Source organism: Macaca thibetana, chromosome 14 (genome assembly GCF_024542745.1).
Source record: "Macaca thibetana thibetana isolate TM-01 chromosome 14, ASM2454274v1, whole genome shotgun sequence".
Lineage (NCBI taxonomy): Eukaryota > Metazoa > Chordata > Mammalia > Primates > Cercopithecidae > Macaca > Macaca thibetana.
In genome coordinates, this window is record NC_065591.1 from 56,515,257 (window position 1) to 56,586,120 (window position 70,864).

The 70,864-nt window shown below is 43.5% G+C and overlaps 4 protein-coding genes across 5 annotated transcripts in view; all 4 read left to right on the forward strand.

Annotated features, from left to right (window-relative positions):
• The first annotated feature begins 261 nt into the window (after positions 1–261).
• Positions 262–16,732, forward strand: NRIP3 (nuclear receptor interacting protein 3). The gene is made up of 7 exons (XM_050756445.1): positions 262–543; positions 11,885–12,046; positions 12,534–12,616; positions 14,329–14,468; positions 15,727–15,779; positions 15,893–15,987; positions 16,301–16,732. Exons 1-7 carry the CDS (start codon positions 370–372, stop codon positions 16,314–16,316), a joined length of 723 nt encoding a protein of 240 aa, XP_050612402.1. The 5' UTR covers positions 262–369; the 3' UTR covers positions 16,317–16,732.
• Positions 16,733–33,643: 16,911 nt separating this feature from the next.
• Positions 33,644–51,194, forward strand: TMEM9B (TMEM9 domain family member B). 2 transcript variants are annotated; one of them, XM_050756472.1, is made up of 5 exons: positions 33,644–33,759; positions 36,440–36,531; positions 42,636–42,744; positions 45,555–45,689; positions 50,023–51,194. In XM_050756472.1, exons 3-5 carry the CDS (start codon positions 42,661–42,663, stop codon positions 50,176–50,178), a joined length of 375 nt encoding a protein of 124 aa, XP_050612429.1. In that variant the 5' UTR covers positions 33,644–33,759; positions 36,440–36,531; positions 42,636–42,660; the 3' UTR covers positions 50,179–51,194. The 2 variants fall into 2 exon arrangements, with proteins under 2 accessions (XP_050612429.1, XP_050612428.1); XM_050756471.1 differs by lacking the exon at positions 33,644–33,759 and adding an exon at positions 33,789–34,425.
• A 9,560-nt stretch (positions 51,195–60,754) lies between these two features.
• On the forward strand, positions 60,755–61,359 carry ASCL3 (achaete-scute family bHLH transcription factor 3). Its single transcript, XM_050756487.1, has one exon. The coding sequence runs from the start codon at positions 60,767–60,769 to the stop codon at positions 61,310–61,312; it is 546 nt and encodes a 181-aa protein (XP_050612444.1). The 5' UTR covers positions 60,755–60,766; the 3' UTR covers positions 61,313–61,359.
• A 3,683-nt stretch (positions 61,360–65,042) lies between these two features.
• The window catches only part of C14H11orf16 (chromosome 14 C11orf16 homolog), a 13,505-nt gene continuing 7,683 nt past the window's right edge, over positions 65,043–70,864 (forward strand). Inside the window, 3 exon segments of the mRNA XM_050759242.1 lie at positions 65,043–65,094; positions 65,701–65,758; positions 69,124–69,280. Of these exon segments, the coding sequence (XP_050615199.1) occupies positions 65,043–65,094; positions 65,701–65,758; positions 69,124–69,280 (267 nt within the window).

The window sequence follows — 70,864 nt, forward strand, 5'->3', positions numbered from 1 at the left end:
GGCGGAGATGGCCGGGGCTGCCAGGGCATCGGGCCCCAGAGCCCACACCCGTCCAAGGGATGCGGGGCTCCCACGCAGGAGGGGGCGGTTGGGTGAAGAGGCCGCTGTGGATTCTCGGCCCGCCGGGTCACTCCCACCAGCGCCGCCGCCTCCTCTCCCTCTTTGCCACCGGGTGAGCAGGGCACGCGGGACGCCAGGGAGCCTCGCGGGGCGTGGACTCTGTGCCGGCCCCGCCCCCCGCGCGCGCACTGGCTGCTCCACGCGGCGTCACACTCGGCTATAAAAGGCCCTTGCGGCGCTGGAGGAGCTCGAGCTCGAGGCTGAGGCTGCTGGGGAGCCGCGGGCTACCGGGCCGCCGGCGCCTCAAGGATGTTTTACTCAGGGCTTCTCACTGAGGGCGGCCGCAAGGAGACCGACATGCGGGAGGCGGCGTCGCTGCGACAGCAGCGCCGGATGAAGCAGGCGGTGCAGTTCATCCACAAGGACTCCGCCGACCTGCTGCCCCTGGACGGCCTCAAGAAGCTGGGCTCGTCCAAGGACACGGTGAGCCCCCGCCGCCGTTCTTGCCCCGGCCCCGGCGGCTTCGCGCCCGCGGTCTTCCGAGGCCCGGCCGTTGCGGCTTTCACTGAGTCACGGCCCGGCCCGCCGCTGCCCTTGGCTCGCGGTCGCTGCGTCGCAGATTCCTCCCCTTCCAGCACCCCTGCTGCGGTTTTGGTGGGGATTCCGTCCTAGCTTTTCAGATCGCGCTCCCCTCGGCTGTATCTCCTCCCTGGATGTCTCCTCTCCAGAGGAAGGAAGAGGTCCTGCCCTGCCCTCTTGCCCTCGGGTCTTCTTTCTCTCCCCTTATTCTTAATACCGAATTTTGTTCGTGGGGCTTGTGCCTCCTACGCTGTGTGGCCGGTTCTATGACCCAGACAGAGGTGATTCCTAATGACTTCGTGTGAGGGGGAAAGAAGTGGAAAGGGATTTTTTTTTTTGACAGTTGCCAGATCCAGAAGATTTTTGTTGAATCCATTGTCCCCCTATGCAAAATCCACTTCTCTAGTTTTGGTCCTATGTACCTTTGACCTTCCATCCTGAGTGGGGAGAGAGAAAAGGGGTCGAATGTGAAGGTTTCCTGAACCCCCAACATCTCTTCATCATTCTCCTCTTCCAGCCCCGCCCCCAAGGAGTGAGTAGAGGGAGGAAGCCAGGCTGCTCCATCTTACCGACCAGCTAATGTGTGCATTTGGGGCTGGGGTGGTTGCAGTCTTTTTTTCTAGCACGGTTTTTCTTGGCATTAAGTAGAAGCACCCCAGGACAGGAGCCCTGGGGTAAAAAATGGTACTGTCCTCTTTCTATAGAATGAAAGGGTGACCAATATAAAGAACTGTATCTGTCATCCCTCAGCCTCTGTAGTGGTCCTGGGTCAAGTTTATGTTTAACTTTGTAGTTTTATCTGGAGTTTTCTTGTAGTTTGATTGTTTTCTTGAATTTCACAATCGCTTTGTTCATTTGGGTGGTAATGTATGAAACGCTAATTAAATGCCTTTTAACAAATGAAATAGGTGCTCTGCATAATTTTTCTAGTATTTTTTATTTTAAGCTTTTGAAATGTTTAATTCTGGATGTGGTTGTTAGCTCTAATTCATTGAAATTGCCATTTCTGGCCCCAGGAGGGCAGAGCTTCTGCATCCATTTCCTTTTTTTTTTTTTTTTTTTTTTTTTTTTTAAATTTAACAGCTCTAATGACACACAGGTACCAGTATAATTTTTCTCCTCCCTGCCATTAGTTGCTTCTTTGCAGGGTTTGTCTACTTCAGTTATCTTGCTCTGTTTTTTGAAAGTTGTGTTTTTTTGTTTTGCTTTGCTTTTTGCACAAGCTGCAGGATAGTTTCCCTGATTTATGCTAACCCAGAGTGATGAGTGATTGAAATGTGCTCCTGCAAAAGAGGTAACTCTCTTTTCCCTTCTTTTACTTTAAAGCAATCTTGATTCATTTAACAAATCAGGTTCGAGAAATATTCTTTCCTTCAGGCCAAATAATCCTATCCTAGTTCCTAGAATGCTCGTCAATCAATAAAGAAGGAAGTATTATATTAAGAGAAGAATCAAAATATGGAATTTTTAAATGCTGGATTTGGTTGTCCTTGGTTGTCAAGGAGTTTCCTAGCCCTGAGAGCTACCTTAGCTTCCTTCTGCCTAGGATTTCTTATACTACTTCATGCTGTGTAGGAATTCCATCCACTTTTCTGACTCCAGTCTGTCTCAGTTGAGTCACGAAGGGCTGATAGCGTAGAGCACAGGCAGCAGGCTGCAAAGAGGAAGGAGCCTCAAGAAGCAGGATATTGCCTTGAGTATGACACATACACATGGCAGTTGACTGTGAGGCTCTGAATCATGGTTCATGCTTTCTGTGCCCCACCGTCATGGAGTTGATTTCCCTCTCTCACTGTTTTCACACCTACAGTGTACAAGTGATTGCACAGAACAGCCAGATTACAGAAACCGAGGCAGACCGAGGTAGGGCTAGGAGAGCCGCAAGCACTGGGGTGAGGCAGCATGCTTAAACTCTTGGAACTGTTGTTGCAGCCTCAGTACAATCTTAGAAGTGACCTTAGAAGTACATTATTATTGTTTTACTTTATAAATACATCTGGGATAGACTAGTGTTGACTCAATTTTCTCTCACTGCAAGGGAAATTTGGAGGATGCGAAAATTAATTGAATAGTTTTTACTTAAAGTAGTTTATAGTATAATCTCGACAGAAGGGGTCCAAGAAAAGGGAGAGGATAGCATCAGAGGGAGATAAGAGAGAGGAAAAATTAGTTGTAATTGACTTTTGGGTTTGTGAAGGTTGTAGGTTGTTTTCCCTCATACTAGTAACCAACATTTAAATTATACTGCTGGGATTTCTGAATTATCTACCTCTTACTATGCTGTTTCTGTAATGTTCACTGCTTGATCAGCCTGCCAGCCCTTTTAGGACTGGCAGAAGGCAACCATAGGAAATCAAAGGGGGTCATGTTGTCTTGGCCCCAGGAAAGTGCCTTTGCCTATTTCTGTGTATATGGAGTTGGCTGATACAAAGTCTTCTGTGGAAATTATATTTTTGTCTGGCCCTTTTGCATTTATCCTTTTATCTTATACTGTTCATTCTGTATTAGATTAAGAACTAAAACCAGAGATATGAGTGAGTAATATTATATTTGATTTTTTTTTTAAGAGACGGGTTCTCACTTTATTGCCCAGCTAGAATGCAGCTGCAGTCACATCTTACTGTAGCCTCGACCTCACAGGCTAAAGAGATCCTCCCATCTCAAACTCTTGAGTAGCTAGGATTACAGGTGCACACCACAACACCAGTCTAACTTTTGTATTTTTTGTAGAGATGGGATTTTGCCGTATTGCACAGGCTGGTCTTGAAATCCTGGTCTCAAGTGATCTGCCCACTTTAGCCTCCCAAAGTGCTGGGATCACAAACATGAGCTACCACACCCAGCCCTGATTTTTTTTTTTTTTAACTCGATGAAGCTGGAGAAAAACATCTCCATTCTTGTAAATTTGCCTGTTGTAATTTATCTTGTTTTAGCTACCAGGTTCATTAAAGTTTTTCTCGTTGTGCTAAGGACTTTTTAATTTTTAAAAATAGTCATGTTATGTGATAATGTGCTGTCTTTCCTAAATGATATCATACTTACCTGTATGCATTAGACCATATTCTTACTTGTCTGGCAATAGAGTTTTTCTTTCCTACATATGATTGCTTCTGATCAGAGCTAAATGCTTTTTCAAAACTGACTAGAATTAGGAATGAGGCTGGGGGAAAGATGGTTGAACACAGTAAAGCAAACTTACCATAAAATACCTGAACAGAATCTGTCTATTGGAGCAGGTCTGTGTGGTGTGCCCTATAGATTAGCCATCCATATCACCACATTAAATTTTTATTTAATTTTTTTTTTTTTTTTTGTAGAGACACAGTTTCACTGTGTTACTAGGTTGGTCTCAAACTCCTGGCCTCAAGCAGTCCTGCCTCAGCCTCCCAAAGTGCTGGGATTGCAGGCATGAGCCAGTGTACCTGGTCAGTACTATGTATGTTGAAAAACAGGACATCCCTTGGAGAGCCAATATGTCATTAAACGAATGAGAACCACTTAACCACATTTATAAAACAGGCATAGACTGGGGATACAAGTAGTACAAACTCTTTAACATACAAATATTGAAGGGATTCTGAGAGAAAGAATTCAATGATATTAATCAAGAAAGGCTTTTTGGCTGCGTCTGATGGCCCACACCTGTAATCCCAGCACTTTGGGAGGCCACAGCAAGTGGATCACCTGAGGTCAGGAGTTCGAGACCAGCCTGGCCAACATGGTGAAACCTCATCTGTACTAAAAAGGTAAAAATTAGCTGGGTGTGGTGGTGCACGCCTGTAGTCCGAGCTACTCAGGAGGCTGAGGTGAGAGAATTGCTTGAACCCGGGAAGCGGAGATTTCAATGAGCCAAGATTGTGCCACTGTACTTCAGCCTGGGAGACAGAGTGAGACTCCATCTCAGAAAAAAAGAAAGGCTTTTTGAAGAAAGAAGGGGTAGAGATTTCTTTCAGTACCATATCAAGAGCTGAGGATATAGCTGAAATTGACCGTCACGGTCCCTGCCCTTGTGCAGTTAACATGCTAGTAGGGCAGGGGTGAAATATAAACAAGTAAATACACAAAATAATTATGTATTTATAATTACTATGAAAGAAATAGTGAGATTTGTTAGTAACTAAAGAGGTGACCTACCTACTTTAAGTTGTATGGTCAGGGAAGGTATCTGTGAGGAAATGACATTTGAACAGAGACCTGGAAGATAAGAGGGACCTAACCATTAGAAATGTTAGGGGAAGAACATTTCAGGCAGAGGGGACAGCCGGTGCAAAGGGATTGGAATGGGAGAGGAATTTTGAGCAAGGAAGTGAGTGTGGATGGTGTTGAATCTGAATGAATAAAGGGAGAGTGGTTTGTATATGGAAGGAGAGGCAAGGACCAGTTGGTACAGAGCTGTATAGAGAAGGGTAAAAAGTTTGGATTTTTTCTGAAGAACAATGGGATACCATTGAAGGGTTTTGAGTAAAGTACTGTGTTATCTGACTTATGTTTTAAAAAGCTTACTCTGGTTTCCATGCAAAGAATGGACTGGAGAAGGGTAAAAGAAGAGGCAGAATGGAAGTTAAGAGGCTGTTGCAGTAGAGATAAGAAATTACAGTGGTTTGGATTAGATTGGAGGTAGTAAAGATGGGGAGAAGCAGATCAATTCCAGGTATGTTTCAGAGTACAATAGCACTTTTGATGGGAGGTCAGGAAATGAAAAAATCAAGAATGGATGTATGGTGGTGCCACTTACCAAGGTTGTTGGAAAGGAATTAACCCAACATGTTAAAACTGAACAAGACTTTGGAGCTCAAATGTCTTGTATTACTGATCAAGAGAGTAAGGTTTAGAGAAAAGTAATGCTCATAGAGATTAGTGATTCACCCAAGGTAATATGTGACAAGTGGTAATTTGCTGAAAGCAGAAAGCTTTCATGGAGTAATAATTTAAAAGATGAGATTGGGAAGGAGGATGAGTGGTAGTGGAAGGTCTTGAATGCTAAATCGAGGATTTTTCTTTAATACAACTAGCAAGAGAACCACTGTAGGGGAAGAGGACCATGAAAGTAATGTTAGGAGATTGCTTGGGCTTAGCAGTAACAGTAAATGAAGAAGAAAATAAGAGGAGGCAGAATTTCACTCACTGAGATAGGGAATAAGGGAGAATATGCAAGTTTTATAGAAAATATCAGTGGGATAAGTTACGTTTGAAGTGCCTGTGGAATGTCTAAGTAGAGAAGTTCAAAAAGGTAGTTGAATCTATGGGTCTAGAATTGAGATGACATCTGGACATGAGATAGAGTCGTCATCATAAAGATAGTAATTTATGCAATGAAAACAGATAAAATTGCCCTGGCAGTATATGTGGAGTGACAAAGGACCAAAGATAGAGCAATGAGGAACACTAATATTTAAGAAATGAACACAGGCAAAGGAACCAGTGAAAGAGACAGGAACAGAATAAACAGGTGGTTTTAGAGGCCAGTGGAGGAGTGTTTCAGGATAAATAAAATGTTGAGTTTATTGCAGCATTGTTTCTAATGGCAAACATATGGAAATAATCTAAATGCCCATTAGTAAATAGTTAAGGTATGTTTATACAACAAACTTGTCTGTCAAGGATTTGCTGTTTTAAAATGTAGAAACTAGGGCAGACATAAGAAAATAGATGCTAAGCTGGTTATAAGATAACCTGGCATTATACCTGCCTAAGTTACATGGTGTGTGTGCACATGCCTTAGTTTTTGCATCTGGCAGACACTGTTAGTTGGCTAAATCATCACCCATTCTTAGCCCTTTTCTATATGCCTGACTCCTCTATAGAGATTATAAAAGCTAAATTATCTCCCAATGTCTGTTAAAGTTAGGAGTGGCCATATGAGTTCTGACCAAGAAGATATGGGCAAAAAACTGCCAAAAGAACTTCTGGGAAAGCTTTTCCTTTTCTGATAAAAGCAATTGATTATGTTAGAGTAGTCCTTCCTCCTTTCTCATTTCTTGAATGTGGATATAATGCCTGGAGCTGGGGTATTCATCTGTGACCATGAAGGAATGTCCAAGAGAATTACAGAGCCAATAGCCCTGAAGTTGTTAAGCTGCTGAGTTAGTATCAGCAGCTTCTATCTCTAGACTTCTTGTTACGTGAGAAAAATAAATCTCCATTTAAACTGCTGTAAGTTGGCTTTTCTTGTGGCTGAACTCTTTCTGCTACATGGGGTATATTTTTATTTAAAATTTTTTAATGTAAATAATTTAAAACTTAAAAAAATTTAAAGCTGTTGCTTGTGTTAGGGATCTCCGTATCTCCAAGTAAATTCCAAGTAAATGGTATTTCTTAATTAACTGTTTTCATCACTATCTGTCTAGTCTTACTTTTTTTTTTTTTTTTTTTTTTTTTTGAGGCAGAGTGTCACTTTGTTGCCCAGGCTGGAGTGCAGTGGCACGATCTCAGCTCATTGCAACCTCCACAATGAGTTCAAGTTATTCCCCTGCCTCAGCCTCCTGAGTAGCTGGAATTACAGGCACCTACCACCATGCCTGGCTAATTTTTGCATTTTTAGTAGAGATGGGATTTCACCATGTTAGCCAGGCTGGTCTCGAACTCCTGACCTCGTGATCTGCCCACCTTAGCCTCCCAAAGTGCTGGGATTACAGACATGAGCCGCTGCACCCGGCCTCAGATTTTTGAAGGCATTATTCTATTGTCTTTTAGCTTTGATTGTTACTGTTGAGTAGTCCTATACTATTCTGATTCCCAATCCTTTGTATTTTTATCATCTTTTTCTCTTTGGAATCTTGTGGGATCTTTGTCATCCATGCTATTCCAAAGTTTCACAGTGATGTGAAATCTTGATGTGGATCTTTTTTCATTCATTATGGTAGGCTCCATGTGGGGCCTTTCAATCTTTAAACTCATGTCCTTCAGTTCTGGCTTAGTATGATACTCCCCACTCCCCTTCAGCTGTTCTCGAAACCTGAAAGCCTAGCCAAGCTATCAACTGATCAGTCTTTTTATTTACTCTTACAAGAAGAGTAAACTTTTGGCATTCTCCCCAGTTCTCTGGGTCAAGTGAGAGTCTTATGAAGACTTTAGTCTATTTCCAACCCTAATTGTATCCTTCAATTGTAGAGGTTCTGATACCTCTAACCCCTCAGCCTTTTAGTTTCAGTAAGACAACTGCTTTTACAGCTAGATGCAAATATATAATAGCTCAAACAAAATAGTTTCTTTTTTCTTTTTTCTTATTTTTTTTTGAGATGGTGTCTTGCTCTGTTGCCCAGGCTGGAGTGCAGTGGCACTATCTCGGCTCACTGCAAGCTCCGCCTCCCGGGTTCACGCCATTCTCCTGCCTCAGCCTCCTGAGCAGCTGGGACTACAGGCGCCCGCCACCACGCCTGGCTAATTTTTTGTATTTTTAGTATAGACGGGGTTTCACTGAGTTAGCCAGGATGGTCTCGATCTCCTGACCTTGTGATCCACCCGCCTCGGCCTCCCAAAGTGCTGGGATTACAGGTGTGAGCCACCGCACCCAGCCTATTTTTTCTTAAGTAACAGTATTAGTGGAAAAGTCAGCAAGACAGCCTCTTCCATTTAGTCCTTTAGAGACAGTAGCTCTTCTGTCTTCAACATGTGGCCTCTGAGAAGGTTACCATAGTGGTCATCTCCACTCCAGCCAGTGGGAAGAGGAAAAGAATATGGAGAAGTATGCACAGGAGATTTTTATGGGCCAGGCATAGAAATGATGCATGTCACTTCCACTCACATTCTATTCTGTAGAACTCAGTCATATGGCTATGCCTAACCGCAAGGAGGGCCAGGAAAGAATCTAGGTATCTTCCTGTGAAGAAGAGGAGAACAAGGATTTTAAAGAGCAACTGGCAGCCTCTGCCGCTTCAGCTGTCTGTGAAGTGAAATGGTATAAAGCACTTAGCTTTCTCTAGTCCAGGTCATTATTGCTGCTTTTCTGCCTGCTATTGAGATTCCAGAATTTTGTCAACATCTTTTTTTTCTTCTTTATTGTTATTTTTGTTTTGTGAGTTTAGGACTTACTCTTTTACTGTCATTTTAGTGAAATTTTGACTGGAAGCAGAGGTAAATATGCAGCTATATTGTTACTTAAGATATGTAGGCATAGTAAAATGACCAGAGAAAAACATCTTTGAGGTTCATACGGGTTTGTTGGCTGTAAACTTTCTATTCCTGAACTATATTATTAATACTTTTTAGTTATCAAAGAGAATGAAAAGAATTATGTATAGTGACATAGAAAATGCCTTTTTTTTTGAGACGGAGTCTTGCTCTGTCGCCCAGGCTGGAGTGCAGTGGCACGATCTCAGCTCAGTGCAAGCTCCCCCACCCAGGTTCATGCCATTCTCCTGCCTCAGCCTCATGAGTAGCTGGGACTACAGGCGACTGCCACCACGCCTGGCTAATTTTTTGTATTTTTAGTAGAGACGGGTTTCACTGTGTTGGCCAGGATGGTCTCCATCTCCTGACCTCGTGATCCACCTGCCTCAGCCTCCCAAAGTGCTGGGATTACAGGTGTGAGCCACCGTGACCAGCCAGAAATTGCCTCTTATATATTAAATGAAAATAGAAAATTTCAGAACAGTTTTATAGTATTTTTTATATGTTTATAAATGTATTAATATTTTTTGAAAGATATACTTCTAAATTTAATGATCATTATTTGTCGGGAGTGGGACTGAGAAGGGTTTGAGAGATTGGGGAGGTTTTTGCTTTTAATTTTATTTATTTATGTATTTGTTCATTTATTTATTATTTTGAGATAGAGTCTTGCTCTGTTGCCCAGGCTGGAGTGCAGTGGTGTGATCTAGGCTCACTGCAACCTCGGCCTCCTGGGTTCAAGCGATTCTCCTGCCTCCCCGTCTCTAGTCGCTGGGATTAAAGGTGCATGCCACCACGCCTGGCCAATTTTTGTATTTTTTCTTTTAGTAGAGATGGGGTTTTGCAATGTTGGTCAGGCTGGTCTCGAACTCCTGACCTCAAGAGATCCACCTGCCTCAGCCTTCCAAAGTGTTGGGATTACAGGCGTGAGTCACCGTGCCTGGCCTTTGCTTTTTATTTTATATATTTCAGTGATACTTAAATATTTTACATTGAGCATGTGTTTGAACCTTTTTTTGGTTACTAAAGAACAAGTAAAGGAACAGTCAGCAGGGCCAAATTCACTAGAAAAATCTAGTAAAATTAAGGCTGAAAATGTCTACTGTATTTGGAAATCAGAGGTCGTTACTGGTATGGGATAAGAAGTGTTCTCAGTGAAGGAAATATGAGATATCAGGAAATAGATGTCATGGTTTAGGCTTTTTAAAAAAAGACCATTCCAGATAAGGAGGGTGATTAAAGGAGGTTGTAGAGTCAAGGCAGCAGGATCTGATGTTTTGTGGAGGAGTTTTCTCCCCAATATCTAGGAACTTTTAGTATGTTTTATAACTTGTGGAAGAAGAATCCAGTAGAAAGAGGAAAATACAGAAAAGGGATGAATTCAAGCAGAATGATTTCAGAACTTCCCTCGTTTGTCTCATCTCTCCACTAATGATTAGGCTCCTTTGCAAGATTAAGAACCAGATAAAGTTTTTAGCAAGACCAATGTAGGAAGACATCCCCAAACTTTAGGTAAGAGGGCTTTGTTTAGATGGTCTTTGAAACTCCTTCCAGTCCTCACTTCTACAAGTCCAGTTTTATCTGAGTAGGTCCTAGATGTAAGCACAGATGTAACAGAAACAAACACCCTGCTTTAGTATGGCTTGAGCTAGGAATCCAGTCTTACTGGTGAGAGAGATTCGAATGAAGCATTTTTGTTTCTTTTGAGAAGCAAAGCATTATCCCAGTGTTGCATCAGAAAATCTGACAGTTAGTACTTCCTCCAGCTCCTTGTCAAGCTAAGAAGCTCTCATTTTCTTTACAAGTGCCTCTCCCTCCACTTTTCCCAAAGATACCAATTTAGAATGTGCTTTGCCAAGAATCAGTGTATTTCAGGAATCCATTTCTTCATCTCACTAGGGTTACAATGAGTCATGGCTGTGACTCCATTCTTCCTTAGGAATCTGAAAGGTGGCAGATACTGAAGACCTCCAGTGCCAGCCCCTCCCCTTGAAAGGTTCTAGGCTCTGGGCTTCTAAGAGTGACTTCCTTCCCCATAGAATCAGAGTGTCATCTGGTATATGTTAGATAGAAACTTGGGGTGAAACACTCTCCTTTGAGGGATTTTAAATGCTATTGTAGCTGGGCATAAGATATTTGTGTATACAGATTTCTCCAGTCAAAGGATTTTTTTTCAAGAGATATCTTAAATTTTCTGGAGGCCACTTTGAATAGGAACGGTGGAGCATGATTATATCTGCCCTAGGAACTCTCCTAAGCTCTATCAAAGTACAGACTTAAACTCACACTTCTCATTCTGCTTCTTAACATTAGGCATCCTGGCATGCATATAAGGTCTAATTAAGTCTCCTGCTTCTTGGTCAGTGTCTTCCCCCTTCAGACCCCCACTTTTGGGCCATTGAAGGGAAGGGAAATGGATGATAAGATAGGGCAGGAGAAACCAGTGTTTTGAGGTCCAGAGGATGCCAGCAACGATGATTCTTATGTGTTCTGTCAGGTTTCAAAGTGTGTCTGCTGAGAGGCTTGCTCAGCAAGTGTGAATTCCTGTCTTTTCACCCTATCCACCCATGGGTGACTCAGCCCACAGGAGAGCCAGCCACTAAGGTATCTACAGGCTGCATCTGAAAGATAAGAGAGTGAGACTTGACACAGAAGTAGGCAGAGCTTCTGAATACCGGTGTTAGCTAAGTTTCTTTAGCCTATGAAAATGAGCTGCCGTTTCTATAGGGCAGTGATTTGCTGTCACCTGGGAAGATACAGAGATCACTTATTCTAGACTGAGACCACTTTTCCCTTGAAATGCTCTTGTAAGGGGAAGAAAGGTAGCAGGCCTAGGTTAGTCCAAATAACAAGGGCCCTCAGTTCTCTTAAGCCCTAGAATATTTATCGGCCCTCTCCACATTTCCCAGTGTCATATCTTGCATTTTCATTCATTCAGGGTGGCCTGCTGCAAATTGGTTTATGGTACCTGCTCTGACAATACCAGTGAAGTCCTCACTTGAAGGAAGTATAAATGAGAAACAAAGGTAGAGCTCAGTTATGGGAGGCTCCTTCGTTATTTTTATGGTACCTGGGGGACAATGGGAAAGAGGGATGTGGCCTGTCACTAAGAAGTCTCTGCTTTCTATCCCTCAAGCAACCCCATAATATTCTGCAGAGGCGCCTCATGGAAACCAACCTGTCTAAGCTCCGAAGCGGCCGTGTCCCTTGGGCCTCTAAGACGAACAAACTCAATCAGGCTAAGTCTGAGGGGCTAAAGAAGTCTGAGGAGGATGACATGATTTTGGTTTCTTGCCAGGTAATGTTCTGAGGACAGATTTTCCAGGGTTTTCTGGAAAGTAGGATGTGGGACCCTCTCCCCCTGACTTTATAGAGTATGGGTCTCATGGAATTCATAAGTAAGTTTTAAAAGGGCCATTCCATGCAACACTGGAAGTGTATGTGACATTTTGTATGCACGTGTGTCTTCATGGGAAGAAGGAACAAAGCTTTCATCAGATTTACAAATGGGTATGTGATTTTAAAAAAAAGTTTAAGAGCTATTTGTTATGTAGCAGAAAACATCTAGAGTTTTTTGGGGGATCTTCTGTCAGCCCTGGATTCAGCAGGAACAAGAGCCAGTCAAAGGCAGACTTAGCAGTGGGTAAAGATGGGACACTATAACCCATAATTGGGAGGATGCTCTCCACCCCTGCCTTTCATATGACATCTGCTGCTTGCTGTCTGCATCTCCTTTCCCTTCTGCTTCTCTGGCTCTTGTTGAACAGTACATTTCCTCCCCACAGTGTGCTGGAAAGGATGTGAAAGCCTTGGTTGACACAGGCTGCCTATATAATCTCATCTCTTCGGCCTGTGTGGACAGATTGGGGTAAGTAGCCACTTGTACTGAGTGGAACTTAGATGTGAGTGTACTCTTCGCTTGACTCTATTTTATGGTTAGAGATGGTGAGCATCTCTACGGCAGCTCAAAGAGAAGTATGCAGAGTTCAGATCTCAGCTGGAACCAGAGTCCTTAGTAAAGGGGAGGAGTGGTGGGTTATCAGGCAAGTGGAGAAATCAGTGAGCATGGAAACTTTTGGCTTTCTGTTAACTCCCCCTATTAAGTTTTGAGCAAAGACCTCTGAACTTGAATGAGAGAGCCTGAGACCTCTGGCTCATTGTGTGTCCTGCCCTGATCTACTAGACAGCAAATTAAAAGGAGCTGTCCTGTTGGTATACTCCATCCAGATGAATAAAAGTAGGGATGTGGTGGGCCTTAGCTTACTCAGAGTCTTTCTGGAGGATGCACTGCCTGTCCCCAAGAAACATCCATCAGAACTGAGAAGAGGACTGCAGCTGCTACTACACCTGGGCCTGGGCCTGGGCCTGGGCCATCATAAAGATGATTAGCCAGTAGTTTATTTTGTTTGTTTTGTGTGGTGGAGCCTCACTCTGTTGCCCAGGCTGGAGTGCAGTGGTGCAATCTCGGCTCACTGCAACCTCCGCCTCCTGGGCTCAAGTGATCTTCCTGCCTCAGCCTTCTGAGTAACTGGGACTACAGGTGTGCACCACCATGCCTGGCTAATTTTTTGTATTCTTTGTAGAGAAGGGGTTTTGCCATGTTGCCCAGGATGGTCTTCAACTCCTGGGCTCAAGCAATCTGCCCGCTTCAGCCTCCCAAAATGCTAGGATTACAGGTATGAGCCACCGCACCCAGCCCTGAGCTTTTTATGTGGTGAAAAGATGAAGTATAGTGCAACATGATGGTTCCAGAAAGACTAATATGTCCTGGTGCATAATTAGGCAGCAGACTGCCATGATTCCAGAGGAATTAATAACCATCTGTAAAACTGCAATTATTTTTCTTTTGGATGGGCTATAACATCAAAAGAGAGGAAATAGAGGAAAGCAGAAGTATTGGCACAGAAAGTCCATAATTATTTATCCACCAACCCATAATAGCTCTGGTGCTAGCTATTACAATCAGCTTATGTAACATGTGAAACCTTGGTACTGTTTCTTTCCTTCCTCCCCTGCACAGACAAGTTAAATTAACAAGGATTTTCTCCGTGATATTCCTTGCTGATACGAATATCAGTGCACTTACCAAATAAGTACTTGCCTCCACTAACATTATAGTCTAAGACAGACTGATGAAGACAGAATGAAATGGAAAGGACAATGAGAAAATTAGACATTGAACAAAGCACCTTCTAAAATTAGGATTAACCTGACTTCTCTGGTATCTGTTACTCACAGATCGGTAAAAGGAAATGTTAACTCAATTGCCTCACACAATGGTGGGGACAGTAGGATACAGAATAGGATTCTCTGAATATGTCAGTTCCCCTGTCTTCACCAATACACATAAGTGATGTAAGGTTTTTGAGAATGGGAGATGAGTCTTTAGTGTTTTTATATCCCCCTGGCATGTTTAGGACAAAGTGCTGAAACAACAAATGTAGGATGGCTAGCACTTTTTGGTAAATTAATCCCAGGAGATCCCTGGAGAATTCCAGTTGTAGGTCAGAAGGTAGGCATTGCAGGATTCTATCAGGAATCTCTGTCAAGGGGATTTTGGTATCTTCCTTTTTGGTGCAGACTCAAGGAGCTTGTCAAATCCCACAAGCATGAAGGAGAAAAGCTTTCTCTACCCCGGCATCTCAAAGTAGTGGGCCAGATTGAACACCTAGTGATCACACTGGGCTCTCTCCGCCTGGACTGCCCAGCAGCTGTGGTTGGTAAGCAGAATTGAGGGCGGGACCTATGGACCCTAACATAAACCCTCTCCCTACCCCCAAAAAAACCTCATGAGATCTCATGCCTGTAAATATTGACTTTTTCAAAATGGTTCCCATTTTTCTGTACTATAGATCTTGTCCCAATTTTTGGTCTCCAAAGTACTAGATGGGCCCTGAGCTACATTCAAGACATGTTGAGAATCAATCAGTTAAACAAATGTGGAGGTCAGATAAAAAAAATTCAAGGAGCAAGAGGCCGAGCGCAGTGGCTCATGCCTGTAATCCCAGCACTTTGGGAGGCCAAGGTGGACAGATCACCTGAGGTTAGGAGTTCAAGAACAGCCTGACCAACATGGAGAAACCCCATCTCTACTAAAAATACAAAATTAGCTGGGACTGGTGGCGCATGCCTTTAATCCCAGCTACTTGGGAGGCTGAGGTCGGGGAATTGCTTGGACCCGAGAGGTGGAGCAGAGATCGCGCCACTGCACTCCAGCCTGGGCAACAAGAGTGCAACTCCATGTCAAAAAAAAAAAGGAGCAAGAAAACACATTTTTATGTACAGGTGAAAATGTCCCCTGAGAGCTTTCCATGAACTAGAAACAGAGAGCAACTTACTCCTTTGCCATAAATCCTTTGATAATTTCCCACCACTTTCCACACTTCTCATACATTTTATTCTTGACTACTCCAAGTTATTGGTCTTTGTCTAAAGACCTTTGTCCTTTAGAGTAAAAAAGACCTGAGTTTGCATCTTGGCTCTATTGCCTTGTAACTTTAATGATCTAGGAAAATTACTTAATACAACACATGCTTGACCACGTGCGGTGGCTCATACCTATAATTCTAGCACTTTGGGAGGCCAAGGTGGGTGGATCACCTGGGGTCGGGAGTTCGAGAGAAGCCTGGCCAACATGGTGAAACCCTGTCTCTACTAAAAATACAAAAATTAGCCGAGTGTGGTGGTGGGCGCTGGTAATCCCAAATCTCCTGCTGAGGCAAGAGAATTGCTTGAACCTGGGAGGCAGAGGTTGCAGTGAACTGAGATTGTGCCACTGCACTCCAGCCTGGGCAACAAGAGCAAAACTCCATCTCAAAAAATAAAAAAGTAAAAATAACAAAAAAATGAAAATAACACATGCTCAATATATGCTTATTGGATGTTATTGGATGGATGGGTGGAACCTAATAGTGATTAGGCCGACTTCTAAGCAAGCGTGGAAATGGCTAAATCTTAATCATCTTTTTGTTTTATTAGATGACAATGAGAAAAACTTGTCCCTTGGTCTACAGACTCTCCGATCTCTGAAGGTAAGATTGACTCCTCTTACCCCTTGATACTTCCTCTCTGAGGCAGGTATCTTCTTACACAGGAACTCATAGTGGTATCACTGACAAGTTACCAGTGATTCTTCTGTTTTCAGTGCATCATAAACTTGGATAAGCACCGGCTGATCATGGGGAAGACAGACAAGGAAGAAATCCCTTTTGTGGAGACAGTCTCTTTGAATGAAGACAAGTGAGTGCCCAAGTGGGTCAGATCAAGTCATATCCATTTGTCATGAGCTGCGAGCAGGGCAGTGGTGGTTCTTAGACAGGACGTGGGGTTGTATCCTGTCTTTGGCTTCAGTTATACTACAAATCTACCCTTCCCCACACCCAGAGTTCACCATCCCATAAAACTCTGTAGTGCACACATCAGAATGAGCAATGGTCATGTCACACAGAGTGGTAGGGAAATGAGTGGCTTTGAAAGCAAAATTTTACTTGCCTTCAGCTTAACTTTTTCTGAATATGGCATTATTTCTTCTGATATTTATTTCTCATTTCAGCACTTCAGAAGCATAACTACAGCCTGCAGCATGTCTGCACATGTGCATACACACCGGGTTGACAGATTGAGAAAACTGGGTTTGAACCAAATGCCGTAGCAACTTGCTGTGGACCAAGTCCTTCCATTTAATAGAAGCTCTAGGGGCTCCTTCCCATTCAGACCTCTCTAGACTATAGTCTATGCTTAGAGATCTTGTCTGGTTATAGCCATTGTTTTTTACTCCTTTGATCACTTAATTTATAGACCTTTTTTGACACTGCCAGTCTCACTTGTGGCCTATTTCTCTGCTGCTTCCAGGAATTTGCTTTTATTAGTCAAGTATAGGGGCTGCCAGGTTCTGTGTCTCCATAGATATATTTGCTTCTTTTCCTATAGCTAAAATGTATAATAAACAGGAACCTGACCTTTACCTCCTTTCAGCTGTTTCAAACAGGTGCCAGGATACCTATGTCTTGGAATTAGAGTTTCTTCAAATTGATTAATTGATTTTTCAAGTATGGATTACGTGAAAGAGCCCAGAGACATCATCTATTACAGTTTAACTCTTTCATTTTTTTTTTTTTTTTTTTTTTTTTTTTTGAGACGGAGTCTCGCTCTGTCACCCAGGCTGGAGTGCAGTGGCCGGACCTCAGCTCACTGCAAGCTCCGCCTCCCGGGTTTACGCCATTCTCCTGCCTCAGCCTCCCGAGTAGCTGGGACTACAAGCGCCCGCCACCTCGCCCGGCTAGTTTTTTGTATTTTTTAGTAGAGACGGGGTTTCACCGTGTTAGCCAGGATGGTCTCGATCTCCTGACCTCGTGATCCGCCCGTCTCGGCCTCCCAAAGTGCTGGGATTACAGGCTTGAGCCACCGCGCCCGGCTCTTTCATTTAAAGGTCCAGAGAGGCAAGTGAATTGTCTAAGTTCATATATTAGGTCAGTGACTGAAGGGACTGAGAACGCAGACCTGATTTCCAAGCCAGGACTCCCATGCTGCCTCATTTGTATTCAAGCCTTTAACAGGAGGGCAAAGAGGTGAGAATGTGTTTAAAAAAAAGAAAGAAAGAAAGAAAAGGGCAGAGCAGGGGAGGAATATGCTCTGGAGATGGATGCTAGGATGATTTGCGTAGCTCTCCCTCCTGTGTGCCAAGCCCACTAAAATTTCCTTGCCCCAAACTGTCACATTTGGGCCCTCATCTTGGTGCCTAAAAACTGAGCATACAAAGATGAATGAAATGGTTTCTCATTGTGAACCTCTTGGAGGAAAGGAGGAACCACAGACAGAGGAATATTAATCCCTCTCTGAGATGGAATTGAAGGCTTAAGTAAATCAGAGTGTCACTGTCAGACGTTGATTACTCCCAAGATCCAATCAGCATTTCTGCCTATCCTGTTATGTGTCTGCCAAGGACTTAAGTAGCTGGAAACCAGGAGTAGAGAAAGTGGGGGTAGGTGGGGAAGAGCAAGGCCAGAACAGAAGGGAGTTGAATGAATAATCAACTGGTGGAGAGGCCTACCTAGATAAACCTTTCTGGGAGGTAGGGAATGACATTTTCAGGCAAGGAATTGAGACGTTCAATTCTGTCCTGGTACAAGGAAAGAGGCAGAGCAGGTGCCAACAATGTTAAAGACAACTTTTTATAACTGCCCAGTATTTCCTGACCCCTCTCAAAGGTTGGGGAGAATACAAGGTTTCTTGAAGCTTTTTGATGGGGGTGTCACATTAGGCACGCAGGTGTCTGTAATGGAATCTCCCCTTCAGTTTGGTCATAGAAGTGCTTGGACAAGTCAGAAAAATAGGTAGCTGTGGATATCCCTTTAAGATATTCCCAAGTCTACCCTGCATCATAGCAGTAGTTCTCAGTGTTTTTGTTTAAAGGATCCCACTTTGAACTTTGCCAAGTACTACCAACTACCTTGTCTAGTGTTCAGCAACTGCCCCTACCAAACAACCCTTTGGAACTCTGAATGATTTGGGCCTCACAGAAGCTCCCTAAAGACTAGGAACTTGGTGACCATCATTTGAACAACTAGGCAGCCATACTGCAGTCAGTTGTCATGGGGTCATTCCCTAGGCCCCCCTCCTATCAGCCTCTACCTAAGGAAGCTAGATAGAAAGCTAAGCACAGCCACGGTTGGGAGGCTACATCTAAAGCTCAGCAGGGGTGATCCCAGGGTTACCAGCCTTCAGCACTCCCTCTGGCAACACCCCATTCTCTTACCTAGTGGGGACATGTACCTTTCCACTGAAGCCTCTCCATGCTCCTTCCCTACCTTTCACGGCAGTACTTTGGCCTGCCTCTTACCCTAGTACAAAGTTGAAGTAAAGTTCACCCTTTACTTCCCTACTTGAAAGTTCTACTCTGAGCCTTAACTCTTGGCCACAGTGAGGCATGTTGAAGGTTCCTTCTGGTTTATTTTTTTTATTTTATTTTATTTTTTGAGACGGAGTCTCACTCTGTCACCAGGCTGAGATGCAGTGACGCGACCTTGGCTCACTGCAATCTCCACCTCCCGGGTTCAAGCTATTCCCCTGCCTCAGCCTCTGGAGTAGCTGGGACTGCAGGCGCATGGCACCACATCGGCTTTTTGTGTGTGTGTGTGTGTGTGTGTGTGTGTGTGTGTGTGTGTGTGTGTGTGTGTGTTTTAGCAGAGTTGGGGTTTCACCATGTTGGCCAGGATGGTCTTGATCTCCTGACCCCGTGATCTGCCCACCTTGGCCTCCCAAAGTGCTGGGATCACAGGCGTAAGCCACCACACCCGGCCCGTTCTGGTTTATTCTTATTTGGATTCCAATTCCCCATGGACTGCGTGAGGCCAGGAACTCTCAAGTTCTGGAAAGACATGACTGCTTCTGGCCCTTTGAGTTTACGATGATATGGTATCGGGGATGATTAGATAACTTTTAGTGATTCTTCTGGCCTCTGAAGATTAGTCAATAATTTTCTAGTTTTGGAATTGAAATAGTTGGGGTGAACTCAGCTTCAGATATAATCTCATTTAATGCAGTCAAAACATTTGAATTTTCTAACCAAATAATTATGTTTTAAATCCCAGGCTTGATAGAGGCTCCGAAAAATGTCTTGAGACAATTATGGGAAGTCTCGAGCTTCATTAACTTTCTTTAAATGCCTCCAAGTTGATTACTCTCCTAGCCCACATCTCCTTGATGTGCATGAGGAAGCACTGGGTCTAATTTTTTGGGGCTGGGAAGGTAAGAAGGTGAGGTCAGTTTTTCCCAGGAGTCCTAAAAAATTCTGGTACCTTAGATTGAGGGTGTGGGAGAAAGGGTGTCTACCCATGTCATAGTTCTGAAAATAGGCAGTAGCATGAAGTACCAAACCTGTCTCATTCGTTATTAGATGTCTATCTCAAATACAGGGAGTTTGAAAAATGTTGTTTTTATCATTTGATATTTCCATGCCTGACTCATTTGGGAAAATAACGTTTTCTGACTTTTTTCTATTTCCTTGCCCTGCACAGGCCCTACCTGGTACAATTTTCTATTTCTTAGCTCAAAGTGTCTATACAATGGGTTGCCTGGTATGTCAGCTGCCCTCACTCTTGTGTAATAGAAATATATTTCCAGGCTGGGGACGTGGAGGAGGAGAACTGGATTCCTCCCTCCTCCTGTTGCCAGGCCTCTCTGCATTGGCACTTTATCGTTTCAGTGTTTCTGGCTGTGTTGGGTTTATTTGTGAGACTGATGTAACAATAAAGTGAAATCTTCCCCTCTCTGTGCTTGTCTGACAAAGTCTTTGTGTCAGGGCCCCAGTCTGGAAGGTGGGGGAGACCAGGTACAGTCTAATTGCATCAGCATTTTTCTCTTAGGGTCTTCTGTTCCTCCATTGCTACTGGCCCTTCAGGTGTCTCTTATTGACTGTATGTCGAGCAAATTAGTGAACCTCACTGAGCTTGGTTTTGTAATCTATAAAACAGAAGTAATAAAAGTGCTTATCTCACAGTGTCAAATGAGAAAATTCATATAGAGTGGTTGGCATATGGTAGTCACTCAGAGCTTCATATACGGGAACAATCTTTTATGGTGGGCCAGTCAACAGTTTGAGAGAACACTTCTAGAAAAGGAAATATAGCTGGACACCGTGGCTCACACCTGTAATCCCAGCACTCTGGAAGGCTGAGGCTGGAGGATTACTTGAGCCCAGGAGTTCAAGACCAGCCTGGACCACATAGCAAGACCCCTTCTCTACAATTTAAAAAAAAAATTTTTTTTTAATTATACTTTAAGTTCTAGGGTACATGTGCACAACGTGCAGGTTTGTTACATATGTATACATGTGCCATGTTGGTGTGCTGTACCCATTAACTCGTCATTTACATTAGGTATATCTCCTAAAGCTATCCCTCCCCCCGTCCCCTCCCCACAATAGGCCCCGGTGTGTGATATTCCCCTTCGTGTGTCCAAGTGATCTCATTGTTCAATTCCCACCTATGAGTGAGAACATGCGGTGTTTGGTCTTCTGTTCTTGCGATAGTTTGCTGAGAATGATGGTTTCCAGCTGCATCCATGTCCCTACAAAGGACACAAACTCATCCTTTTTTATGGCTGCATAGTATTCCATAGTGTATATGTGCCACATTTTCTTAATCCAGTCTGTCACTGATGGACATTTGGGTTGATTCCAAGTCTTTGCTATTGTGAATAGTGCTGCAATAAACATACGTGTGCATGTGTCTTCATACAATTTTTTTTTTAAATTAGCCGGAAGTGGTGGCGTGCACCTATAGTCCCAGCTACTCAAGAGACTGAGGCAGGAAGATCACTTGAACCCAGGAGGTCTAGGCTGCAGTGAGCCATGATTGAGCCACTGTACTCCAACCTGGGTGACAGGGCAAGACCCTGTCTCAAACAAACAAACAAAAGAAATATTTTTAGTTCAAACAAATAGGAGAGGTTTGGGAAGGGAAACGGAAAGGGAAAGGGTTGAATGAACCTTAATATATAGTTAAAGTCATTATCCAAATGGCATCTCAAATAAATGTATTTTCAAGATAATGGAAACTTTTAAGTATTGATGTTTTTAATATGACTTAAACAGCATGGTTAAATAGTCAACAAGCAACATGCTTTCATTATGACGACGGTTATCACCATCTAGAATTATGGTTTAATTACTACTCAGAAGATACTGCCATTCCACCTCAAAAGATATTGTTTTGTCAATTTATTCTGATGATAAAAAATGTCAAGTGGTTCACCTGCCTGGTCCTTAAGCAATGAGTGACAGAATCAATATTCATAATCATCTCAAAAGAATGAAACCAACAAATTAAAATTTACACAGAGTTAAGAATATATGCCGGGCGCGGTGGCTCACGCCTGTAATTCCAGAACTTTGGGAGGCCGAGGCGGGCAGATCACGAGGTCAGGAGATCAAGACTATCCTGGCTAACACGGTAAAACCCCGTCTCTACTAAAAATACAAAAAAAAAAAAATAATAATTAGCCAGGCGTTGTGGCAGGCGCCTGTAGTCCCAGCTACTCGGGAGGCTAAGGCAGTAGAATGGTGTGAACCCAGGAGGTGGAGTTTGCAGTGAGCCGAGATCGCGCCACTGCACTCCCGCCTGCGTGATAGAGCGACACTCCGTCTCAAAAAAAAAAAAAAAAAGAATATATATTGTTGGCCAGGCACAGTGGCTCACGCCTGTAATCCCAGCACTTTGGGAGGCTGAGGCAGGCGGATCACGAGGTCAGGAGATCAAGACCATCCTGGCTAACACGATTAAACCCCATTTCTACTAAAAAAATACAAAAAATTAGCTGGGCTTGGTGGCGGGCGCCTGTAGTCCCAGCTACTCAGGAGGCTGAGGCAGGAGAATGGCATGAACCCGGGAGGCGGAGCTTGCAGTGAGCTGAGATCGTGCCACTGCACTCCAGCCTGGGCAACAGAGCAAGACTCTGTCTCAAAAACAACAACAACAACAACAAATATATATATATATATATACATATATATCTATACACACACACACACACACACACACACACCCCTTCATTTTAAAATATTTACTGCACTTGCATAGTGGGGGAGAACTTGGATTAACAGAAATTCACATTAAGATGATACTGATGTTTTAGTTGATTATACATTGAATGTAGCAATATTAAGGACTCTGTGTATAGGAGATGTCATTTGTAAGGCAGGGACATGTATACAATTTGTGACACATCCAGAAAAGCGCAATGGTAGTATGATTATTGTCTTCAGAGTTGTCATGTGGAAAGTGTTTGTTTTTCTGGTAACAGAAGGCAAGCATTTCTAATAGATGGAGGTAGCAGAGAAGTATATCTTGACTCAATTGGAGGAAAGCATTTACTATAAACCAGGGACTATGCTATCCCCTGCAAAGAAGGTAGTATTGTTTAGTTTTACAGAAAAGAAACCTAAGACTCAGAATAGTATAAAGACACAACTATTGAGCACAATTATTATTTTAACAGTATCTTCTTGACATTTAATACTGAGCACATCCCAGCACTTTGGGATTCCAAGGTGGGAGGATCACTTGAAGCCAGGAGTTCGAGACCAGCCTGGGAAACATAATGAGACCCTACCTCTACAAAAAAATTAAAAACTAGCTGGGCACAGTGGTGCGCACCTGTAGTCCCAGCAACTCCAGAGGCTAAGGCAGGGGGATCCCTTGAGCCCAGGAGTTCAGAGGCTGCAGTGAGCTATGATCACACCACTGCACCCCAGCCTGGGCATAATTTCTCATGCCAAGTTCTTTGATTCTAGGGCATCTTTATTAAAGTGGATTGTGAATCAAATATAGCTTCTTGTTGACTCATGCATTATGAGCTTGTTTGAAGGTTGCAGGCTGCTGTTCTCAAGAAGCAGAGACAAACTAGTCTGTGTGTTATCGCTTAGACTCTTCTGTCAGCTGTTGCTTCAAACTTCTATTTTCAGTGCATCCTGAGCTATATATAATACAGTGTTATCCTATTTCATACTTACCTGTCTGGCCAATGACTTACTGGAGGCTGTTTCTCACATGGTGTCAAGTACATGGACATTGTAATAGCTGTTTTTCTCAGAGACCGTTTTATTAAAGGGTTGTGGTATGCTCTTTTTTTTTTTTTTTTTCTTTTTCTTTTTTTGAGATGGGTTCTCGCTTTGCTACCCAGACTGGAGTGCAGTGGTGCGACCTCAGCTCACTGCAACCACCAACTCCTGGGTTGAAGTGATTATTCTGCCTCGGCCTCCCAAATAGCTGGGACTACATGTGCCCGCCACCATACCTGGCTAATTTTTGTATTTTTAGTAGAGACGGGGTTTCACCACGTTGGCCAGGCTGGTCTCGAACTCCTTACCTCAAGTGATCCTCCTGCCTCAGCCTCCCAAAGTGCTGAGATTACAGGCATGAGCCACCGCCGGGCCAGTATGTTCTGAAAGACGCCACCAGGTGCCTGACTAGAATGGACAAAAAGCTAGGTCTTTACTTGCTTTTAGATAGTGACTTGTCCAAAGGTTCTGGCAGCCTCATGCTATAGGCCTTATTCTTTCCTTCTAGCACCTTTTTTTTACATTCTTTTCTGGACCTATGCTTCTTCCAGCAAATCCCAACCACCATAATAATCCGAGAGGGGACTTCAATCCTGGTATTGCTTTTACTGGAGCCAGAGTAACCCCCCAATTTGTAATTAATACAGAAAATCTAACTCTCCAGGGAACCCAGATACTCCGATGCTGTTGACATACACAAACACTGCCAGTTCCCTTAAACAAGAGAAGTGGGTTGGGAAGAGGGAGTATGGTTATTCTAGTAGAGGTACTTGTGTTTGCCAAGGGATAGATTGGGGGACAGAGGAAATGGGGACATAGAATCTCCTGTACTCTAAGCCTGCATAACAGGAATTTAACTCTGCTTTCATCAGTTAGCAAACTAATCAGGGGGTTCCGTTATGAAATGCTGGACTCCTTGAAAACATCGGATAACCTTGTGCTTGAGGGTGGGTGCTATGCTGATAAGTGATTTTCATCCTGCTTGTTCTGGAAATGGGTAAGGACAGAGAATCTGAATGATGCTGGAACTGACCATAATGAGGAGGCAACTACCCAGTCCTGCAGAAACTGAGCTCATAAGAGTTTCTCATAAGAGATCTATATATACCTATATATAGATCTATATATAGATCAGATATATTTTGGAGATGGTGTCTTGCTCTGTTGCCCAAGCTGGAATGCAGTGGCATGATCTCAGCTCACTGTGACCTTCACCTCCTGGGTTCAAGTGATTCTCATGCCTCAGCCTCCTGAGCAGCTGGGACTACAGGCACATGCCACCATGCCTAGCTGCTTATATATATATATATATATTTGTATTTTTAGTAGAGACAGGGTTTCACCATGTTGGCCAGGATGGTCTCAAAGTCCTGACCTCAAGTGATCCACTGGCCTCAACTTCCCAAGGTGCTGGGATTATAGGTGTGAGCCTGGCCTGAAAGTATATTGAAGTGAACAGGTTTCATAAATACCAGTTGGAGCACAAGGGTGTATGAAGGGGACCTGTTCTAAGGCCTGAGGAATGGCAGTGAAGAAGACGATCCAGCTGTGGATGCCCCCAGGAGAGTGGAATTTTAGAAACGATAAGATTCATTATCAGCAGGTAAGGGATGAGAGAAAGGACAGGAATGGAAAAGAGTGACAATTAGAAGAAGAAATGCAGTGGAAAACTCAGAATCAGCCTAGGTTGTTTCCACCACTGGGATACCAGAAGCCTGGTGGGTGGACCTATTGGGAATTTTCAGGGACTAAGCAGCATTCTGGGAAAAGTCAACCAGTCAGACATGTCTGACCCCTTAACAAAACTCTTGTTGACAACTTTTTAAACAGTGGATTGGCCCGGTGCAGTGGCTCATGCCTGTAATCCCAGCACTTTGGGAGGCCGAGGAGGGTGGATCACTTGAGGCCAGGAATTTAAGACCAGCCTGACCAACATGGAGAAACCTCATCTCTACTTATAAATACAAAAATTAGCCGGTTGTTGTGGCGCATGCCTGTGGTCCCAGCTACTCAGGAGGCTGAGGTGGGAGGATCGCTTGAACCTGGGAGGCAGAGGTTGCAGTGAGCTGAGGTCATGCTACTGCACTCCAGCCTGGGTGACAGAGTAAGACTGTCTCAAAAACAACAAAAAAGAAAGGTGGACTGGAAACATGGCTTCCTCCTGAAATGCCACTAAAATTACAGTAAAGGAATGTTAAATGATGTAAGGACAAAGAATATGAGAGAAAAGATGGCAGCATCCAGGCAATGTCAACAAAATCTTTGAATCTAGAAAGCAAAAAACAAGGAACAAACTGAGTAGACCAGGGAAAGCAGAAGTCTGGGGCGGGGGCTGGAGGAGTGTTACTAGCAATAAGCAAGCATGTTTGTGCCATAGAACCCCAGAAAAGGCTTAGGAATTGGAGGCATCAGTTATCTGGAAAGCAAGAGGGAGTAGGTGGAGGGCTAAAAACAAGATGATTACTTGAAAGATTATGAAGTAAGTTAGTCCTGAGATCCTCGCCCCTTATAAACTCATTCATTTGTTCATTTGTTATCTCCTGGGGAAGATGAACTAGTTGGAGCCACCAAGAACAACTGGGAGCTGAGGGGAGACATCCTACTGAATTTAGGGATTTAAAGCTCAGCATTGTTTGTTTTTTTGAGACAGTGTTTCACTCTGTTGCCCAGGCTGGAGTACAGTGGCGTGATCATGGCTCGCTGCTGCCTCAACCTCCTGGGCTTAAGTGATTCTCCACCTCAGCCTCTTGAGTAGCTGGGACTACAGGCATGCACCACCAAACCTGGGTAATTTTTGTATTTTGTGTAGAGATGGGATTTCACCATGTGGCCTGGGCTGGTCTTGAACTCCTGGGCTCAAATGATCTGCCCACCTTGGCCTCCCAGAGTGCTGGGATTACAGGTGTGAGCCACTGTGCCCAGCCTAAAGCTCAGCATTCTGAAGAGTCAGAAACCTTTCCCTGGCTTGGATCCCAGCAGTCCGAAACTTGGCTGTTATCTTAGGATACTGCTTTCACTGCAGCCCTCTCAAGGTGATTTTTTTCTCCCACAGTCCTCCTATTACTGGTCCTGGAGATGGGGTAGATAATGTTCTTGTTCCTCATTACTGCTTCCAGACATGTCTCCTATCTTCCCTTAAAACTCTCAGCTTTGAGTTGCATACAATCAAATAATATCTCTTCATTGCTATCATGTACAAAATCTACAAACCCTGGGTCATCCCCTCTCATTTCTTAGTAAGTTTAGTTCATTGCTCATTTCATTTCCCGCAGCACTACTCCTGATTTAACTCTTGGCGATTTTTAATCACATACAGGGATAATTGTTTCAACACCCTGACTATAGGTTCTTTGAATAGTTTTCCACTGACCTTGTTCTCTACTATTCTCATCCATTCACTCTCAGTCATAACTTAGATCTATCTCATTATTACCAAAAACTGTAACCCCTCCATGATCTATCTCATTATCTGACCACCACTGTCTGTCTTCCAGACATCTAGTAACTTAACTCCAACACTCCCTACCACCTTTTCATTGTCCCTAATCTCCAAGTTCCTTCTCTTCCTGTCATAATCAACTTAAATCCCAGGATCAATCATTATAATCATGTAACTTGCATGTACTTTTAACTTAGTTTACCCCTTTTTGTCACACTCACTTTGCAAAATCACAACTTTAAAGCCAGCTCTTTGCCTTTGTACCTACTTCTGTGAAGCAACTATGCTGATTAGTCTTACTTTAAATTCATGTCCATAACCTTCAGGCCTTAATGCTGCCTGATAATCATATTTCCCTACTCTATATACCTTCCCATCTTCCTAGATCAGGAGTCAGCCAACTTTTTCTGTAAAGGGCCAGATAAATATTTTTGGCATAGCAGGTCATAGTCTCTTTTGCAATTATTCAACTTTGCCACTGTAGCATGAAAGTAGCCAGAGGTAATATGTAAATAAATGAAATTTGTGTTGCATTTATTTTTTACATGCTATGATGTAATAGCATGTAAAAAATCTTAAATTTTTTTCCCGTTTAAAAGTAAAAAAGTATTCTTAGCTTGTGGACTGTACCAAAATAGGATTTGGCCACAGTCTATAGTTTGCTGTGCTGTGTCCTAAATTATTTCACACCTTCTCTTTTCTTCCAACCCTTCCTTCCCCATTTTCACTGTCAGATGATGACCTTGTTTTCCATTTCATTCATCTACCACATCCACCCTCTTACCAGCATCTATATATATGTATGTTCAGCTTTCCCTTCCGTTGCTGTGTTACCTAACACAAGACCTAAATACTATATAACTTACTGTTTATCTCCCTCACTAGAATCTAGTCCCAGGAGACAGTTTTGTCTGATGTATATCCAGAACCTGCAACAGTATTTGTAAGTCCTCAACAAATATCTGAAAGAATGAGCACTGTCTATCAGACTAGCAGGCAGACAAAAGTTTAGAGAATTTTACTCCAGAACTTACCTCCTTTCTGGTTTTTTTGTTTGTTTTTTGTTTTTGAGATGGAGTCTTGCTCTGTCGCCCAGGCTGGAGTGCAGTGGTGCGATCTCGGCTCACTGCAACCTCCTCCGCCTCCCGAGTTCAAATGATTCTCCTGCCTCAGCCTCCCGAGTAGCTGGGATTACAGGCGTGTGCCACCATGCCCGGCTAATTTTTTGTATTCTTAGTAGAGACAGGGTTTCACCGTGTTAGCCAGGTCTCAATCTCCTGACCTCGTGATCTGCCCATCTCAGCCTCCCAAAGTGCTGGGATTACAGGCATGAGCCACTGCGCCCAGCCAGAACTTAACCTCTCTAAGAGAAAAGACCTACCTGTCCTGACAGTTGCAGATCTCCTTGATTATCCTAAGTTGTACTTTTTCAAATTTCTTTGAAGAAACACCCACAATAAAAGATAAAATAAAAAAAAAAAAAAACCTCCCATTTTATGGGACCAAACCAGTACATAATATGTATATATGATATGTGTGTGTAAGAAACCAAAGTTTCATAAAATAATTCCCTTTCTATGTATGATGTATTCTGAGGTGGTGTTTTCTATTCTGTTCTGTCATTTGGGGGAAATAAAACTGATTATATTGATTTCACAAACTACTAATGGGTTTGCGACCAGAAGTTTGAAAAATACTGCAGTATGTCCTACTAATTACAAATCCTGAGTATGTACACAGAATTTCCTCTTTTTTTTTGAGATAGAGTCTTGGTCTGTTGCCCAGGCTGGAGCGCAGTGGCATCATCTCAGCTCACTGCAACCTCAACCTCCTGGGTTCAAGCAATTCTCATGCCTCAGCCTCCCAAGTAGCTGGGATTACAGGTACGTGCCACCATGCCCGGCTAATTTTTGTATTTTTAGTACAGATGGGGTTTCACCATGTTGGCAAGGCTGGTCTTTAACTGGCCTCAAGTGATCTGCCTGTCTCGCCCTCCCAAAGTGCTGGGGTTACAGGTGTGAGCCACCTTACTGGCCAGTGTACACAGAACTTTCTATCGACTTTCTAGTGCCCCACTCTTACATACAAATGGATGGCCAAGGATCTCCAGATATTTAAGAAAAGCTTCCAACACAAAACAGAAACAAAGTCTTAAAAATTCAACACAGACAATTCAAGAAACAAAAGAAAACATTAGAAATATTCTTAGAGTAATAAGATACCGCATCCACCAAATGGAACAGACTGCTATTTAAAAAGGGGAAGGGGGTGGACAAGAAAGTGCTTCCCTGGAGGACATTATGCTAAATGGAATAAGCCTGGCACAGAAAGACAAAGTCACATGATTCCCAATGTAGAATCTAAAACTCATAGAATCAGAGTAGAATGATGGTTACCAGAGAGTAGGGGGAAGGGGTGGTAGGAGCAGGTGGTAGGGGAAACAAGGAGATGTTGGTCAGAGTACAAAGTTTCAGTTAGATAAAAGGAATACATGTTTTGAGATAAATAGTATAGCATGGTTACTAATAGTGTATTGTATATTTCAAAATTGCTGAAGGTAAATGTCAAGTATTCTCACCACAAAGAAGTATTTGAGGTGATGGATATGTTAATTAGCTTGATTTAATCTTTCCACACTGTATACATATAACATCACTTTGTACCCCATAAATATATCTAATTTGTACTTGTCAATTTACAATAAAACTTTAAATTACAAAAATAAAAAATGTTTTTAATTAAAAGAGAGGTTGACAAGAAACTGCTCTGGTAAATTTAAAACATAACAACTTTTAAAATTCAGCAGAAAAGCTGGAAGGTGGAAATCTTTCAGAAAAACAAAAAGAAGTGGAAAACAGAAGAAAGGATAAAATTATTTCAGTACAAAAGCTGCGCAATAGGCTTAGAGAAAAACTAGTCTGGAGTGAAGGAGGATGATGGGCTCCTAGAGAGTTGTCTCCAATTTAAAAAATAAACTGATAGACTACTTGATGTGTTTCAATGTTTTGAGAGGACAGTTTGGAATAAATTGATTATAGACACTTGAATGCTAGGTACTTAACAAGGCTGTATGGAGAAAGGCAATAGTTAACTTCAGTCAAAAGAAAGGAAATATATTATGCTAATTGGATCAATTATGTACCTTCGTAATAGCATAATGAATAGTACTCTACCCATATAGGGTGATATAGATAAACAGAAGGATGGAAGATGGAGAAGTACATGTGTGTATTAGCAGTCTTCAGAGTATAAATACATACCGTATTTCCTATAACAAAAAGTAAAATAATGGCCCAAACTGAAAAATTAAGAACTAGTAGTACAAGCATGCTATTTAGAAATACGGAGATAAATACCAGAAGAGGTAGCTGGAAGAAGAGAGATTATATCTAGGGAGTAGAAACTGAGAGTGTAGAGGGTTGGGACAGGGTTTGCTGTTTTTCATTATAAACCTAGTGATACTATTTGATTTTTTAATGTAATAATAAAAATAAAACAATATGAGTAATGTGGTATTTCATTTATTTGAAAATCTTAGGAGGGACTGTTTTCATTTTCTTTTTTTTTTTTTTGAGACTAGAGTTTCACTATTGTTGCCCAGGCTGGAGTACAATGGTGCAATCTCAGCTCACTGCAACCTCCGCCTCCTGGGTTCAAGAATTCTTATGCCTCAGCCTCCTGAGTAGCTGGGATTATAGGCGCCCACCACCACGCCTGGCTAACTTTTTGTATTTTTAGTAGAGACGGGGTTTCACCATGTTGGCCAGGCTAGTCTCAAACTCCTGACCTCAAGTGATCTGCCTGTCTTGGCCTCCCAAAGTGCTGGGATTACAGGCATGAGCCACCACACGCCCAGGCTGGAGTGCAGTGGTGTGATCTCGACTCACTACAACCTCCGCCTCCTGGGTTCAAGTGATTCTCGTGCCTCAGCCTCCTGAATAGCTGGGATTACAGGTTCCCGCCACCACGCCCTGCTAATTTTTCTAATTTTAGTAGAGATGGGGTTTCACCATGTTGGCCAGACTGTTCTTGAACTCCGGACCTCAAGTGATCCACCTGCCTCGGCCTCCCAAAGTGCTGGGATTACAGGCGTGAGCCACCGCACCTGACCTGTTTTCATTAAGTATTCTAAGATACTGGGAAATCGGCAATACTGATTTAGCACCTCTAAAAGGAACTAAAAATTCTCCCCACTTTGGTACTCACCTGCATTGTGGTGTTTTATTTCAGGGACCCCAGTAACTTGTCAGAAGTAGTGGCACCAGCAGCTCTAGAAACATATTCTGTCCCCATACATTGTTGTTACCATGGTGAACACCAGCAAGTGATGCACTTAGGCGGCTTTACAGGCAGCAGTAGGCTTTACAGTAGGCTGAAAAATCCCACTAAACAGGGCTGAGTAGGAGGGAGCATCCTAGCAGGTGCACACAATGAAGAAGAGAGCTCATAAGACATTTCCAGAGTATGTTCAGAAATAACTGGAAGGATGTGTGTGTCTGCAGCCATAACCACTGGAGGCACAATACAAGGAAATCACCAATGCTGTGCATAACTCCATTTGTTCTCCTGGACTGGTGTTGCCTGGGCAAGTGCTGGGTAGATCAGAATGGATAGGATGAAAGAATTAAGGGGCATCCAGAGAGCTATTTGATCACTGGAGGGGAAAGGGCATGGGGGGATGCAAAACCTGGTCCAAGATATATTTGTCCAGATACATAAATTGTCACTTTGCTCCCTCCCCTTCTGACTTCCACACTTACAAAGAAGGTTCCTCTTCCTTTTCTAACCATCCCCCACCAGGGAATTTTTCAGGCCTTACAAAGAAGTGAGAGGACCCAGGCCAGGTGGGAGGGTACACCTGGACCTACGTCACTCTTTTTGAGGAAGGGTGTAGAGAAACCTAGTTATAAGGAAGCAAGGAAAATAGAGGAAGAAGGGTACTAAGAACAGTGCTGTCTATAAACAGAACAACTCCCGTGTGACCTGAAGGTCTAGGAAGACCCGAGGTCAGAACTCTTCACTCCCCTGCCTACTATGGTGCGCCAGATCCTGCCATTTGCACATCTTTGGACATCTCAGCAACCCCTCTCATGGTCAGAAATAAATCAAATAAGGACTCAAGTAGGTGCCTGATACTTTTCTTTTAGACTAACCAGAGGAGCCTCTCCCATTCCCCTTTTCCCTGGTCCCCACAAACACTGTATTGTTTTAATCTGTCTCCAGGTATAACGATAATAAGACAAAGTCCTTACCCTCAGAGAGCTCACAATATTTTGGTGGAGGTTTGAGTATAAAGGCAAAATGTGAAAACATAATTTTACTATAATGAGGTAAAGTTAAAGAGATTTGTGCAAACATAGAAGGGAGTGCACTTAAAGTCAGGGAAGGTTTTCTGGCTTAGGAGACCCCTGACCTAAAGGAAAAGTAAGAGTTATCTAGATATGAGCAGGGCAGAACAAGAGAAACTGACCCCTCCACTTCGACTGAGTCACCTGAAATTATATTCATTTTTTGGCAGACATATACCTCCCCCAAACATTCGGCTCTAGTTGTGCCAGTTCTTCCCTGTCAGCCCTCTCCTTACCTTGGCCTGAGCCTTCATTGTCTCCAGTCAGGCAACTATCTCGTAGTCACACTCCAGTCAGGGCAGCCACATTCTGTATTCTAGAACAGCACTTCCTAACAGCATTATAACATTTTCTAGTAGCCACATTTAAGAGGTCAAAAAACAAGTGAAATATTTTACTAATATATTTTATTTAACCCAATATATCTAAAATATTTAAACCATAGTTTTAAATTTTTGAAATATTTTACATTTTAAAAATACTGTCTTTGAAATTAAGTGTGTATTTTATACAGCACATTTCAATTCAGTCTAGCCACATTTCAAATGCTCAATTGCCACATGTAGCTAGATAGTGGTTATACCACGGAGCTCTAAAATGCTGCCCAGACTGAGTGTGGTTGGTGTTTCTCCATTAAACAGATGAGGCCCATCAGTCTGAGGCACAACTATGTATTTTCTCTAAGCCTCTGTACCCCCAAGGCCTTGAAAACAATTCGGAAGAGAAGACCTATGAGGTTTCAGGTACAGCAGGCACTCCCTTTAGATGCCAAGCCTAGACAACCCTAAACTGATGCCTAACGTGCAGCTGAATCACCTTTCAGCAATCAGATTCAGTGCCTCACCAACACATTCGACCCAGGGAGTCTCCAGTTTATCCTTTGGCCAGTAGAACACCCACTACAAAGTCTTGATAATTCATCAAAAGTGACAGCACCTTCACAGGGCAGTCTCGTGAGAGGATATCTAGCCCTGCCGCTCTGGTTCCTGTTGGGAACAATATCAGACACCTTCTTGTGTTAGATTCACATGAATCTAAGAATCACATGGGCGAAAAATATTGAGAGCATTCTGTTAAAACATTTCCACAAATTAGGAAAAGACCACCTTTAAAAATCTGTTCTTAGAGGTAAAAACAGGGGTATTACAGGGGGCATAATTTTAAATCTATTCCCTCATATTGAGCCAAGAACTACAAGCCCAGAGAAGGGAAGTGATTTGCCCAAGGTCATTCAACAAATCCCTAGTGGCTGTGATGATCCCTGCATCCTTGCCACTATCTCCCTTGTCTCCACTAACAAAAATGTTTCAATGGGAGAATGTGCCGATCTAAGGTACTCCTAAAGTACTCGCTGAGAATGACAGCCTTGGGGAGGCCAGTCGGCAGCCGTGAACAAGCACTGCCTTACCGGGGCGTGGCGCCCCAATTCGCCACCTCTTGGAGTCCTAGGCGGAGGATACTGCTGGGGCAGTTGTGTCGCCAATTCCACATCTCCCGGAGCCTGCCCCGGCCCAGCCCAGCCCCGCCGCTGTGACCCACTTCCTAGCTGCAGGCTGGACCAACGGGAGGCACACCGGGAGCTCCACAGGGAGGCCACGCCCACGAAGGCCGCTCACAGACTTAGAAAGCCGACGGGGTGCTGTGGCCAGGAAGCGTGTGGGCGGCAGGTTAGTACCGGAAGTGCAGAGACCACCCCCAACCTTTTGACTGGGAGAGAGCACCCCGGAAAAGCATGGCTTGGCCAGTTCCAGCCCCGTTTCCACGCTCAGCACCCGCCCTGCCTTTGCGCGAACAGCTCCGGCCCGCACGGGCCGCCGAAGGGCCCTGTGTGACACTTGGAGTTTGCTGGGGTCTCCGTGGGCGGGAGGACTTTCCAGCGCAATGGCGACTCCATAAGCCCGGCAGCTTCTGCGCCCGGGGAAGATATCCAAGAGCTGCAAAGCCCTACTGGGCCCAGGTTGCCACCCCAGAGGCCACCTTCCCTGGGGCCTGGGGGAGGCCAGGGCGGGCACCACGATATCCCAGCCTCCCTGCCCTTCGCACTGGGAACCGTTTCCGGGGCGCCTGCTTTTTGCATTTGACCCGGCGCGCGCGGTGACGCCTTCGCGTCCAGACGGAAGTGCGGGCGGAGGATCCCCAGCCGGGTCCCGAGCCTGAGCCTGAGCCCGAGCCCGAACCGGGAGCCGGTCGCGGGGGCTCCGGGCTGTGGGACCGCTGGGCCCCCAGCGATGGCGACCCTGTGGGGAGGCCTTCTTCGGCTTGGCTCTTTGCTCAGCCTGTCGTGCCTGGCGCTGTCCGTGCTGCTGCTGGCGCAGCTGTCAGACGCCGCCAAGGTGAGTCCCGCCCAGCCTCGCTCCTGACGGAAGCTCCTCCCCTGCCACCGGCCTTGCGGAAACTGGGTCTGCCAACTTGCTGCTCGGCCCATTCCTGACAGCCATACCCCTAGCCTCACAGCTCCGGCAAACCCCCGTTGCCACCAGCCGCGCCCCTCCCGACTGCCCGGCAGCACTCCCGCCCTCAACCCCGACAGCCAGGTAGTCAGCGCCCCACGGCCGTCCCCAGCCCCGACAGTGCCCACAGCCCGGACAGCAGCCCCCACCGCCCTGACATTTCCCTTCCCAGCCCCGTCTGCACGCACCTTACACCTGACAACCTTTTCACCTCCGAGAGCCTTTAACTTTCCACCCTAAGCCCTTGACAGTCCACCTGCGCCCTCCGGGCCAGCCTCACAGGCCTCGCATGCCCCAACCCAGAATGATAGGAAGCCCGCATCTGACCGAAGGCTTCCCTGTCAAGGGCCGGCTCAGTTCAGCTCACCCTGAACACTTCCCTTACTGTGGTGGGAACTTGCCCCTCCTGGCCTACTTCCCTCCCCATAGGACCTACGGAGCATCTCTCACCTGCTTCATATTCTCACCTAACTCCCTCCACGAGTCCCTTGGTCCCTTTCTTGCTTTCTCTCTTCCTGATAATTTAGTGGGTAATGGAAGAACCAAACTGCAACAGAGGTGAGGTTGTGGCCTCCCTGGTTCGATTTCTTGACCTTCTAGTTCCCTCATGCCATTCTCTGGTGCCCCAGCTCTCCAGGCCTGCCCTAGCTCCATGCATACCTGTGCTTCCTCTTTGATGAGCTAGCTCATCATTGGGGGGAAACAGAAGGGATTCACATTAGTATGATGGGAAAACAGAATGACATTGCATTTTTAAAAATAGGAGCTTTAATTTGTAATATCTTTAAATGTAGGAGTGGGGAAAGGTCACAGCCAGGCAAATGTTTTAGATTCAGAGATTCTTTTTGAAACCATCTCTACCTCCTACCAGAAGCAGGGACAGCAGCACGTCTCCTGACTTTCAAAACATTGCTGGCACCCTCTGCATATCTTGCCTCATAACTTTATGTATTGTGATCATGTATTTATTTTTCAGTCTCCTTTACTAGGGTGTGTCCTGATTATGGACAGAAACCATGTCTTATGCTTATCTGAATCCACCTCATTGAGCACAAGATCTAACACAGAGCAAATGCTCACTAAGTGGTTGCTGAATACGTTTGTGAATTGTCAATAACTTTGCCAGACATATCACTATATGTAGGAGGAGTGGGCAAGGTCCTCTGGGGACTGAGGAGCCACTTTCTTCTCAAATAGATTCCCCTTTGCTGAGGAAGTATCTCTTTTCTGTATCCAGATACTTAGTCACCTGTTCCTCCACCTCTTGAAACTTGTTTTGTTGGTAGTTGTTCTCCCTGTCAACCAGGAATTAGAAGCAAAGTTTCCTGGGAAGAGTATACTAAACTGATCTCAGAGTCAGGCTGCTTCCTGTGTGTACTTCCTTTCTAGTTGTACCTAGGTGCCTCTAACATTTCATCCCTTCTATGGGACTCTGGCCCAACCCCTTTTATCCATGTCAGTGCCCTCTACCAAAGGGTGAAAGGATGATAGGCAGAAGAATTGTGACCTTTTTTGTGAATAAGTTTTAGTTTCTTTCCCATCCTTTAGTAATGAACATTCTTATTTATAGGCACAACTATCTGTGTCTTTCTAGTGGCAGGTAGATGGTAATAACATTAGCATAATTTGATTGTCATGTGACCCATAAATATGGTTAATAAGTCTTAGATCATGTTTTAGGTATTATTTCAAATAACCACATGTAATATATAATGATTCATTAGTATTACCATAAAGGACTGTGGCTTTAAGAAACTTGTATCTGTCAAAGTTAAAGTTTTAAATGAATGATTTTAGAATACTTGGTGGAGGATGCTTGCAAAATGTATATGGTACAGTTTTAAAAATATTGATGATGAACTGTCAACACACTATACTGTTTCCATTTTGGTTACAGAATTTCGAGGATGTCAGATGTAAATGTATCTGCCCTCCCTATAAAGAAAATTCTGGGCATATTTATAATAAGAACATATCTCAGAAAGATTGGTAAGTATCTGGATTACTGAATTACATGTCACATTTCTTTCTGTGATTGTCAGTGTTATCCCAGAATGCTCATCAAATGCATAGTATTCTTTTTAAGTGTTTCATTTGAAGCAAAAATATGAAATTCTATTTCCATTTGAAAAAGTAAGAGTAAGGCACTAAGTGCATGATGCAGGCCTAAAGGTATACAAGCCAAAACACTAAGACCCAGGTAGGCAGAGTTTCATGGGGGCATATGAATGGGTTTGTGGCACCTAAACTACCCATAGTTCTCTTCCTGTACTCCCTTAAGTTTTGGTGAGGGACCTTTCTCCCTCTTGCTTTTCAGTGGAAGGTTAGCAAGCCTCCTTTATCTGGGTTATAATTTTTACAACTTGTAGGTTTTGATGATGTATTGCCAAGTATGAGAAGCTATGTTTAAAAGTATCAAAAGGCTCAAGAAGAAGTGGAAATGAGCTATGTAGTCAGAGTTTCCCATTTGGTGTAAATGAAGAAGTTACAGGTGTGCCAAGATACTGACCTGTTCAGCCCTTGGGCAGTCAGGCAGGCCTGTGATGACTGGGGGATCTTGACTGACTAGCCACCAGCAGCCTTCTCTGCTTATCCCAGCAGACCTGATAAATAGCTTTTTCTATGTGTGCCGCGAAACAGTTGGGATGCAGTTGTGTTACAGCAGGATGAATGTGTTCCTTCCCATGGAATTGTGATGTTTTATGGTTTGTAACCACGGTAGAAGATGGATGGGATAGGAATTTAAGAAAAATAGTTCCAAATGGTAGGAGCTTTCACATGTACCTGATTTCATAGCTAAATAGCCATCAAAGAGTTAGAAACCAAGATTAAATTCATTCAGTTAACAGTATTCCAACCTGACTTTAAAAAAGAAAAGGCAGCCTTTGAGTATGGTTCGTTCCTCTGATGCCACTGTCTGTTCTTCCCTGATATGCATTTAGGTTCAGTCTCATATTTGTTAAGTGTGTTCTTGAGAACTTCTTGTGAACCTCTATGTTCCACTATAAGTGGTGTCATCTTAACCAAGCGATTTGGCCATATACTTACAGGTTTTATATCAGGAAGTTACTTTATATGATACAAGAATGTTCAGGCCAGGCACGGTGGCTCACGCCTGTAATCCCAGCACTTTGGGAGGCTGAGGCAGGCAGATCACCTGAGGTCAGGAGTTCAAGACCAGCCTGGCCAACAGGGTGAAACCCTGTCTCTACAAAAAATACAAAAAAAATTAGCTGGGCGTGGTGGCGGGCACCTGTAATCCCAGCCACTCGGGAGGCCGAGGCAGGAGAATTGCTTGAACCCAGGAGGTGGAGGTTGCAGTGAGCTGAGATTGCGCCACTGCACTCCAGCCTTGGTGACAGAGCGAGACTCCGGCTCCAAAAAAAAGAATGTTCAAATAAATCTTTATGTTGCTTCTATAATTTTCTGAATTTATTCAGTGCTTACAGTTTATTATCAGTTAAGAAATGCGATGCCTGTCTTTTGCGTAGCAAATGAAATCACTATTCAAGTGTTTGGCACTAATTTTTTCACTAACTTCTTGTTATTTCAGACTCAGACAGGACCATATGTCATTCATCCCTGGTTATTAGTAAAAATATCTTTGGAAACAGTTGAGGCAGGACATGGTGGCTCACACCTGTAATCCCAGCACTTCGGGAGGCCAAGGCAGGTGGATCACTTGAGGCCAGGAGTTCGAGAACAGCCTGGCCAACATGGCGAAACCCCGACTCTACTAAAAATATAAAAATTAGCTGGGCATGGTGGCACACACCTGTAATTCCAGCTACTCGGAAGGCTGAGGCAGAGAATCGCTGGAGCCGCAGAGGCAGAGGTTGCAGTTAGCTGAGATTGTGCCACTGTCCTCTAACCTGGGTGACAGAGCATGACTGTGTCTCAAAAAAAAAAAAAAAAGAAACAAACAAAGAAAATAAACAATTGAGAATAAGGCTTTCTTGGGGTTTTTCTTCCCTCTCTCCCTTGTTTCTTTCCTGCAGCTTAGCATTTTTCTGGGGATAGGTTCCCAACTGGCACTGAAAATTTTTAACTGACTTTACAAGGACAGGCAAGTTATGATTCACCAGATTTATGGCTTTATGAGGCCTCCGGTATCTGTGAGGGCCTCGATATAGTTTACCTTTTGTTTTCTAGGCCTTTCATTTTGTCCAATTTTTATCTTTAAGTCTTCATTGAATTATGCTGGCTGACGTAAAACTTAAGAGTAGTTCGAGTGCTCTGGTGTGTGTTTGGGGTGATTTAAAGCTAATGATGTGTTCCTTTTGGCACTAGGGGGAGGTGTTGCCTAGTTTCTTAAGTGATTAAGCTCTGACTAGGTCTAGCTCTGTTTGTAACGACTGGTCAGCCAAAATCAACCTTTCTGCTTCCTCTCCAGCTGGGCACAACTTTTGCACAGCACTCAATATCTTTTTGTTATTAAAATGTATGTGTCCTTCAGAAGAAATACTCAATACTTAGCACTTAAAATTCTCAAGTCATTCTTAGGTATTGTTGCCAACGCTTCTGAAGCTGAAGTAGGAAACTAAATAGGAGATAAGTTTCATTTTCCCGAGGTTCAGAGATAAAGAATGACATAGGAAGCAGGAGTCCTGGATTCTGATCCTTTCTCTTTTTTTTTATTGCTAGAGTGCAGTGGCACGATCATAGCTTATTGCAGCCTTGATCTCTTAGGCTCCAGTTACCCTCCAGCCTCAGCTTCCTGTGTAGCTGGGACTACAGGTGTATACCATCAACCTGGCTAATTTTTATTTTTGTCGAGACTGGGTCTCACTGTGTTGCCCAGGCTGGTCTCAAGTTGGCCTCAAGTGATCCTCACATCATGGCCTCCTAAAACTCTGGGATTATAGGGATGAGCCACCATGCGTGGCCTGATCCTTTTTCAAATACGATTTTACTCTGTGACCTTCTCTAAGTGTGATGCTAGATGAGCTCTCTGATCCTCAGATAGATAACCCCTCTTATGGGATATAGTTCCCTCTGCCCATTTTGTGCCTGCATCCAATTGGGTACATGCCTGGTCTTCTGTATATTTGGAATAGATATCACACACTTTCATGGTGAAAGTTGTGGGGCCTTACCCGTATTTGAAATACTATCAGTGAAAATTTAATTTTTCATTTAATTTTTCATTACTACCTAATTACCTGTTAAGAATAACTTGGGCTGGGCACGGTAGCTTATGCCTGTAATGCCAGCACTTTGGGAAGCTGAGGCAGGCGGATCACCTGAGGTTGGGAGTTTGAGACCAGCCTGACTAACATGGAGAAACCCCATCTCTACTAAAAATACAAAATTAGTCGGGTGTGGTACACATGCCTGTAATCCCAGCTACTTGGGAGGCTGAGGCAGGAGAATCACTTGAACCTGGGAGGCGGAGGTTGCAATGAGCCTAGATTGTACCATTGCACTCCAGCCTGGGCAACAAGAGTGAAACTCTGTCTCAAAAAAACAAAAAACAAAAAACAAAACAAAACAAAAACAACCTAACAACTTCTATCATATACCATTTTTGGTTATTTTTCTAATGCCACAGTTCAGAGGGAACACAACATGAAAAGATGAATTTCTAGAAATTAATTTCTTTTTTGTTTTTTTTTGAGATAGAGTCTCACTCTGTCGCCCATACTAGAGTACAATGGCGCGATCTCCACTCACTGCAACCTCTGCCTCCCGGGTTCAAGCGATCCTCCTGCCTCAGCGTCCTGAGTAGCTGGGATTATTGGCATGCACCACCACACCTGGCTAATTTTTTTTATTCTTAGTAGAGATGGGGTTTCACCCTGTTGGTCAGGCAGGTCTTGAACTCCTGACCTCATGATCCACCCGCCTCGGCCTCCCAAAGTACTGCTGAGATTATAGGCATGAGCCACCACACCCGACTTTTTTTTTTTTTTTTTTTTTTGAGATGGAGTTTCACTCTTATTGCCCAGGCTGGAGTGCAATGGCACGATCTTGGCTGACCGTAACCTCCACCTCCCAGGTTCAAGCGATTCTCAAGTCTCAGCCTCCTGAGTAGCTGGGATTACAGGCATGCACCACCATGCCTGGCTAATTTTTTTGTATTTTTAGTAGAGACAGGGATTCTCCATGTTGGTCAGGCTGGTCTCGAACTCCTGACCTCAGGTGATCTTCCCGCCTTAGCCTCCCAAAGTGCTGGGATTACAGGCATGAGCCACTGCACCTGGCTGAAGTTAATTTTTAATTGACACAATAACTGTACATATTTATGGGCTACATAGTGATAGTTCATATAAGATACAGTGATTTGATCAGAATATTTAGCATCTCAGACATTTATCATTTCTTTGTGTTGAAAATATTCAACATCCTCCTTCTAGCTATTTGAAACTGTAATATATATTATTGTTAACTATAGTCATCCTACAGTGATACAGAACACTAGAACTTATTCCTCCCACCAAGCTGTAACTTTGTTTCCAAAAAGTACATTTTGGTAGGGAAAGAGAAGGAATCACCCTAGAGTACTGGGCGTCCCCAAGAGAATGGGTAAGGTAAGAGGATGGTGTAGTAGAGTGCTTGAGGCAGCCAGGAATGCCTAACGAAGAGATGCCAAAAGGAAAGAAAATTGTCCAACAGCTGGCAGGAGGACAGGAAAGCTCTCCCTATTTTGCTGAAGGTGATCAGAGTCATAGACTTTTAATAGTTGAGGAGAATAATAATTTAGTTATTGCTTAGAATTGACAGATTTCTAGGAAAAATCTGATAGCACTGTGTTTACATAAACCATAAATAATTAGCCTTGAAAATGGTGTCGGGGAAATAAGTAACATTCAACAAAAACATTCATCCTTTTGCTAGTTTTTATTTAGTTCTTTGGAATAACCAGTTTTTGTTTTCAAATATTTTTGTTATTCTAACTCTATTTCTCCTTGCTTTTTCAGATTTGCTCATTAAGAAAAGTGATTGTTTCCTCCTGTGTGTGGCTTTGAGGGTTCAATTTTGAGAGTTTCAGAATTTACCACTCTGTTAAACGTGATTAGTCATTCATATACCACACTGGCAGTTAAGAATGATGTTGACTGGGAACGGTGGCTCACACCTGTAATCCCAGCACTTTAGGAGGCCAAGATAGGAGGATCACTTGAGGCCAGGTATTCAAGACAAGTTAGGGCAACAAACTAAGACCTGATCTCTACAACAAATTTAAAAATTAGCCAGGCGTGGTGGCATGCTCCTGTAATTATAGCTGCTCTGGAGGTTGAGGCAGGATGATCACTTGAGCCCAGGAGTCTGAGGCTGCAGTGAGCTATGATGGCGCCATTCCACTACAGCCCAAATGACAGAGCAAGACCTTGTCTCTTAAAAAACAACAAAAAAGAATGATGTTAATTCACAAAAGAGATAATCTTATTATTTGAACAGTGCCCCATATCACTTTAAACCATTTAAAGTAGTTTTGCTGGCCGGGCGTGGTGGCTCACGCCTGTAATCCCAGCACTTTGGGAGGCCGAGGTGGGCGGATCACAAGGTCAGGAGATCGAGACCATGGTGAAACCCCGTCTCTACTAAAAATAGAAAAAATTAGCCGGGCGCAGGGGCGGGCGCCTGTAGTCCCAGCTACTCGGGAGGCTGAGGCAGGAGAATGGCGTGAACCCGGGAGGCGGAGCTTGCAGTGAGCCGAGATTGCGCCACTGCACTCCAGCCTGGGCGACAGAGCGAGACTCCGTCTCAAAAAAAAAAAAAAAAAAAAAAAAAAAAAAAAAAAAAAAAAAGTAGTTTTGCTTAGTAACTAAACAAGTCTAAAGATGACTTGATTTGTTAAGTAGTTTTTCATCCCATTTGGGATTTTTTGGGTGCATTTTTGTAACTGTTAACAGTAGCAACTTTGAAAATAGACACTACTATATATGTGTCTTTGTGGCTTCTTAAATGATTAGAACTTACCAAAATGCTAATATTGAGAGCAGAAATTATTTTACTTTATCTTATTATTTGTTTTTTATGCTCTTTCATTGGGTAAGTTTAGTGATTATTCTGGATTTCAGGAAAGTTTTGGTCAGAGTGAGCAGAAGAGCTAGCTGGGCTTAAGCGGCATTTTATCTTTGTTTTCTCAGTGATTGCCTTCATGTTGTGGAGCCTATGCCTGTGCGGGGGCCTGATGTAGAAGCATACTGTCTACGCTGTGAATGCAAATATGAAGAAAGAAGCTCTGTCACAATCAAGGTAAAATATATATCTCTATATATACCTGTCTGTCTATCTACCTCTTTTCTGTTTCTGCATGGTTTCTAGACAAGACAGGAAAATTTGGACCCCCACCCCAAAAGGAATAATGGGCCTGTTCTGCCTGCCTCACTGAGATGGTTTGTGGATTAGTTAGGGTATGTTAGATATGTGAAATGGCACAAAAATGCCCTATGTGTAATTAGCATATTCCAGAAAGAGATCCCAGCTTCTGTGTAGGCCATGTGTGCCAGAGGCCGAGAGAGCAGCATTTATAAACCCTCCTCTCCTTGCATTTCCAGCCCTTTGAAAAAATTAAATATAGTAATTATTCTAGAACTATTACTTCTGGATTTTAAGATTTCCCCTCTTCATTTCCTGTAGGACAGGGGTCCCCAGCCCCCAGGCCACAGCCCAGTCTGCGGTCTGTTAGGAACTGGGCCACTCAGCAGGAGGTGAGCAGTGGGCAAGTGAGCGAAGCTACATCTTATTTACAGCCACTCCCCATCACTCACATTACCGCCTGAGTTCCACCTCCTGTCAGATCAGCAGCATTAGATTCTCATAGGAGCATGAACTCTATTGTGAACAGCACATGTGAGGGATCTAGACTGCGTGCTCTTTATAAGAATGAGAATCTAATGCCTGATGATCTGTCACTGTCTCCCATCACCCCCAGATGGGACCGTCTAGTTGCAGGAAAACAAGCTCAGGGCTCCCACTGATTCTATATTATGGTGAACTGTATAATTATTTCATTATATATTATAATGTAATAATAATAGAAATAAAGTGCACAGTAAATGTAATGTGCTAGAATCACCCCCAGACTATCCCCCACCACCCCGGTCCATGGAAAAATTGTCTTCCATGAAACTGGTCCCTGGTGCCAAAAAGGTTGTGGATTGTTGCTGTAGTAAATGGGATATAGATAACTCTCATCGCTGTTTGTATCTCTAATGATTTCAGTTACTTTATTATAGTGGCTAATGGTTTTTCTTCCACATTTTTTTTTTTTTTGAGATGGAGTCTCACTCTGTTGCCCAGGCTTGAGTGCAGTGGCATGATCTCGGCTCACTGCAACCTCCGCCTCCTGGGTCCAACCAATTCTCCTGCCTCAGCCTCCTGAGTAGCTGGGATTACAGGCATGCACCACCACGCCCGGCTAATTTTTGTATTTTTAGTAGCGACAGGATTTCACCTTGTTGGTCAGGCTGGTCTCGAACTCCTGACCTTGTGGTCCACCCACCTTGGCCTCCCAAAGTGCTGGGATTACAGGTGTGAGCCACCACACCTGGCCCAAATTTTTTTTACATGGCACTTCCCATTCCTTTTCCCCCAAAAAGGCCCTGTGGGGAATCTGGGGTGGTTAGTTATAATAGTCACAGAGATTTCTGCAGTGATTGACCCTGTGGAAGAGCTCTTGCTCCAGCAGGTGCTGAACTTTAGAGAAATCCTCACTGTACTGTTGTTTAACAGATTTGTAAAAAATATGCAACTTATGTACCTTAACAGTCACTCACTATAAGTATACAATTCTATAAATATTAGTAGATTTAAAACATTTTAAAATCAGGCCAGGCATGGTGGCTCACACCTATAATCGCAGCACTTTGGAAGCCCGAGGCAGGGGGATCACTTGAGGTCAGGAGTTCGAGACCAGTCTGGCCAACATGGTGAACCCCATCTCTACTAAAAATATAAAAATCAGCTGGGTGTGGTGGCGCACACCCGTAGTCCCAGCTACTTGAGAGGCTAAGGCATGAGAATCACTTGATCCTGGGGGCAGAGGTTGCAGTGAGCTGAGATCGCACCACTGCATTCCAGTGAGACTCTGTCTCAAAAAAATAAATAAATAAAATCCAGTTTCAGAACATTCCCACTACCCCAAAAAGATCCCTCATGCCCATTTACAGTTAATCCCCACTTCCAGCCCCAGTCCATCACTACTCTACTTTCTGTCTCTACATACATGGATATTTCATGTGTATGGAATCATACCATGTATGGTCTTCTGTGACTGGCTTCTTTCATTTAGCACAATGTTTTTGATGTTTATGCAAGTTGTAGCATGTACTTCGTTTCTTTTTATTGCTGAATAGTATTTCACTATATGAATTTGCATTTATCAGTTGATGGACATTTGGATTATGTCTGGGTTTTTACTATTATAATACTGTCATGAATATCTGCACATGTCTTTGTATGAATATAAATGTTTTTCATTCTCTTGGGTTAATTCCTTAGAATGGTAAAATTATGTTTAACTTTTTAAGAGACTCCCAGATTGTTTCCCAAAGTGGTTGTACCGTTTTACATTCCCACCACAGCGTATGAGGGCTGTTTCTCCATATCCTTGCCAACACTTGGTATTGTCTATTTTATTGTAGTCCTTCTAGTGGGTGTGTCACACTGTGCTTTTTCTCAGTACATGAATTAAGGTCACAAGGAAACATCACCGGCCTGGAAAATCCTTTTGTATATCTAAATTGAGCTGAAGAGTAGCTGAATCTAGGACATGATGTTCAGCTGGGAGAAAAGACAAACTGCTGTGCTCACAGTGGGGACAAGTGATTAGCAGTAGGTGAAGTTGGAGTCTTGAAGACTTGCAAAAAGATCCCAAAGATCTTTTCTCTTTTTTCTTAAATAATACTTTGGTGAAGAGTTGAGTTTATTTCTTATATTGCTATCTGGTTTGTATAGAAATCCTATAGGCTTAGCAGATATGTCGGTCAGTTTTACTATTATCATACAAAGTTCTGATTTATGGGCTTGAACAAAGATGTAACTTAATTTTCAATTTCCTTTAGGTTACCATTATAATTTATCTCTCCATTTTGGGCCTTCTACTTCTGTACATGGTATATCTTACTCTGGTTGAGCCCATACTGAAGAGGCGCCTTTTTGGACACTCACAGTTGATACAGAGTGATGATGATATTGGGGTAAGTTCCCAGCCTGCCCTAGTGCTCATGGCTAGTCCCTGTCATCGTTTGATGTGAAGTGCAAGTGAAAAATAGTCACATATAGATGTTCATGTGCTGAAGCAGATCCTCAACTAGAGAAGCTAAAAACAGCTCTGATTTCAGTATATATCTCGTTATGAAGAAATTACTTGATGAAGCCATAAATGTGATTTAAACTGATGATCTTTGGTGAGCGTGCTATACAGGGCTTTGCTTCCAGTACCAAAGGCACAATTTTATTGCCATTCCCTGTTTACATTGAGAAAAGTATCAGAGATGGTTTTCTCTTCAAGCCCTCCTGCCTAAAACTCCTTTCCTGTCAATATCACCAAATATTTCAGAAGGCAGAGGAGTTTTCGTCAAGGGAAGTGTGAAGATCATGATGTTCTTTCCTTAATGAAGTACAACTTGATAACCTGCTGATGTTTTATATTTCCTTTTTTTCTACTGCTTAAAAAAAAAAATCTGTGGGCCAGGCGTGGGGGCATACACCTGTGATCCCGGCACTTTGGGAGGCCAAGGTGGGAGGATCACTTGAGCCCAGGAGTTCAAGACCACTCTGGGCAACATGGTGAGACCCCGTCTCTACAAAAAATAAAAACATTAGCCGGGTGTGGTGGTGCATGCCTGTGGTCCCAGCCATTCAGGAGGCTGAAACAGAAGTGTCACTTGACCCCAGGAGTTTGAGGCTGCAGAACTGTGATCACACCTGAGCAACACAGCAAGAAACCTATCTAAAAAAAAAAAGAAAAAAAAAATTTGAGCTCTTTAGAGAAAAATAAAACCATGACTGCCATCACTCCAGATTCTCTTCCTGTCTTTAAAATCACACACACACACACACACGTGTGTGTACATTATATATGTTTATAATATAGTATATATGTGTGTGTGTGTGTATAAATATATATAGTTGGCATAATCTGTATAAATTGCTTTATGGTCTACTTTTTGTTTTAATATTCGTTTATTCAAAAATGTCCAGAAATTGACATAGTCCACAAACTTGTTCAGTATAGCCTAGAGAATTTTTTTTTTTTTTTGAGATGGAGTCTCACTCTATCGCCCATGCTGGAGTGCAGTGGTATGACTTTGGCTCACTACAACCTCTGCCTCCCAAGTTCAAGCGATTCTCCTGCCTCAGCCTCCCAAGTAGCTGGGACTACAGGCATGCACCACCACGCCTGGCTAATTTTTTTGTATTTTTAGTAGAGATGGGGTTTCACCATTTTGGCCAGGCTGCTCTTGAACTCCTGACCTCAAGTGATCAGCCCACCTCGGCCTCCCAAAGTACTGGGATTACAGGCATGAGCTGCCGCACGTGGCCGGATATTTTTGTTTTATCATTATCCTGTATGAGATTGTTTCTGAATTTTCCATTCTTTCATTATTATATATAATTTTTTTTTAGAAATTCCTTTTTCTTGTGGATTATTATATTGGACTATGTTCCTTAAAATGGGTAAAATTCAGAATAGTTTTAAGGTTCAAGTCAAAAGCCAAACCCAGAGTGAGCCCTTGCCAACCAGTCAAAAGTCCTTTTACCCTGGAACGGCTTGTGGATCTATAGGCATAGACGTTGAAAGTCTTAAACTACATCCTTCCTTTACAGCATTAAATATCTGTTCCTGATTTCAGAAATAGATAATAACACAAAACATAAGAGAAATGGATGTAGAGATGAAAACATGTAGGGCAGGCATTTAATTGGTGGGGTCACATGCTCAGTAATTGTTTTGTCCACCAGTGATTGATTCTGCTTGTGTATTGACTATTTGAGAACATTGTCTCTGAGAGGCCTGGCTGATTCTTGGATGTCTTTTAAACTGATTCTAGGCAGAGGGAGGTTTTCTGACCAGAGCTGTGAATTAATGGTAACAACTCTACAAAAATAAGTGAATTTTAATGTTTAAAACTGTTGCTTATCCAAGGTGTGAGTTCTGCACTATTTATATACTTTAAAATTGTTTTTGTTAAATTATCAGTTTTCATTTCTTCAGTTTTTGTTCAGTGTAGAGCATTATAAAGCAAATAAAAGTGAGTACAAATAGTTAAGCTCACAGCAAGTAGTCACAATATTTACTGTATCACATATCCATGACACATCATTGTTATTACCAAAGCATTACACTAAAACATGTTTTGTATGTATTGTAATTTTATCAGGTGTGAAAAAGAACAAACATAAAAAGGGTAGATCTCTATTTGCATTCCCCCCGCATCCATGACCATGAGCAGCTAGTTCAGTCTCGTTCTGATAGGTAGAAAGCAGACCCAAAGGATTAGCTAGTTTGTTTAGTCTTTTGAACTTGTTCCTTAAGAAGATTTTTCTCCCCTACCTTGAAGAATAGGTAACAGCACTAGGAAACTGAGAGGTCCTCTGCTGATCAAGTACATCCTTCTTCCCAGTAGTGCTTATGTCAAAACAAACCAGTGGTGATAATATTTTCTTCCTCTGGTCCTTGACTCAGGGGATGATATTTTATATACAAATTCACTGAATCACCATATTCTTAGAGTGTCATTTTAATCTACCTGAGCAAAATCTGTTTTGAGACAATATAACACCAAGTCAGGGTTAGGCAGGCTAAGTTTTAGTCTTTGTGCTAATTTGTTAAATGACCTTGGGTCAGTTTATTTCCCTAAGGGGAAATCAAACAATTCTATAACTTTAGACTGCCTTCTTTTTTTTTTTTTCTTACATTTTTAAAAACATTTTAAGCCTCATGGAATTGCCTTTATTATTTTCATTTGTAAGGTTAAAAGTTTAAAAATAGGTATAGGTCCCAGCTACTTGGGAGGCTGAGGCAGGAGGATCACTGAAGGCCAGGAGTTCAAGGCTGCAGTGAGCTGTGATCACACCTGTGAATAGCCACTGCATTCCAGCCTGGGCAACAAGGCTAGACCCCATTAAAAAAAAAAAAAATTAAGTTCATGACCAGTCTGGGCAATATAGTGAGACCCCATCTCTTAAAAAAAAAAAATCCACTCTTTAAGTAAATTGAGTTTTAGGGTTTGTACAGGCCATTACCTAAATAAAGTGAAAAGTTTAAGGAATTTTGGCAAAGAAGAGAAGGAAAGATTCTTTATAAAATCTCTTTGATGTCTCTCAAATGTAGACATTGTATAAATGCCTTGCTATAAAAACAAGACCAGGTGTTCTAACTCCTATAATTATTGTTGTATATATAGTTATGTGGTTATGTATATAGCTTTCCATATACATGCTGACTCCTGCCCTGGATATATAATAGAGCTTTTTCAAACATGCACCAGCAAAATAATGTTTCTCTCCTAGAGGCAAAGTTTAGTATAAGAGGTACAACTTGTGACTTGGATCTTCTGTTAGAACATTTAGAAGCTTTGCTAACATGGGGTTCAAGAAAAAAAGATCAAGGAAAAGGCAAATAAAAGCAATAAATTGCTATTGAATGCTTTTTGTCATTTAGACAGCTGTATTTATATCTCATTCATAGATTAGCATGATGGTTTCCTGTGTAATGACTATAAACATCCAGCTGTACTGGTTTACTTTGACCAGGATAGGTTGGTTTTCTACACAGATACCTGGGCAACCCTTCAATCGCCTCTTTCCTAAGGTGGCAACTTACATGGAAGCCACTGGGTGCTTAACAATGGAAGATTCAATCTTTGTTGAATAGAGAGGGTGATTGTAGCACTTGAGCTGTGTCTCTCTTCATTACAGATTGGGGAAGTGGGGAAATGCAGCTTTTGGAAGCTAGTCCATTTAACATGTGTGTTGAGGGTACAGGGAGAGATTAAAAACAACCCAAGATAAGAATCTGTCGCTCACCCTCCCAGAGTGAATGTGGCCCCAAGCTGGCAAGAAACCATTCTAATGGAGACACGAAATTCAAAGACAGATCTTTCCTCTGCCACAGATTAGCTATATAGTATCAAATAAAGCAAGGAAAGACCCTACTTTCCATATCTATAACATGGAGAGATGTTAACATGAAAATAGATTTTCTTTTCCCTAGGAAGCCTTCTCTTTAACATAGATGACCACTGTCTTTTGCTTGGTCTCCACTTCTTTAAGGGAAATATCTTTGGAAGTGGCGATCCATGGGAATGTTTCACAAATACTCCCTCATCGCTTATGTTTCTTGAACCACCTAGGTCTGTACTTGAGTTCATGCTCTATCTGGTAGTTGAGTGCTTAGCCAAATAGATGCTCTGTTGTTTGAAAAGTCCACCTACCCCTATCTCTGTGGTGGGCTGGTGACTGTTTTCTGTCTGTGTTTTACACTGACTGTGCCATCTCTAATGTTCTCCATTCCTGGACTTTTAGGATCACCAGCCTTTTGCAAATGCACACGATGTGCTAGCCCGCTCCCGCAGTCGAGCCAACGTGCTGAACAAGGTAGAATATGCCCAGCAGCGCTGGAAGCTTCAAGTCCAAGAGCAGCGAAAGTCTGTCTTTGACCGACATGTTGTCCTCAGCTAATTGGGAATTGAATTCAAGGTGACTAGAAAGAAACAGGCAGACAACTGGAAATAATTGACTGGGTTTTGCTGGGTTTCGTTTTAATACCCTGTTGATTTCACCAACTGTTGCTGGAAGATTCAAAACTGGAAGCAAAAACATGCTTGATTTTCTTTTTCTTGTTAATGTAATAATAGAGACATTTTTAAAAGCACACAGCTCAAAGTCAGCCAATAAATCTTTTCCTATTTGTGACTTTTACTAATAAAAATAAATCTGCCTGTAAATTATCTTGAAGTCCTTTACCTGGAACAAGCACTCTCTTTTTCACCACATAGTTTTAACTTGATTTTCAAGATAATTTTCAGGGTTTTTGTTGTTGTTTTTGTTTGTTTGTTTGTTTGTTTTGGTGGGAGAGGGGAGGGATGCCTGGGAAGTGGTTAAAACTTTTTTCAAGTCACTTTACTAAACGAACTTTTGTAAATAGACCTTACCTTCTATTTTTGAGTTTCATTTATATTTTGCAGTGTAGCCAGCCTCATCAAAGAGCTGACTTACCCATTTGACTTTTGCACTGACTGTATTACCTGGGTATCTGCACTTCATGGTAAACTGGATCTGAAATGCCTGGTGGCTTTTCACAAAAAGCAGATTTTCTTCATGTACTGTGATGTCTGATGCAATGCATCCTAGAACAAACTGGCCATTTGCTAGTTTACTGTAAAGACTAGACATAGTCTTGGTGTGTGTGGTCTTACTCATCATCTTCTAGTACCTTTAAGGACAAATCCTAAGGACTTGGACACTTGCAATAAATAAATTTTATTTTAAACCCGAGCCTCCCTGGATTTATAATATATACACATTTGTCAGCATTTCCGGTCGTGTGGAGAGGCAGTTGTTTGAACTCCAATGTGTGCAGCTTTGAACTAGGGCTGGGGTTGTGGGTGCCTCTTCTGAAAGGTATAACCATTATTGGCTTTTTTCTTCCTATATCCTCTTTGGAATGTAACAATAAAAATAATTTTTGAAACATCCATCAGTATATCTATGTCTCCTAGTTATTGCCTCCTCCCTCTTTTGGTGTATAATGAGATTGAAGATATAAAGACACTTTGTTTTTTTGTTGTTTTTTTTGAGACGGAGTCTCTCTCTGTCGCCCGGGCTGGAGTGCAGTGGCCGGATCTCAGCTCACTGCAAGCTCCGCCTCCCGGGTTTACGCCATTCTCCTGCCTCAGCCTCCCGAGTAGCTGGGACTACAGGCGCCCGCCACCTCGCCCGGCTAGCTTTTTTTTGTTTGTATTTTTTAGAGACAGGGTTTCACCGTGTTAGCCAGGATGATCTCGATCTCCTGACCTCGTGATCCGCCCGTCTCAGCCTCCCAAAGTGCTGGGATTACAGGCTTGAGCCACCGCGCCTGGCCATAAAGACATTTTGTACTCTGTTCTGAGACTACTGTTTTGTACCGATCTAACTATAAAATATTGGTGTAAATTATCTGTGTGTGCATGTATAGACAGAATATATGAATTTGGGGGTGGATCTCTGAAAAGTATACTAATATATTGATAAATTGGGAGATTTCAAATTCCTGAAGGCGTACTTGTTCTGAGAAATTACTGGCAAAAAAAATCAGAATTACATTAAATTCATAAAAGTGAGGTTTTAGGAGCCATTAATGGGGTTTTGGGGTTTAGTAAAATTTAGTTTTTAAGCACCTACAAAATTATCTACAAAAATAACTAAAATTATCAATTTTATTGTTAGTACTAAAAGATTTAAGTTCAACCATGACCAAGTGGGATTTATCCCAGGTATGCGAAGCTGGTTCAACATTTGAAAATAACATCACAGCTAAAGAAGAAAAATCACATGATAATATCAATAGCAGAAAAAGCATTTGACAAAATAACCCCATTCATGATAAAAATTCTCAGGAAACTAGGAATAGAGGAGAACTTCAATTAGATAAAGAAAGCAATGAGCTTACAAAAAAACCACAGCTAACATCATATACTTAATAATGAGAAATTAGAAGCTTTCCCACTAAGATCAGGAATAAGGCAAGGATGTCTTCTCTTACTATTCCTTTTCAACATTGTACGGGAAGCCCTAGCCAATGCAATGAGACAAGAAAAGGAAACAAAAGGTATACATATTGGGAAGGAAGAAATAGAACTATCTTTGTTTACTGATGCAATGATTGTCTACGTAGAAAACCCGGAAGAATTGACAACAGCAATAATAGAACTAATAAGTGATTATAAAGGCTTACAGGATACAAGGTTAGTATACAAAAGTCAATCAAACCAGGTGCAGTGGCAAGTATCTGTAGTCCCAGCTACTCAGGAGGCTGAAGCAGGAGGATTGCTTGAAGCCAGGAGTTTTGAGGCTGCAGTGAGCTATGATCGCTGCATGAATAGCTACTGCACTCCAGCCTGGGCAACACAGCAAGACCCTGTCTCTTAAAAAATGTCAATCATTTTCCTACATACCAGCCACAAACAGTGGAATTTGAAATTAAAAACAATACCATTCATAGTAGCACCCCCAAAATGAAATACTTAGGTATAAACCTAGTAAAATATATATAAGATCTATGTGAGGACAATTGCAAAACTGATTAAACAAACGAAAGAACTAAATAAGTGAAGAGATATTTCATGTTCATTAATAGGAAGGCTCAATATTGTTTAGATGGTGGTTCTTTCCAACTTGATCTATAGATTCAATGCAATCGCAATCAATATCCCAGAAAGTTATTTTGTGTATATTAAACTTATTCCAAAGGTTATAAAAAGGCAAAAGACACAGAATAGCCAACACAATATTAAAGGAGAATAACAAACTCAGAAAACTAACACTACCTTTGAGACTTACTATAGAACTACAGTAATCATGACAGTATGCTACTGGCAAAAAAGATCAGTGGAACAGGACAGAGAACCCAGAAATAGGCCCATATAAATACAGTCAACTGATCTTTGACAAAGGAGCAAAAGCAATACAATGGAGAAAAGATAGTCTTTTCAACAAATGGTGCTAGAACAACTGGACATCCACATGCAAAGAAATAAATCTAGATACATACCTTATACCCCTCACAAAAATTAACTCAAAATAGATCATAGGCCTACATGTAAAATGCAAAACTACAAAACTTTTAGAAGATAACATAGGAGAAGATCTAGATGGTGGTGATGACATATCTGATAAAGGACGGCTATCTAAAATATACAAAGAACACTTAAAACTCAACAATAAGGGACAAAAAATTTGATTTAAAAATGGGCAAAAGTCCTGGACACCTCATGAAAGAAGAGATACAGATGGCAAATAAGCGTATGAAAAGATGTTCCACATCATATGTCATCAGGGAAATGCAAATTGAAACAACAATGGGATACCAACACACACTTATTAGAATGACCAAAATCTAGAACACTGATAACACCAAATGCTCTCAAGGATGTAGAGCAACAGGAACTTTCTTTTATTGCTGGTGGGAATGCAAAATGTTACAGCAACCTTACAAAACTAAACATACCCTTACTATATGATCCAGCAATTGTGCTCCACAATAATTACCCAATAAGTTGAAATCTTATGTTCACACAAAACCCTGCATGCAGATGTTTATAGCAGCTTTATTCATAAGTGCCAAAATTTGGAGGCAACCAAGATTTCCTTTAGTAGGTGAACGGATAAACAAATCGTGATACATCCAGACAATGGAATATTCAGCGCTAAAAAGAAATGAGCTTTCAAGCCATGAGAAGACATGGAAGAACCTTAAATGCACACTACTAAGTGAAAGAAGCCAATCTGAATATGCTGTATGTGGCCGGGCACGGTGGCTCACGCCTGGAATCCCAGCACTTTGGGAGGCCGAGGCGGGCGGATCGCGAGGTCAGGAGATCGAGACCATCCTGGCTAACACAGTGAAACCCTGTCTCTACTAAAAATTAAAAAAAAAAAAATTAGCCAGGCGTGGTGGCGGGCGCCTGTAGTCCCAGCTACTCGGGAGGCTGAGGCAGGAGAATGGTGTGAACCCGGGCGGCGGAGCTTGCTGTGAGCTGAGATTGTGCCACTGCACTCCAGCCTGGGCGACAGAGCAAGACTCTGTCTCAAAAAAAAAAAAAAAAAAAAAAAAAAAAAGAAAATGCTATACGCATAATTCCAACTACCTGACATTGTAGAAAAGGCAAAACCATGGAGACAGAAATATCAGTGGTTGCAAGAGGTTAGAGAAGAAGGAGGGATGAATAGGCAGAGCACAGGATGTTTAGGCAGTGAAACTATTCTGTGACATCACAATGATGAATACATGTCATTATATACTTGTCAAAACCCACAGAATGTAAATGTATAACACACCAAGGGTGAGCCGTAATGTAGACTATGGACTTTGGGTGATAATGTGTCAATGCAGGTTCATCAGTTCTAACACAGTACCATAATGGTGTGGAATGTTCATAGCAGAGGAGGCCATGCACATATAGGGGCAGGGAGTATATGAGAATTAGCTCTACTTTGTGTTCAATTTTTCTGTGAACCTACAACTGCTTTAAAAATTAAAGTTGGGACTGGGCGCGGTGGCTCATACCTGTAATCTCAGCATTTTGGGAGGCCAAGGTGGGCGGATCGCCTGAGGTCAGGAGTTTGAGACCAGCCTGGCCAACATGGTGAAACCCCTTCTCTATTAAAAATACAAAATTAGCTGGGTGCGGTGGTACACACCTGTAATTCCAGCTACTTGGGTGGCTGAGGTGGGAGAATCACTTGATCCTGAAGGCAGAGGCTGCAGTAAGCCAAGATCGCACCATTGCACTCCAGCCTGGGCAAAAGAGCAAAACTCTGTTTCAAAAAAAAAAAAAAAAATTAAAGTCGGCACAGCACAGCGGTCTATAAGCCCAGCACTTTGGGTGGGATTTCTTGAGCCCAGGAGTTCAAGACCATTGAGGCAACAAAGTAAGACCTCATCTCTACAAGAAATACAAAAATTAGCCAGGCGGGTTGGCTCACACCTGTAGTCCCAGCTGCTCGGGAGATGGAGGCTGCAATGAGCTGTGGTAATGCCACTGCATTCCAGCCTGGGCTAGAGAGTGAGACCTTGTCTCTAAATAAATAAGGAAAGAAGGAATGCTTCTAATATTTACATTTTTAAAAAGATAAAAGTATACTTAAGAAGAAAAAAATAAAACGGCTATTTAAGAAAAAGGTATTGGCTAGTTCCTATGATACTGGGCTATCAGAATTTAACATCCACATTCAAGTCACTAAAGTCCCCACTGCTAAATTTGACTGGCTTTAAAAAAATAAAAAGTAAAGAAAATAAGTTCATATTGACCTTCTTAGTTCTAGCCTTAATCTCTATCTAAAAGAATATTGACCAATATTTGCACATTATGAGTCTATTGCTCCATAAATAATTTTGATATAATATCACATAACCCAGAAGAATGGGGGACATTCTTTAAGCAAAAGAATTTGTTACAAGTATCCAGTTTTGTAAGCACACCTTTCTATTTAGCATGGTTATCTGTTGTCATATCTACATGCTGGGTAGGAAAAACAGCCAAACCAGAACTGAGCAGTTCTATTTAACTGTAAGCTGTTTTGTATATTGTTATTAAATGATCACCTATAAATCAGGTTAAGTCTAACTCAGCCCAAAATACAGCATCCTGACGACAAAACTCAGGTAAGAGACTCTTCTCCAGAGTGGCCCATGGGGAAGGATAAAAACATGCCTAGGCACAGTTGATAAATACTGAATTTTGTCAGCTATCAGATTATTCCATTATCTTAAACTACCAATATTCTCCATATAATGGAAGATCCAGGTTTTGCTGGCAATTAAATCCTCTAGAAGAGCAGAAGGAGTTTTGATTTGGAAGTCAGGACACTAGGTTCTGGCCCCTGCTTTGCTATTGGCTTTGTAACCTTAGCAACATATCATAACCTATGAGGAAGTTTTAAGTTTCCTTCTAGCTCTAACATTCCATAATTCAATTATATTGGCAGTTGTAGCTTTTTATTTTTTACATGCTACATATCTTTTATATCTCTGAAATTTGAAGCTTTTATGCTCAGCAGAGTATCCAGAATCTCTTATGATTTTATCATTAAGACCTCATCATTTATTTCCCAGAAACCCTCTAAGGCAGAATCTGAGATTTTCCCATCACAGGTGTGTTTGTTAGCTGTGCCTATATCTGGAACCATGGAGCCCTGGCGCTACCAATCTGTGTTGCTTTCTTTTAAAAACTTATACTCAATTCCTACAAACACATCCAGACCCCAGTAGGCTTTCTATCTTGATTCTCCTTGTTGCTGCATTTTATTTCATTTTCTTAACTTTGTTGTCTTAAATTATCTTCTTTGAATAAAAGGTGATCATATTTAAATGCTAGTACACCGATTGGTGAACTTATTGGAAATGCTCAACAGAAAAAACTTCTCATCAATGTGCCTCCAGAGACACCATGCTCTTTTTTCAAGAATTATGCAAAGTATTGTTAAAACCTAGAAAGTTTTAATTACTTGTGGCATATACAAATTACTCAGATTTCATCTGGGTCAAGATTTAAGATATTGTTTAAATGGTCTTTTAGGGTAAAACCATCACCAACAGAATGATTTTTGTATAGTTAGGTTTGATGACATCTGCTTTACTTTTTGGTAGCCTGTTAACTCCAGTTCTTAACTACAGGCAACAATATGGCTCTGCTGTTGTCAGAAATGCAGAAATACAGGCTCCACACCCATTTGCCACCATTTTGCAGCTTCTGCCATACCCATTCTTTCTCTCTTACCCTCTAGAATTCCTGGCTTGGGAATTTCCTAACTTGTTTCTCTCAGCAACTTTTTCTTTTTGACAGAATCCTGGCTAGTTTTCAGTTTTCCAGAGATTTTTGTTTTGTTAGTTATCTTAGGTCATTTGGTCAGTAATTTGGAATCTTTCATTTCCTGTTCCTCTGTTTTGATTTTTAATTGGACCTATTCCACTTATCTCATCCCCTAACCCCGTCCCTTTTAGGAAGAGCTTTTCCTGGCATTGACTTCTTTTCCAGTCTCTTTCACCACAACTTACTATAACCCTTTAACCTTGGCCACTCCTCCCTCCCAGCACCCCTACCCCTGCTGCCCTTACTGTTTCCTTAGTCCCCTGACCTTCCTACTTGAATTCTGGTCTTAGAGGCTGCTCCTCCCACTACACAGTGCAGCCTGCTGAGTTTTTGCTGTATTCAGGTAGAGAAATAAGTGCCAATATTATCTAATATTGCCCTAAACATTAGGACTGGTGTGTGTGTGTGTGTGTGTGTGTGTGTGTGTGCATGCAGTATGCCAAGCACAGATAATAACCCCTCACTCCTAAAGATACCGAAAAATCAACCTGCTGAGAAATTAACACCATATTTCCTTCTTTGATGGAGGCCCACAATTAGACTTCAAGCTGCTTTTCCTTCTCTATTTTAGGTATGTTCCTCATCTCTCAGCACATGTGTTTACGATAGATCAGTGTTGTGACTCTACGGTGTTAAGGAAAACATAAGCCAGGTTTTCTATAAGGTACAATTTAGATAGGAACACTACATAAAGATTCATTCATCTCTAAAGAAAGGAAAGAGGTAAATGCTGGGTGCATTATAGGCACAGTCACCCCTCTGTACCTGGGGGGTTGGGTTCAGGACTCCCCTCAGATCCCAAAATCCACAGAGGTCCAATTCCCTTGTAGAAAATAATGTAGCACTTGCATGGAACCTACACACACCCTCTCAAACACTTTAAATCAATCATCTCTGGATTACTTATAATACCTAACACAATGTACATTCTATACAAATAGTTGTTACACTGTATTATTTAGAGGCTAATGACAAGAACAAATGTCAGTACTTATTTAGTACCCATGCTGCCATCCCTTTTTTCCCCCTGAATATTTTCCACCCATAGTTGGTTGAATACACAGACCCCAATACGGAGGGTCAACTGTATTTTTTTTCACTTTATCCTCACAACCACCCTGCAGAATAATTAGTAGCTTATTTGGACATGGGGAAAGCGAAAGCTCAGAGAGGTTAAGACACTTGCCTAAGGACACATAGCTAAGAAGGAGTAAGGCCATATTGAAACCTGAGGGTGTTACCTCTTAGAGAAAAAGCTCTTTTCCTACAGAACTACCCTGCCTCCCAGTTAACGGGTTATACTGCAGTGCCTCCATAAAATCTACTGTTGCTACATGATTATGGTCAAAGGCAAAAAGTAATGGTAGTTTAAAAGAGAAGGATATAGACCTATTCACAAAGAAGAAATGTGTTGGTATGGAACCTCTTGGGTTATACTGCTTCGTCCTTGAGTTCTGCAAAAACACACACACACACACACAAAACCAACAAAACTTAATTATAGGCTGGGTGAAGTGGCTCATGCCTGTAACCCCAGTGCTGTGGGAGGCTGACGTAGGAGGATTACTTGAAGCTAGGAGGAGGTTTAAGATCAGCCTGGGCATCAAGGCAAGACCCCATCTCTACAAAAAAAAAAAAAAAAAAAAAAAAAAAAAAAAAAAGGCCAGACATGGTGGTGCACATCTGCTGTCCTAGCTACTCAGAAGGCAGGAGGACCACTTGAACCCAGCAGTTTGAGGCTGCAGTAAGCCATGATCACATCGCTGCACTCCAGTCTGGGTGACAGAATAAGACACTGCCTCTAAAAATTAAAATATAAAATAAATAAAAATTTTAAAAACCTAAACATAGCTGCATTTTACTCAATATATTTACAGTTCTACATACGTAAAAATGTGTAAATTGACTATGTTTTAAATGTGTAGGGGAAGTTTCTCACCTAAAGGAGTACCATAATGAACATTTAAGAGCAAATTATTCCTTTTTTATTTGTATTTTCAGTTTTGCCTCTAGCACATCAGGTATTCTTTAAGAAAGCTATGCCTCTGAGGTTGCATGATCATTAACTAGTTCATAATTTCCCTTGCATATATTTGAATATTGTGGTGTTTTAGCGTTTCCTACACTTTTTTTTATTTGCACGTCTTCACAATCACTATTACATCTTTGTTCCACCTGTACTATTATTTACTCACTCTTTATCTTTAAATCAAATCACGTTTTCTTACTCAAGTAGATTTAATTTTAAGACGAACTTTATGGTCGGGCATGGTGGCTCACACCTATAATCCCAGCACTTTGGGAGGCTGAGGTGGGTGGATCATGAGGTCAGGAGTTTGAGACCAGCATGGCCAACATAATGAAACCCCCATCTCTACTAAAAATACAAAAAAATTAGCTGGCCGTGGTGGCAGTCACCTGCAATACCAGCTACTTGGGAGGCTGAGGCAGGAGAATCACTTGAACCCGGGGCAGAGGTTGCAGTGAGCCAAGATCATGCCACTGCACTCTAGCCCAGGCAACAATGCAAGACTCTGTCTCAAAAAAACAAAAAAAGGAACTTTATATCACTACCATAAATCACCAGAACTCACAATAAACAGAAGTTAGTAAAGACACTGAATTCTAACGAGATGTTATTGCTTGTTGAAGGCTTTGATCTTAGAAGGATTAGAAAGCATTCTAGGCCAGGTGTGGTAGCTTCCTGTGTATAATCCCAGCACTTGGGGAGGCCAAGGCAGGTGGGTTGCTTGAGCTCAGGAGTTTGAGACCAGCCTGGGCAACATGGCAAGACCCTGTCTCTACAAAAACATTCAAAACTTAGCCAGCTGTGGTGATGCCCGCCTATGCTCCCAGCTACTCAGGTGGCTGAGGCAGGAGGATTGCTTGCACCTAGATGATGGCTCTCTAGTGAGCCATCATCGCACCACTGCACTCCAGCCTGGGCGACAGAGCCAGACTCTGTCTCAAAAAAAAAAAAAAAAAAAAAAAAAAAAATTCTAGTGGTGTGGTGTGGAAGACACATTCTCAGCAGACTAAGGTTGTATCTTTATAACCACAAGGACTGAAAGAGAATTGAAGGAGAATAACTTTCTCATAAGGCGATTCAATGTTATTTAGTACTGTTTCTGTGTACCATCAATCATCCTCTTACTACACAGAATATTATAACACCATCTCATTGTCCACATGAGCTCAGAAACTGGTCATCAAAGCAGAAAAGTCTTTAAAACATTGCTCTGTGGCTGGGCGTGGTGGCTCACGCCTGTAATTCCAGCATTTTGGGAGGCGGAGACAGGTGGATCACAAGGTCAAGAGATCAAGACCATCCTGGCCAACATGGTGAAACCCCGTCTCTACTAAAAATACAAAAATTAACTGGGCATGGTGGCGGATGCCTGTAATCCCAGTTACTCAGGAGGCTGAGGCAGGAGAATTGCTTGAACCTAGGAGGCGGAAGTTGCAGTGAGCCGTGATCGCACCACTGCACTCCAGGCTGGGCGACAGAGCAAGACTCCATCTCGAAAAATACAATACAATACGATACAATACAATACAATACAATACAATACAATACAATACAATACAACACAACACAACACAACAAAACATTGATCTCCAAGAAAGTAGATCATATCTGCTCTCTTTCTATCTGACCACATTGATAAATTTTGTTATGTTTGCAGATTAAAGAGGAAATGATGGACAACAGAGGCAACTCCTGTCTGCCTGACAAACTTCCTATCTTCCCCGATTCTGCCCGCTTGCCACTGACCAGGTCCTTCTATCTGGAGCCCATGGTCACTTTCCACCTGCACCCGGAGGCCCCGGTGCCATCCCCTTACTCTGAGGAGCTGCCACTGCTGCCTTTTCCCAGTGACTCCCTCATCCTGGGAAATTATGGTGAACCCTGCCCCTTCTCTTTCCCGATGCCCTACCCAAATTACGGAAGGTGTGAGTACTCCTACGGGCCGGCCTTCATCCGGAAAAGGAATGAGCGGGAACGGCAGCGCGTGAAATGTGTCAATGAAGGCTACGCCCAGCTCCGTCATCATCTGCCAGAGGAGTATTTGGAGAAGCGACTCAGCAAAGTGGAAACCCTCAGAGCTGCAATTAAGTACATTAACTACCTGCAGTCTCTTCTGTACCCTGATAAAGCTGAGACCAAGAATAACGCTGGAAAAGGTTCCTCCATGATAGCAACCACCAGCCACCATGCTGACACTATGTTCAGAATTGTTTGAGTTGTTGTTTCCAAATAGAAATGAATAATATCACAAAATGAGGTATCTTACAGCATCATTCAACAGTTTTTCCTAAGTGTAATTTCCATGTGGGCAGGAAATAGCTCAAATGCTAACCTATGCTGAGTATTACTCACCTGGGTTTCAATTGTACTAAATATGATCTCATGTAGGTTGAGGAGCTGCTCTGCTTATTTCTTTCATGAGCTCTAGGGGAGCAGGGGGCCCCAGAGTCTCTGCATGTCTCATCTTGCCCTTCTCACACGCTTGGCCAGAGGCTCAGCTGTGAGAAGCTCTCACAGAAGCCTGTGAAGTGTGACTACTAACTACTAGAGGCCTGTCTCACTCCGTCGAAGCGTCATGCTGAGCAATCACAATGAACCTCTCTTCATTTGTCAGCATTTGGAGATTTTTATTTACTGGGGATTCACAAGAAGTCACCACCATGGGAAAGTGTCTTGGGGCTAAAGCAAAAGTAGTTTACAAAACCTTGTTGTTATTTGAAATTATTTCAGATGCATCATTTTCCTGCATGCAGACTTCTTCAGGCAGCTCAGTATAGGGTCCAAGAAGGCAGACCTGTAGCTGGGTGCGGTGGCTCACGCCTGTAATCCTGGCACTTTGGGAGGCCGTGGCGGGCGGATCACAAGGTCAGGAGATTGAGGCCACCCTGGCTAATGCGGTCAAACCCTGTCTCTACTAAAAATACAAAAAATTAGCCGGGCGTGGTGGCAGGTGCCTGTAGTCCCAGCTACTCCGGAGGCTGAGGCAGGAGAATGGCGTGAACCCAGGAGGCAGAGTTTGCAGTGAGCCGAGATTGTGCCACTGCACTCCAGCCTGGGTGACAGAGCGAGACTCCATCTCAAAAAAAAAAAAAAAAAAAGAAGGCAGACCTGTATTTGCAGTATAACTCTGCTACCTCTTCTCTATGTCTCAGTTCTTCTCCACAAAATGAGAATAATAACAACAGCAATTCCCATGTGTTTATGATGATGATTAACAGAGCCTGACATGTAAAAAGTATTCATAATCATTAAAACCATTTTTTTTTTTTGAGATGGAGTTTCGCTCTGTCGCCCAGGCTGGAGTGTAGTGGTACAATCTTGGCTCACTGCAACCTCTGCCTCCTGGGTTCAAGCAATTCTCTGCCTCAGCCTCCCGAGTAGCTGAGATTACAGGCACCCACCACCATATCCGGCTATTTTGTTTTTTTATTTTTAGTAGAGATGGGGTTTCATTATGTTGGCCAGGCTGGTCTTGAACTCCACCTCGGCCTCCCAAAGTGCTGGGATTATAGGCATGAGACAGCACTCCCAGTCAAACACATTTTTTTTTAGAGATGGGGTCTTGCTATGTTGTCCAGGCTGGTCTCGAACTCCTAGCCTCAAGCAATCCTCCCACCCCTGCCTCCTAAAGTGTTGGGATTACAGGTATGAGCCACTGTGCCTGGCCACCATTACTGATTATTATTATCATTATCTTATTTTGTCCATAGCATCACCATTCTCTAGGTTCCCTAAGCTAGAAAACTTGGAGCTGCCAGACCTTTCCTTCATACCTGGGAAGGACAGTCCCTGCCCCATATCTTGGGGGGTCTGCCTTCAAAATGTGTCTATTTCTGCTTCCATGGCCAGCTTCAGCTCTTCCTTCTCCTTTAACTACCAAGTCCCATCTGTCCCCAGGCCCAGTCAATGACCCATCACACACTGTCTATCACATTCCTCTCCACTGCTATGCCTCTGTGAAGTCCTCCCCAACTTCCTATCCCAGCTGTTACTTGTTCCTTTATTTCATATAAATATTTGTCTTATGGTTGCTATCCTGCTATCTTTAAACACTTTACACACCTAACTCTGTCTTCTTCAACAGACTGCAAGCTCCTTGAAGATAATTCATCCAGCCTTATTCATCTTCTATTCCTAGCACCCAGCAAAAAGCCTCAAATCAGGAAGGTGTTGGTGAATATCTGTTGTTATTGTTTTCTTATTCCAATCCCATCACCTGTGTCTGGGTCATTGGTAGCAGTCTCCTGTCTGGCCTCCTGGGCTGTGTCCTCAACAGGCTCCACCCTCACTCTCTCTGAAAGTATTTCATGTCACTTCGTCGCTTAAGCTGCCTGATGACTGCCTTCTGAACGCCATCTTGTTTAAATTTATCAGCTTAGTTTTCAAAGTTCCCTACTGCAAAACAAAGCAGCAAACATAAGAAGTCGTGTTTTCTCACTTCTGCTTGCCAGCAACATTTCACAATGCCCCTGACTCTTACCACGGGCAGCTCTTTCGCTCTTTGAAAAGAAGCTTTGAAGGACAGGACAGAGTACACGCCCCTCTCCCTCTTCCACCCCGTCTCCTGCCTGAGTCGCTACATTCCTTAAAAGATAAATGACCCAAGTTTTGGCCTTTTCCTACATGTAAGATAACATCTGGTGGGGTTAGCGATGATGCCTCTGTAATCTATAACCAAAATTACTCTCACACCCAAACCCTGATGTGAGTCTGCTTTCATGTGACTTCTAAGCAAGTTCAGGGTGATTTTGCACATGCTGAACCCATTTTCCCCAAACAGAAAATCACTCTTGCGAATGTATCCTTCTATCTTCTCTCTTGCTTCCTACCTAAACTGGAATATTCTCCTTTTCCCCTCCTTCATTGAAATCCCTCTGTCTCATTCAAGAATCCTTCTTTCATTGCCAGAGACTTCATGGGTATTTTTTAACTTATTTTTCATTTGTTGAGACGGAGTCTCTCTCTGTCATCCAGGCTGGAGTGCAATGGTGCGATCTCGGCTCACTGCAACCTCTGACTCCCTGGTTCAAGCAATTTTCCTGCCTCAGCCTCCCAAGTAGGTGGGATTACAGGCAAGAGCCACCACGCTCAGTTAATTTTTTGTATTTGTAGTAGAGATGTGTTTTCACCGTGTTAGCCAGGATTGGTCTCGATCTCCTGACCTCGTGATCCACCTGCCTTGGCCTCCCAAAGTGCTGGGATTAGAGGTGTGAGCCACCGCACTCGGCCATGGGTCTTTCTCAGACTTTAACTTTGTGTGCCAAATAACTCAGCCTCGGTATATGGTCCTGGGCAGCAGTCATTCTCCTGACTATGAAGTGATACTCTGGGAGGGCAGTCATTAGCTAAGAGGCTTTTGGTTGCAAGTAAGAAACAGCCCAATTCAAAGTGGCATAATCAATTAGGGGAATTATTGGCTCACACAGCTGAGGCCTAGAGTAGCAGCACTGCCTGCAGGTAGGACTCAATACTGTCACCAAGAACCTATTTTCAGCTGGATGTGGGGGTGCACGTCTGTAGTCCGATCTCCTCGGAAGACTGAGGAAAAAGGATCCATTGAGTCCGGGAGTTTGAGGCCAGCCTGGGCAACCCTGTTTCAAAACCAACCAACCAACCAACCAACCCTCTATTTCCTGAGGTCGATCCTCTCTTTCTCTGGGAATAGCTTCAGTCTTCCCAAAAGGCTGTCAGAAGCTCTCAGAACTATCAGCTTTCTCCTTCAGGCATAGGAAGAAAGAGAAAGCCTATATCCCAGGATTCCCAACCGAAGTCTCCAGATTCCTGCTGATTGGAGAGGTTCAGGAACACGCCCCTGCCTAACCAACTTCTGGGGCCAGACGGGGATGGAAGGGGTGACTGACACCACTCTACTCCTGGAGGTGGTACCCTGGCCTCCCTATTCCCATGGATCTGCCAACTGTAACAGAACCTGGTAGAAGCGGGGTATGGATGTGGGGGGAAACCTCCAAACTTGCCTGCATACCAGGAACATAACCAGTGCGCAGTGACTGTCAGAGATCTCCAAATACGAGCCCCTCCCATGAGCGGAATCTGGACTTCTGTTCCTTTGTTGCCAGTGTCCACGCCTCTCCCTCCAAATGGTCACAACACCTCTGCTCCTCAAAGGAGTCCTGCCTGTTATAGACAAACAGGCCCACACCTTTGGTTATTTTGGTTTAGACTAGGGACAAATTCTACCCTAGAGTCCCCAAGCCGCCAGTGGCTCCCCCACCCCTGCCTCTAGTGTGTACAGGGAGGAGGCCTTCAGTTTCGGTGGAGGAGGCTCCTCCCTCACAGGAGTCCCCTGGGATCCTTGAGGGCTTCCCACCACCACTGACTCTTCTAGCAGTGGGACAGCCTGAGTTTTGGAGAACTGAGGCTACGCTGGCCTTTCTCCCTCCCTCCTCCTCCTCTTCTCTCCAGAGGGAAACCTGGAGAACACCCCCTCCCCCATCACTTCCTGCCCCACCCCTGCCTCCAAAGGCCTCCTGTTGGCCTCTCTGCATGCTCAGTGCACTCACTGGCCACAGACGACAGCGTCCCCAGGCTGCACCCACAGCGATCGGCATGGCAACCAGGAGTCGGTTGTGCTGAGGCCCTGAGCCCCAACTGTCAGAAGGGGCCTGAGGCTGAGGTGGAGGTTGGGAGTTTGGGGCTGTGGGTAAGTCCTTTTGGGGTCAGACCTGTGGACTTAGGCAGGGGCGGATCCTCACAGGGCTCTGGTGGGCTGCGGTGGTGCGGCTTGATCTTGGGCCCTGGTGGCAGCTGTCTCCTCTGAACGGAGCTAGAAAGAGGATAGACGGCCCTGAGAGCTCAGCTCACCTGGGGCCAGAACTAGCCTTGTAGGTGGCCGGGGAGGAGGAAGGAGGAAAAATACTAATGTAAATTGAGCTGCTGAATACGCCAGGTGCCTTCCATGAATTCTATCCTGAGTGTAACTGGAGGGCAGAGGTTAAGTGAGCACACAGCCAGCAGGTTGTGAGGGAGGATTTAAAGCTGGGCTGCTCTAAACTCACAGCTCTTGCTCTTCCAATCCCTTCCCTGTTTCCTGAGTGGAGGTTCCCAAAGCAGGTGACTCAAGGAGGAAACTGTGAGAGTTTGTGGGAGCAGGTGGGGCCGTGCATGGACTCAACTGTCCCCAGAGTCAGCTAACTGCAGAGCTGAGCCCTGCCTCGCCCAGGCGGCCACCGCTGGCTTTAAGCTGCAGGTCAGGGAGTGGTGGTGCCTATTCTCAGGTGGATCCTCTGAAGGCCATGGACTCCTCCACGGGGCCCAGGATGCCTTTGCTCAAATACTGCAGCGTGGCCACAAGCCTGAAGGCCCCTGGCTGGGACGGTGCTGCTCCACTGTGGGACCTTTCCTTCACCTACCCCTTTGCCCTCCAAGCACCCTGGCTCACCGGGCACAAGCCCCTCGCAAGGTACCTGTCTCTGCCCCTCTGGAGGAAGTGGGCGCCCCTTTCTTTTTTCCTTTGTTCTTGGCTGTTGGTGGAGAGACTTGCTTCCTGAGAAGGCGGAAAGGGGTCTTCATTGTTTGGCTTATGATTGGTGTATCTGTGTGCGGTCTGTCATTCCAGCCTACACTGTGCTCCCAGAGCCCTCCAGGGTTGATCCGGCTTTAGCAGAGTTGCAGATGCCACAGTTGGCATGAGGGAGAGAAGGCAGTTAGGGATAGCCAGTTACCAAGTTTATAGCTCATTTTACCATCAACAATGAGACTTGGCTGGGTGTGGTGGCTCACGCCTGTAATCCTAGCACTTTGGAAGGCCGAGGCAAGTGGATCACTTGAGGTCAGGAGTTCGAGACCAGTCTGACCAACATGGCAAAACCCTGTCTACTAAAAATACAAAAAAAAATTGGCTGGGCATGGTGGCTTACGCCTGTAATCCAAGCACTTTGGGAGGCCAAGGCGAGTGGATCACCCAAGGTCAGGAGTTCGAGATCAGCCTGGCCAAGATGGTGAAACCCCGTCTCAACTAAATATATAAAAATTAGCCAGGCATGGTGGCAGGTGCCTGTAATCCCAGCTACTCAGGAGGCTGAGGCAGAGAATTGCTTGAACCCAGAAGGTGGAAAGGTTGCAGTGAGCTGAGATCGTGCCATTGCACTCCAGCCTGGGCAACAGAGTGAGACTCTGTCTCAAAGAAAAAAAAAAAATTAGCTGGGCGTGGTGGTGCATGCCTGTATTCCCAGCTACTTGGGAGGCTGAGGCAGGAGAATTGCTTGAACTCCGCAGGCAGAGGTTGCAGTGAGCCGAGACAGCGCCATTGCACTCGAGCCTAGGGAACAGAGCGAGACTCCATCTCAAACACAAAACAAAACCAAAAAAAAAAAAAAAAAAAAAATGAGACTTGCTCTGGCACCATAGGAGAAATCAGCTAAGGGGGGGTCTCCAGGTCCCTCTTCAGGTTCCCTCAGTACTCCTCCTTTGTCCAGGATTTTCCTAAATAGGATCCTCAGTCCGCTTTCTAAAGCATGGATACAAGAGGCCAAAGGCACCACAGCCTATATGCACACATGGAGCGTGTCAGCTCCAGGGACTCGCATTCCTGCTGCCTGATCCATTGTGCCCACGTTAGGGACATGCCAGCTTGAATGATCCTTAATGGCTCCCTTTCGTGATTCACCCGGTGGACCATCCTGTTCAAAGCTAGAGTTAAGCATTGGACTTGAGATGCCAACAAGCACAGGAGGGAGGCTGAGGGGGACTGAGGGTAGCTCAGCATGGGCCTGCAGGAGCTCCTCAGCACGAACACCCTGGGTGCTGTGACAGCATGTTGATGACAGCAGGAGGCAGGCAGGCCCCCTTTGCATTCAGCCTTGCCCACAAAGTAAAATGGCTTCTTCAAAAACCCAAACCCTGACTCAACAACTCCCCTAGACCAACTGGCCCTGACCACAACATTATCCGGAACTAGCATCTCCTTTTTCTGTCCCACAACCCCTTAGCTCCTCTGGGTTGTCCCTGCCCAAACACTTCCTCATCTCCCTGACCCCACAGCATCAAGTGGCATTACAATTTCACACCCTTGGTATTACTACCCAAGCTTCCACGCCTCATCCTGGAATCCCACATGCCACCTTAAGATTTACCTTCCTGGCACTATTTTTTTTTTTTTTTTTTTTTTTTTTGAGACGGAGTCTCACTGTGTTGCTCTGTCACTAGGCTGGAGTACAGTGGCGCAATCTTGGCTCACCACATCCTCCGCCTCCCGGGTTCAAGTGATTCTCCCGCCTCAGCCTCCTGAGTAGCTGAGATTACAGGCGCCTGCCACCACGCCCAGCTAATTTTTGTATTTTTAGTAGAGATGGGGTTTCACCATATTGTCCAGATGGTCTTGATCTCTTGACCCCATGATCCACCCACCTCAGCCTCCCAAAGTGCTGGGATTACAGGCGTGAGCCACTGCGCCTGGCCCCTGGCGCTCTTTTCTTTTTTCGATAGGGGGTCTCACCTTGTCACCCAGGCTGGAGTGCAGTAGTGTCATTTCAGCCCACTGCAATCTCTACCTCCCAGGTTCAAGCAATCCTCCTACCTCAGCCTCCTGAGTAGCTGGGACCACAGACTCATACTACCACACCCAGCTAATTTTTTTGTATTTTTGGTAGAGATGGGGTTTCACCATGTTGCCCAGGCTGGTCTTGAATTCCTGAGCTCAAGTGATCCATCCGCGTCAGCCTCCCAAAGTGCTAGGATTATAGGCGAGAGCCACACTTTTCCAGTCTGTTGTCTAGTGTAGGAACAAGCATTAATTAACTTGAATGTATCAAGGCAAATTACCTTTTGGTTGCCTTGAACCAACTCCCAATCCACCAAGGATGGTTCCCTTCACTGTCCTCTCCTACTGCCCCTCCCGGAGGTTTATCTTATCCTTCTGGAAGTCATAGATTGCCACTTTCCATGTGGATTTCTGTTCCACATGCCTTGTGTGCTGTGGTGCACCTCAGAGGTACCTGAGAAACATGTTTCTTGATGTGTTTAGGGCTTGTTACTCTCTATCCACTAATTCCATTTGCTTTTTTCCAGGCACACCTCTTCTTGCCCGTGTCTCCACATTGCCGACCCAGCATGGCAAGGGCCTGGCTGGCTGGGAAGAGCTGGAGATGCTGCCAACACATGGGTCCTGGCAAGAAGGGAAGCAGATGGCTTTTACTACTGGGCTCAAATAAAGGCTGCTCCTGAGGCAAGTCCCTGACCCTCAGTATCTCCCTGGCATGCTCCTCTGGGTGGCCCTGTCGTACCTGACATGCCTTGGCTGTGTGCCTCTAGCAGGCTGGTTTTTTGGATAAGCACAGCTCTCTCATGGCCATGTTGTAGAAGTGAACATGTAATACCACTGAGTGCGTTAGTTTGCTAGGGCTACCTAACAAAGTGCCACAAACAGAGTGGCTTAAACCACAGAAATGTGTCATCTCCCATTTCTGGAGGCTGGAAGTCCAGGGCTTGGCAAGGTTGGTTCCTTCTGAGAGCTGTGAGGAAGAATGATTCCCATGCCCCGCTTCTGGCTTCTCATGGCTTGCTGGCAGGCTTTGGTGTTCCTCAGCTTATAGAGGCATCACCTTGATCTCTGCCTTTACCTTTACGGGGCTTTCTCCCTGAGTGTGTGTCTGCCCACATTTCCCCCTTTATAAGGACATCAATTACACGGGATTAGGGACCTGCCATATTCAGTCCTCATCTTAATTACATTTGCAATGACCCTATTCCCAAATAAGGTCACATTCTGGGGTCTAGGACTTCAACATATGAATTTGGCAGGGGGCAAGGCATGGTGGCTCACGCCTGTAATCCCAGCGCTTTGAGAGGTGGTGGTGGGACGACTGCTTGAGGCCAGGAGTTCAAGACCAGCCTGGGCAATATAGCGAGACCCTGTCTCTACAAAAAATTTAAAAATTAACAAGGCATGGTGGCACATGGCTGTAGTCCCAGCCACTTGGGAGGCTGAGGCAGGAGGATCACTTGAGCTCCAAACTGATGGCACCACTGCACTCCAGCCTGTGGGAGGAGGGTGGAGGTGGGGCATGGGACACAATTCAATGCATAACAGAGAAGAAAATGTACTTTAAAAGTACTTTGTTGAGGAAAATTCCGTGTGTCGAATGAACACCAGCCTATGGGAAAGAGGCACGAGATGTGTTTGCTCACATGCATGGGTGTGTGCTGGTACACAGAGAAGCATACTCCTGCCATGCTGGGGGCCAGGCCTGGCCTGTACTTCAGTGGCTACTCACTTCTTTTTTTTTTTTTTTTAATTTTCTTTTTTTCAGAGTCAGACTTACTTTGTGAATGTAGATTCATGAAGGGAAGACTAATGTAAATTCTTTAAAAATATGAATTTCAGAATTTCCAATCAAAAGTCAGTTTTTGGCCTGGTGTGGTGGCTCATGCCTATAATCCCAGCACTTTGGGAAGCCAAGAAGGGTGGATTACCTGAGGTCAGAAGTTCGAGACCAGCCTAGCCAATGTGGTGAAACTCGTCTCTACTAAATATACAAAAATTAGCCGAGCAAGGTGGTGGGCTCCTGTAGTCCCAGCTGCTTGGGAACCTGAGGCAAGAGAATCGCTTGAACCTAGGAGGCGGAGGTTGCAGTAAGCCAAGATCATGCCATTGCACTCTAGCCTGGGTGATGAGCGAAACTCCATCTGGGGGGGAAAAAAAGGTCAATTTTCAAGTAATATGTGAATTAAAATGAAATTCTAGCAAAACTTTGCTCGAATATAGTTTCTGTCCAGTGATTTGGTAAAAATAATTTATAACCAGTTTATT

Excerpts from the sequence above, each read along its gene's own strand:
- TMEM9B (XM_050756471.1), top strand. The coding sequence starts at position 34,321 with ATGGCGACCCTGTGGGGAGGCCTTCTTCGGCTTGGCTCTTTGCTCAGC. Across the intron at positions 34,426-36,439 it reads AGCTGTCAGACGCCGCCAAG|AATTTCGAGGATGTCAGATG; the intron begins GTGAGTCCCGCC and ends TTTTGGTTACAG. Across the intron at positions 36,532-42,635 it reads AACATATCTCAGAAAGATTG|TGATTGCCTTCATGTTGTGG; the intron begins GTAAGTATCTGG and ends TTGTTTTCTCAG.
- NRIP3 (XM_050756445.1), top strand. The coding sequence starts at position 370 with ATGTTTTACTCAGGGCTTCTCACTGAGGGCGGCCGCAAGGAGACCGAC. Across the intron at positions 544-11,884 it reads TGGGCTCGTCCAAGGACACG|CAACCCCATAATATTCTGCA; the intron begins GTGAGCCCCCGC and ends CTATCCCTCAAG. Across the intron at positions 12,617-14,328 it reads GCCTGTGTGGACAGATTGGG|ACTCAAGGAGCTTGTCAAAT; the intron begins GTAAGTAGCCAC and ends TTTTTGGTGCAG.
- ASCL3 (XM_050756487.1), top strand. The coding sequence starts at position 60,767 with ATGATGGACAACAGAGGCAACTCCTGTCTGCCTGACAAACTTCCTATC.